This window comes from Syngnathus floridae, unplaced genomic scaffold (genome assembly GCF_059516105.1).
Source record: "Syngnathus floridae isolate MCC-2025c unplaced genomic scaffold, RoL_Sflo_1.0 HiC_scaffold_67, whole genome shotgun sequence".
NCBI lineage: Eukaryota > Metazoa > Chordata > Actinopteri > Syngnathiformes > Syngnathidae > Syngnathus > Syngnathus floridae.
This window is the reverse complement of record NW_028284096.1, coordinates 24304-85251: the sequence shown is the minus strand read 5'-3', so window position 1 is coordinate 85251 and position 60948 is coordinate 24304. Positions and strand designations below refer to the sequence as shown.

At 45.6% G+C, this 60948-nt stretch overlaps 3 protein-coding genes and 4 long non-coding RNA genes across 7 annotated transcripts; all 7 read right to left on the bottom strand.

The window, feature by feature from the left end:
- Positions 1 to 1512: 1512 nt before the first annotated feature.
- On the bottom strand, positions 1513 to 3182 carry LOC148378042 (janus kinase and microtubule-interacting protein 3-like). The gene is made up of 9 exons (XM_088368038.1): positions 3069 to 3182; positions 2781 to 2843; positions 2596 to 2694; positions 2277 to 2510; positions 2091 to 2156; positions 1961 to 2029; positions 1807 to 1884; positions 1587 to 1750; positions 1513 to 1516 (listed from the first exon to the last, which is right to left on the bottom strand). Exons 1-9 carry the CDS (start codon positions 3135 to 3137, stop codon positions 1513 to 1515), a joined length of 846 nt encoding a protein of 281 aa, XP_088224164.1. The 5' UTR covers positions 3138 to 3182.
- A 1775-nt stretch (positions 3183 to 4957) lies between these two features.
- On the bottom strand, positions 4958 to 5635 carry LOC148378041 (uncharacterized). Its single transcript, XR_015856226.1, has 3 exons — positions 5506 to 5635; positions 5268 to 5381; positions 4958 to 5036 (listed from the first exon to the last, which is right to left on the bottom strand). It is a non-coding gene; the product is annotated as an uncharacterized LOC148378041 (long non-coding RNA).
- A 2682-nt stretch (positions 5636 to 8317) lies between these two features.
- Positions 8318 to 13921, bottom strand: LOC148378040 (uncharacterized). Its single transcript, XR_015856230.1, has 5 exons — positions 13726 to 13921; positions 10089 to 10118; positions 9730 to 9897; positions 9546 to 9617; positions 8318 to 9082 (listed from the first exon to the last, which is right to left on the bottom strand). It is a non-coding gene; the product is annotated as an uncharacterized LOC148378040 (long non-coding RNA).
- Positions 13922 to 26258: 12337 nt separating this feature from the next.
- LOC148378039 (janus kinase and microtubule-interacting protein 3-like) lies at positions 26259 to 27928 on the bottom strand. Its single transcript, XM_088368037.1, has 9 exons — positions 27815 to 27928; positions 27527 to 27589; positions 27342 to 27440; positions 27023 to 27256; positions 26837 to 26902; positions 26707 to 26775; positions 26553 to 26630; positions 26333 to 26496; positions 26259 to 26262 (listed from the first exon to the last, which is right to left on the bottom strand). Exons 1-9 carry the CDS (start codon positions 27881 to 27883, stop codon positions 26259 to 26261), a joined length of 846 nt encoding a protein of 281 aa, XP_088224163.1. The 5' UTR covers positions 27884 to 27928.
- Positions 27929 to 29703: 1775 nt separating this feature from the next.
- On the bottom strand, positions 29704 to 30381 carry LOC148378038 (uncharacterized). Its single transcript, XR_015856227.1, has 3 exons — positions 30252 to 30381; positions 30014 to 30127; positions 29704 to 29782 (listed from the first exon to the last, which is right to left on the bottom strand). It is a non-coding gene; the product is annotated as an uncharacterized LOC148378038 (long non-coding RNA).
- A 20628-nt stretch (positions 30382 to 51009) lies between these two features.
- Positions 51010 to 52679, bottom strand: LOC148378037 (janus kinase and microtubule-interacting protein 3-like). The gene is made up of 9 exons (XM_088368036.1): positions 52566 to 52679; positions 52278 to 52340; positions 52093 to 52191; positions 51774 to 52007; positions 51588 to 51653; positions 51458 to 51526; positions 51304 to 51381; positions 51084 to 51247; positions 51010 to 51013 (listed from the first exon to the last, which is right to left on the bottom strand). The coding sequence occupies exons 1-9, from the start codon at positions 52632 to 52634 to the stop codon at positions 51010 to 51012; spliced, it is 846 nt and encodes a 281-aa protein (XP_088224162.1). The 5' UTR covers positions 52635 to 52679.
- A 1775-nt stretch (positions 52680 to 54454) lies between these two features.
- On the bottom strand, positions 54455 to 55132 carry LOC148378036 (uncharacterized). Its single transcript, XR_015856228.1, has 3 exons — positions 55003 to 55132; positions 54765 to 54878; positions 54455 to 54533 (listed from the first exon to the last, which is right to left on the bottom strand). It is a non-coding gene; the product is annotated as an uncharacterized LOC148378036 (long non-coding RNA).
- Positions 55133 to 60948: the final 5816 nt, after the last annotated feature.

The window sequence follows — 60948 nt, the reverse complement described above, 5'->3', positions numbered from 1 at the left end:
ATGCATTGGCATAATGGTGTGCACTCAAAATAGATTTAAATAAATTAAATATTTCTTCTGCCTACTCCCTTTTAAACAAGTTAACTCTGCCCACGTCCATTGACGTCTTGTCTGCGTCACGTGACCACGACGTAGCGACGTCATATAGTAACCGCTGTTTTGACCAGTAGACTTAGTTATTATGCGTTGACATAATGGCGCACTGGTTAGCATGGCCACCTCTTAAGCATGATGATGCGGGTTCGACGCCTGATCAATGTTAGCATGGAGTGAGCTGAAGTGCATGGCGCTGAAGATTTGAATCTTTGAAATGCGCTGAGGTCTGACATATCAGGCAGAATGGTTTGCCATCACGTTCAACAAAAAATAGAAACTTTCCCACTCTGATTAAAACGTCCTGTGTTCATCTACGTATTTTCGTTTTGCTGTGCATCTTTTCCCTGCCATTTCGAGAGCCCAATTGACACTCATAGTTTAAAGAAATGTGTTTGCCCATCCTACTTTGTGGAATTTCACCACATGCGCTTTTGACCAAAATACCAAATTGAACTCAAGTGAAGCCAACACGCACAACCCCCCCCCCCACACACACACACACACACACAAATGTTGATATGAACATAAAAGAGCCGCATGCGGTTCGGGAGTTGCGGCTTGGCCAAACCTGTACTATACAACTTTATTTGTATAAAATTTTCACAACAGCTGTCACACAAACAAAGCGGGAAAAACCGAAGACGTGCGTGTTCCGCCCACGCTGGATTTATTTGCACCTTTGAAAAGACACCGTATTGCCGCAGATGTGGCAAAGAGTACTTTTGGGCATCTGAGACGGAAGGATGTCCAAAGCATCACGTCACCTGCTCTGGTAGGCATGGTGGTGGGACGTTGAGGTCAACCGCTTTGGGGTTGGCTGAATCTTTGATCGCAGGATGCCACACACTTGAAGACAGAAGCAGAAAATCAGAGCTAAATGCAAAATGTACTCACCGGTGACTCCAAATTTTTTCCCCCCTGAAGAAACAGCTGGACGGGTGGCCCCGGCTGGCCAGTGGGACTCTTGTTATTCTGACCCTTTTTAGTGCGCGTTTGGGGCAACAACCGTTTTTTGTGGCGCTCTCTTCTGGTTCAAAAGTGCCCTGCATGTGAATTTGCTTTTCCTGCCTTCTGATTGGATGAGCGCCGGTGTGACGCGGTGCCTCTGTCACCGTGGCGGGGGGTATACGTTGGCATCGGAGCGTCTGCCAACGTCTGAGACCGGCTGGCAGTGTATCGGAGGTGTCGAGTGCGGTGCCGCTGGAGCTCACTCACCAGCTGGTGTTAGGGCCACAGAATGAAGGCCAAGGAGAAGAATAGAAAGAGAAACAGAAACTTCTCCTCCAATTGTTTGATTTGTCTCTTCTGAGCTTCGATGAATTCTTTCAGCTCTTTGTTCCTCTAGGACGGACAAATGGAAAGTGGCATTCAAAAGCCAGTAAGCGTGCAAGTAAGTGCCGGGCTGGCTTTGGGCCCTTACCTGTTGCGCGCTGTGCAGCAGATCCATTCTCTCTTGGAGGATGCAAGCGTCGCGCTCCCTCAACTCGCACATCAGGGCTCGCTTCCATTGGTCCACGGCGCTCCTAAGCTCTTCTCTCTGATCCGCCGTCAGCACGTCATTCACGCCAGCGTGGCTGGCTTTTTCGCCGTCCGTGGCGGGGCAGTCCCGCTGCGGTAGCGCCTCGTACAACATGGCCTCCAGCTCCAGGATCCTCTGGGCCGCAATCCTCGTCCATCAGTGGTCCGGCGGGAGATTTGAGGGCGGCTTACCTTATGAGCCTGGTCCATGGAACACTTCCTGAAGTCCAACTCTTCATCCAGGTAGCCCTTCTGCTTGCAGAACATATCCTAGCACAGCTCAAGGTCAGAATTGTTGGGGCACATTGCCGGAGTTCCCCTTGGCTGATGTCGCGTGTCTGTCTACCTTCTCACTTTCAATGTCCAACATCTTCTGTTGAAGTGCTGACTTGGTCACTTTGATGTATTCTAACCACTGAGGAAAGGCTGCTGTCACATAAGCAGAATGCGAGAGCGTGCGTGGACGTGCGCGTTACCTTCTCGGCTAGGGTGAGAAGGGTCCTGGCGTGAATCACGACCACCTGCTCCTCGTTGGTGAGATTCTGCAAGAGCCCAAAGGCACAGCGTCAACAAGCTTCTTTCAGCGCAAAGCCTTCCAAAAGTCACATTTGAGCCGCCGAGTCTCGTGGAGTGCGAACATAAGGAGTTCGACATACACTTACGGCGTTATAGCCCAGGATGTCCAGCTTCTTCATCAGATCACTGATGACGATGTCCGGGGGAAAGGCGCAAGGAGCAATGTAAGGTGTTCTGGGACCTCGGGTTAAGGTTAGGGTTGCGAGGGACGGCTTACGTACGCTCACGCCCTCGGCCTCGCAGTAGATCTGCAAAGGGCTGAGGCCGTCTGGGAAACGGACTTGCAGACACTTCAAGACGGGGGAGCGCCACTCCCTCTCCTGAAAGGCAGAGGCATGCATCCGTCCGTCCGTCCGTCCGTCCGTCACATCTCTGGCCTCAACACGCTTGTGCGAGTCTTCCCACCTCCAGCTCCAGGATGCGGAACTCAAGCAGTTCGTTTTGGTCTCGGATATCCTGGATGTGCTCTTTCAGACGCGCTTCTTCCGCCTCCATCCGCCTGACCTGAAAAGACAGTCAGACCTCATCTGCGGGGCTTCCCGACAGGTGTGACGCCAAGCGACTCCGCCCAGCGCCTTTCTTTCCGTCACCTTTTCCGCCAACTGCTGATTGCTCTGACGCAGCAGCTGCTTCTCCTCCACCCACTTGACATTCTAGAAGAGACAAACGCGTGGACAGCTTTGGAATGTTGTGTCATTTTCATCCACAAATTCTTTGGTTGACTGGAAAATGACATTTGCTTTTCTCCGCATTTTCCCAGCCACGTTCGGGGGGGGGTGGGGGGGGGGGGGGGTTGGTCCAGTAATGCCAGACGGATGAGTGACTGAAGAATGTAGCTATTTTGTCTGAGAAAAAGGTGTGCTCATTGATGAGCTTACCTGTCCTTGTTGCTTCAGCGCTGACTCCAGATCTGCTACTCTGCTTTGATAGTGACCCATTTCTACCATCAGCTTTTCTCTGGTCTGAAAGGAGGAGGAGGGAGGCTCCTCCTCCTCCTTTCAGACCAGAGAACACCCGAGGCTGGGTGAGAACGGGGAGGCTGCGACCCGGCCGGGGGTTGCGGGAAGGGGCGCCACCTTGATCTCCTTCTCGGCGTCGTAGTCCCCTTCGCTGGTCTGGGCTAGCAGAGCGTAGGCTCGTTGCAGCGCTTGATATTCTTGCGTCAGCTGGCGGTAGCGAAGCTCCGCCTCTTCATGCACACACCAATGCAACACAGCACTAGTACCAGAATCAGTCAGACCGGCGACAAAGCACCCGCGACGCAAAGACGAGTCCGATTCCAGGCTGAAGAGGAATGTTTGGTGCCAATACGCTGGCAGAAATGGCGGGCTACCTCTTCGGGTTCCGTGTCGGGGGTTCTGTCGGTGTGAAAAGACAAGGACGATCCGTCCGAGTCCACCAACACGTCTTCGTCGTAGCCGTAAAATGTTTCGATGACCTGCGGGCGCGGAAGCAAACATCTCTCTGAACAAACTGAAGCGACACCTCACGATGAATCGACGAGAGGAACGATAGCGAGAAAAAGGCCATTTCATCTTGCGCAACACCAAGCAGCCGCAAACAAACAGACTCACCTTGCAGGACCTCACGCTTTGTTCCTCCTCAGAGATTCTCGACGTCGGTATCGTAGCAGCAAATCTCTCTCCTGTCGACACAAATAATCCGCCTTTGAGATTCTTTGGATGCAAAGGGAACGAACGGCTCCGGCGCAGAAACAAACGCGACTCACAATGACATTTCTGACATGAGCTCCTGTCTCCAGAGCCTGAAAAACACGTCACCGGCGATGATTGGAGGGACGCTCGTCTTTTCCAAAAGTGACAACTACAGGGTGTGTCAGGGTTTTCCAGATTATCTTTATCGTATCATTGTGTTGCTTTGACTTTGACTGCGACCTGTAATAAATAATATTATTTATCCCCTATTTATCCCTATCGCTTATCCCTTCCTACACAAAGTTGTAAAACACCCCTTGCTATGTTTTGACTAGAGGTCAAGGGCTTCCTCTATTCAATCCACTCTTACACCCACCCTGTTTCTCTTAATTAAAATGCTCGTGCAGGAGCCGAGAGTCAGACTTCATTCGTACAACGGATGGACTCTCCACCTGCAGGTGTCCAAAAGAACTTACTTGTCTCCCGTGTGGTTCTTGCAAAATAAGTTGGAGCGAGCGCAACTCTAACAGGGTGCATTTTGCCACTAGCTGCCTACGGACAATGACGTCGCGCTCGCGGCTCATGGTTGACGGGCTGAGCAGCCGGGCAAGTCCGTCGTTTTCAGCGCACAGCGAGTGGCAAAGGCGCTGACAAAACGGGAGCTTTGAGCTGCTGAAAACGGCAAAACAAGTCTAAAGCGTGTTCAAACGCGTGCGCACAATGCTCCTGCTTGAAAGGTCGGAATTTAAGGGGCCAATTTTTTGGATGGCGGCCGCCGGCCAAGCTTTGGACGGAAAAGGTTTCCTGGCGACAGCGAGCGAGCGCGGCGCTGCCGTACGTGCACCGAGTCGCCTGCCTGAAGACCTTGGACAAGTCGTCGATGATGTGCCGCTGCTCCACAACTTGAAGGAACTCCATTTCACCGTCCTGCTGGCCGCAACCGCGGTCCAGGTCATTGAGCGAACTAGGCCTTCTCTGTGGAACACAAATGCAGTGGACTCTGTTGGCACGCCGCCGTTGTCCGCGTCGACTTACCAAGCTTGCCATCTCCTCGTTCTCCTGGGTGACAAAGCGCACTTTGTTTTCAAGGCGACACAGCACCAGCGAGAGTTCTTCATTCTTCCTGCTCAGGCGTTTGTTTTTGTACAGGAGTGGCAGAAACTGGCTTTCTGTTTCTCTCAGTCGCTTTAGCTGCAAGCATGAAGTGCGGGATGTGAAAGACGCACAACACGCGGGCCAGAACGTATCCATTCCTTTTGCATCGGTTTGAACGGAATCGTGGCTTTGGCTCCCAATAAAAGACATCTACCAGGCAACCGACTCGCCGCGCCGCTCAACTAATAAGCAAGCGCAATGGGTGCCTCGCTGGATGGCGCGCATCAAACGTAGCGCAAACCTTCAAGCGTGCCGTCAATAAATTACCAGTTCATTGCGCTCTTCAGAAAGCAGGGCGTTTCGATCCTCCAGTTTCCTGATGACTGCGCTGAGCTCAGCGATTTTCAGATGAAACCGTCGCGTGTCCCGATCCTCCTGAGACTGAAAACGCCCCGCAACACACACACACAAGCACTCGTTCAAAGTTCAAAACTGTTTTTGTGCTACCTTCCTCCAGCAACGAACTAAGTCATGCGTACTGCAAGTGTGTGATGAGGTGGCTTACGCAATAAAGAGGATTGCTAGTAGCGGCGTTGACCCCACTTCCAGGGTAGTTTAGGCCCGCCCTTTGGGAATCCCTCAGGGCAGCGATCTGCTGCTCGGCAGCCTGAGTCTGCAGCTGAAGGCGGTGGACGTGGCCGGCCCCAGGGCTTCATCCAAAACACTAACCGCTCTGTCTTTCAGCTTGATCTCATCCGTCTGGATGTACAAACGGGGAGCGCTCAGGCAGGCGGGCAAACTCATTTGCCAGAATTGTGACAAAAACAAAGAGAGCAACCGGCCAATTTTTTTCTTGAATCGACTAGAACACCTTTGCTGTGACAAAAGCGAAGCGAGCAACCGGACATTTTCTTCTTGTGAAATAGAATAGAATAGAATGCCTTAGGTGTCATTGCACTGCAGGTATACAACGAAATTGGGAACATAGCCACGCACCGCGCATCTGATCAGTCCTACCAGTCGGCGGATCTCCCTCTCGCAGTCTCTCTTGGTTCGGCTCAGCTCCTCCCGATGCTGGTGATGAGCCGATCGGAGCTCGGCCGCTCGGGACTGCCAGGCCTGCTGGGCCGCTGCCAGGGCTTCTTCCGCGCTCCTGGTGGAGGCGACACCGCTCGGTCTCCCGACACCGCCGCGTCTCCTCCACCTCCGCCAGCAAAGCGCCCCCCCTCCTCACCTGAGCAGACATTGCGCCACACCGGGCCGTTGAGACCGCAACGGAGCGCCGCGACGCTTACTGGGGACAAGCTACACAATACGGTAGCGGCCGCATCGAAGCCCGACGTGGCGTGCGGATAGTCAGACACGGATAGAGCGGATCACCTTGTCCATGGAGCCGTCCCTCAGGCTGAGGACCAAGGCATTCAGTCGCTGGATCTCTCCATCTTTGATTTTGATCACTCTCATCAGCTCCATTTCATGCTGCCGCAGTAATGTCTCCCTGGTAATGGCTAACTCTTTCTGCTTCTCCTCATGGAGTTTGCTTTTGAGTTCCGTCATGGCGGCGGTGGCACGGTGGTGCTCCGCCCGCAGGTCCTGACTTCTCTCTCTCTCCAGACAGCTGACCTGACATGACTTAGACTTAGACTTAGACAAACTTTATTGTCATCTTGTCTGCACATGGTGCATACAAAACGAAATTCCGTTGCATACGTCTTACAACAAAGTAGTGATATTGCAGTTGAATAGAAGTAACATATCCTATGAATATATATATATATACATATATACTATATATATATATATATATATATATTAAAAATAAGTGCAGCAGTGATAATTATGCAATAGTGCAAGTAGGCAAAACAGTATTCAAGAGTGTGCAGAGGAATGCTAAACCATGTATTAAACTTCTATTTAAAGGGTTTATACAAGTTCAGTAAAGTTGGTAGTGCGAGATAGTGCAAGATAGAGGTCCGTAGTGTCATAAAGTACAGTTCTGTGAATGTGTGATGCAGAGTTCAGTTTAGAGCTCAACAGTTCTAGTGTTCAACAGTCTGATGACAGCAGGGAAAAAGCTGTTGCAGAACCTGGTGGACCTGCAGCGGATGCTGCAAACCTCTTCCCAGAGGGCAGCAGGGAGAACAGTCCATGGTGGGGGTGTGATGGGTCATTGATGATGTTACGGGCACGGGACATGCAGCGCTGAGATGAAATGTCCTGAATGGAGGGAAGAGGAGCCCCTATGATCCTCTCTGCTGTCCTCACCACTCTCCTCACGTTCTTCCAATCGGAGGCGGTGCAGCCTCCACACCACACAGAGAGACAGCTTGTCAGAATGCTCTCTATGGTGCTCCTGTAGAACGTCCTCATGATGGGTGGGGGCAGGTGGGCTCTCCTCATCCTCCGCAGGAAGTACAAGCGCTTCTGTGCCCTCTTGACCAGTGCCGTAGTGTTCATAGTCCAGGTGAGGTCTTCTGTGATGTGGACCCCCAGGAATTTGGTGGTGCTGACCACCTCCACAGCTGAGCTGTTGATGATCAGTGGAGCGTGGTGAGGCTGTTTCTTCCTGAAGTCGACGATGATCTCCTTCATCTTCTCCTCATTCAGGATCAGGCTGTTTTCTCTGCACCAGCCCACCAGCTGCTCCACCTCCTCTCTGTAGTCCAGGTCGTTGTTGTCTCTGATGAGCCCCACCACCGTTGTGTCGTCTGCTGACTTCACGATGTGATTGGTGGTGAACCTGAGGACGCAGTCGTGTGTCATCAGGGTGCACAGCAGGGGGCTCAGGACGCAGCCCTGAAGGGAGCCTGTGCTGAGGGTGATGACATCAGAGGTGTTCTGTCCGACCCGGACTGACTGAGGTCTGTTGGTGAGGAAGTCTAGCAGCCAGTTGCGAAGGGGGGTGTTGAAGCCCAGGTGTTCCAATTTTCCTACCAGATGCTGTGGGATGATGGTGTTAAACGCTGAGCTGAAGTCCAGGAACAGCCTCCGCACATGGGTGTTCTTCTCCTCCAGGTGAGCCAGGCTCAGGTGAAGAACGGAGGAGATGGCGTCCTGAGTGGAGCGGTTTTGCCGGTCGGCAAACTGGAACGGGTCAAATAATAGGGGGAGTCTGGAAACGATGTGACCTTTAAGCAGCCTTTCGAAGCACTTCATCATAACCGGAGTCAGTGCAACAGGCCGGTAATCATTAAATGAGGTGATTTGAGGTTTCTTCGGCACCGGAATGATGGAGGCAGTCTTAAAGCACGCCGGCACTGTGGCTTGGCCCAGCGAGGTGTTAAAAATGTCTGTGATGACCCCAGCCAGATGACTTGCACATTCCCTGAACACACGCCCAGGAATGTTGTCGGGGCCAGGGGCCTTACAGGGGTTGACTCTCCTCAGGGTCTTCAACACATCGGCGGAGTCAAGGCAGAGTACCTCCTCTTCCTGATGGGGGACAGTTTTAACTGCTGGAGTGCCGTTTAGTGCCTCGAACCTCCCAAAGAAGTTATTTAGACCATTTAGAAAGTCAACATCAACTACACCCACCGGGGGGGGGGGGAGGGTGAGTTGTAGTCTGTAATCGCCCGTATGCCTTGCCACATACTCCTGATGTTTTTGACGTCGTGGAAACGATCCTGAAATTTTCGACTGCGGTCTCGCTTCGCTATCCTGATGGCACGGTTCAAGTTGGCTCTCGCTGTCCTCAGTGTCTCCTTGTCGCCAGACTTGAAGGCAGAGTTCCGCGCTCGTAGCGTTTGACGTACCTCCTCAGTCATCCAGGGTCGTTGGTTGCCCCGGGTGATGATATTCTTAGTGGTGCTGACGTCCTCGGTGCATTTGTTGATGTAGGCTGACACAGTCATGGCACACGCATGTCTAATCTACATCGGGAAAACTGGGAGGGAGGGAGGCAGGCAGGGAGGCAGGCAGGGAGGCAGGCAGGGAGGCAGGCAGTGTCTGTCTGTTGAGGTTTTCACCTTGTTCTTCTCCTGCTGAAGTTCTAACTGGACGTCCATCAGTTTGGTTCTCAGCTCGTCATTGGCGGCCTGAAGGGCGTCCGTTCGCTCCGCCTTGGCCCGCCCTGCCGGAGCTCGTTTGGACATCTCTTACTCGAGTCTCGCCCGGTCGTCAGTCAGAGATCACAACATTTGTACCTGGAGAGCACAAACGCAGCGCTGTTTTCCACTGGCTTCGAACTCAACTTCAATCGGTACCGTAACTTACAACATCATAAACATAGAACTAGCTTGACTTATTCATTGAATAAATGCATTTGGTTCTTCAAAACTGCATCACGCAACATAGCGTGACCGAGACGGCCGTTATCCACCTGCGTGAAGTTATTTGGTGAAATGAGATGTTTAAGACACCATCGTTCTGTCTCTATGTAGATGAAGGGAAATAATCGATTGCTGAAGGTCCAAAGGTGTTGTGATAAACAAATAAACATATTAGTGATTAGTGACATATTTGTGATAAACATATTAGGCAGGATAATCACATATGTTAACGTGACTGTCCACACTGTATTTATTTATGGTTATTTGTTAAATCGAGTACTGTTAGACATGAAATAGGAAGTGTTTAACATAAATGGAAGACGAAAGGGGTACTCACCATTGTAGCTCCTGCTGGTCAATGAGCCTCTTCTTGCAGTGGAAAACATACAGCCAACAAACACCGTGGAACCTAAAGGAATGAAATTAAACATTAACATTTAGCCTCAACCAACATTCACAGATACAACGCAACGCAAACTACACAAACGTAAATCTTTTTAAACACAATGAGTTGTACTTACCGTGTACGCTCTAGACGGTCCACTTGCAAGCAGAAAATAAAGATATTTCTGTTGATAATCGTCGTGTTTGTATCCGGTGTCTCGCTCAAGGCCATTGCGCCCACAGATTTGAATTTTGGCGAGAGTTCAGCCTATTGACGTCATTTCCGCGGTGTAATACCCGCATATCTGAAACGGCAAAGTTAAGAGTAGAGTTAAATAAAGTTTTTAGTCAACGCAATAATTTACAACCGTTGACCAGTCGAAATAATCGTCGAAATTTGGCGTCTGTGGCTGGAAGCAGACGCCGAGTTCGACATTCCTCCCAAACGCCACACTCCCTCGCTTTTCAGGGCTAAAAAAAAAACAGTTGTAATTACCTTGTACGCTCTAGACGGTCAAGTTGCAAGCTGAAAACAAAAATATTTGCCTTGTTAGTCATCGTGTTACTAACCGCTGTGTCTTGTTTGCCATAATTGCCGCTTTCCTACTTGCTGTTGCAAGCCACGCCCACGGATTATAATTTTGCCGTGAGTTCCGCCTATTGACGTCATGTCCGCGTCACATGACTGCGACGTAATATTATCTAAAACTGTTTGTGCGGTATTGTGTTGTTCTGTGCGGTATTGTGTTATTCTGTGCGGCGTCGTGTTGTTCTGTGCGGCGTCGTGTTGTTCAGTGCGACGTCGTGTTGTTCAGTGCGGCATGGTGTTGTTCAGTGCGGCATGGTGTTGTTCAGTGCGGCATGGTGTTGTTCAGTGCGGCATGGTGTTGTTCAGTGCGGCATAATGTTGTTCAGTGCGCCATAATGTTGTTCAGTGCGGCATGGTGTTGTTCAGTGCGGGATGGTGTTGTTCAGTGCAGGATGGTGTTGTTCAGTGCGGCATGGTGTTGTTCAATGCGGCATGGTGTTGTTCAGTGCGGGATGGTGTTGTTCAGTGCAGGATGGTGTTGTTCAGTGCGGCATGGTGTTGTTCAATGCGGCATGGTGTTGTTCAGTGCGGGATGGTGTTGTTCAGTGCGGCATGGTGTTGTTCAGTGCGGCATAATGTTGTTCAGTGCGGCATGGTGTTGTTCAGTGCGGCATGGTGTTGTTCAGTGCGGCATGGTGTTGTTCAGTGCGGCATGGTGTTGTCCAGTGCGGAATGGTGTTGTTCAGTGCGGCATGGTGTTGTTCAGTCCGGGATGGTGTTGTTCAATGCGGGATCGTGTTGTTCAGTGCGGGGTGGTGTTGTTCAGTGCGGGATGGTGTTGTTCAGTGCGGCATGGTGTTGTTCAATGCGGCATGGTGTTGTTCAGTGCGGGATGGTGTTGTTCATTGCGGCATGGTGTTGTTCAGTGCGACATAATGTTGTTCAGTGCGGCATGGTGTTGTTCAGTGCGGCATAATGTTGTTCAGTGCGGCATGGTGTTGTTCAGTGCGGCATGGTGTTGTTCAGTGCGGCATGGTGTTGTTCAGTGCGGCATGGTGTTGTTCAGTGCAGGATGGTGTTGTTCAGTGCGGCATGGTGTTGTTCAATGCGGCATGGTGTTGTTCAGTGCGGGATGGTGTTGTTCAGTGCGGCATGGTGTTGTTCAGTGCGGCATAATGTTGTTCAGTGCGGCATGGTGTTGTTCAGTGCGGCATGGTGTTGTTCAGTGCGGCATGGTGTTGTTCAGTGCGGCATGGTGTTGTTCAGTGCGGAATGGTGTTGTTCAGTGCGGCATGGTGTTGTTCAGTGCGGGATGGTGTTGTTCAATGCGGGATCGTGTTGTTCAGTGCGGGGTGGTGTTGTTCAGTGCGGGATGGTGTTGTTCAGTGCAGGATGGTGTTGTTCAGTGCGGCATGGTGTTGTTCAATGCAGGATCGTGTTGTTCAGTGCAGCATAATGTTGTTCAGTGCAGCATGGTGTTGTTCAGTGCGGCATGGTGTTGTTCAATGCGGCATGGTGTTGTTCAGTGCGGGATGGTGTTGTTCAGTGCGGCATGGTGTTTTTCAGTGCGGCATAATGTTGTTCAGTGCGGCATGGTGTTGTTCAGTGCGGCATGGTGTTGTTCAGTGCGACATAATGTTGTTCAGTGCGGCATAATGTTGTTCAGTGCGGCATGGTGTTGTTCAGTGCGGCATGGTGTTGTTCAGTGCGGCATGGTGTTGTTCAGTGCGGCATGGTGTTGTTCAGTGCAGGATGGTGTTGTTCAGTGCAGGATGGTGTTGTTCAATGCGGCATGGTGTTGTTCAGTGCGGGATGGTGTTGTTCAGTGCAGGATGGTGTTGTTCAGTGCGGCATGGTGTTGTTCAGTGCAGGATGGTGTTGTTCAATGCGGGATGGTGTTGTTCAGTGCGGGATGGTGTTGTTCAGTGCAGGATGGTGTTGTTCAGTGCGGCATGGTGTTGTTCAATGCAGGATCGTGTTGTTCAGTGCAGCATAATGTTGTTCAGTGCAGCATGGTGTTGTTCAGTGCAGGATGGTGTTCAATGCGGGATGGTGTTGTTCAGTGCGGGATGGTGTTGTTCAGTGCGGCATGGTGTTTTTCAGTGCGGCATAATGTTGTTCAGTGCGGCATGGTGTTGTTCAGTGCGGCATGGTGTTGTTCAGTGCGACATAATGTTGTTCAGTGCGGCATAATGTTGTTCAGTGCGGCATGGTGTTGTTCAGTGCGGCATGGTGTTGTTCAGTGCGGCATGGTGTTGTTCAGTGCGGCATGGTGTTGTTCAGTGCAGGATGGTGTTGTTCAGTGCAGGATGGTGTTGTTCAATGCGGCATGGTGTTGTTCAGTGCGGGATGGTGTTGTTCAGTGCAGGATGGTGTTGTTCAGTGCAGCATAATGTTGTTCAGTGCGGCATGGTGTTGGTCAGTGCGGAATGGTGTTGTTCAGTGCGGCATGGTGTTGTTCAGTGCGGCATGGTGTTGTTCAGTGCGGCATGGTGTTGTTCAGTGCGGCATGGTGTTGTTCAGTGCGGCATGGTGTTGTTCAATGCGGCATGGTGTTGTTCAGTGCGGCATGGTGTTGTTCAGTGCGGCATGGTGTTGTTCAGTGCGGCATGGTGTTGTTCATTTCGGCATAATGTTGTTCAGTGCGGCATAATGTTGTTTAGTGCGGCATGGTGTTGTTCAGTGCGGGATGGTGTTGTTCAGTGCGTTATAATGTTGTTCAGTGCGGCATGGTGTTGTTCAGTGCGGCATGGTGTTGTTCAGTGCGGCATGGTGTTGTTCAGTGCGGCATAATGTTGTTCAGTGCGGCATAATGTTGTTCAGTGCGGCATGGTGTTGTTCAGTGCGGGATGGTGTTGTTCAGTGCGGGATGGTGTTGTTCAGTGCGGCATGGTGTTCAATGCGGAATGGTGTTGTTCAGTGCAGGATGGTGTTGTTCAGTGCGGCATGGTGTTGTTCAGTGCGGCATAATGTTGTTCAGTGCGGCATGGTGTTGTTCAGTGCGGCATGGTGTTGTTCAGTGCGGCATGGTGTTGTTCAGTGCGGCATGGTGTTGTTCAGTGCGGCATAATGTTGTTCAGTGCGGCATGGTGTTGTTCAGTGCGGCATGGTGTTGTTCAGTGCGGCATAATGTTCAGTGCGGCATAATGTTGTTCAGTGCGGCATGGTGTTGTTCAGTGCGGGATGGTGTTGTTCAGTGCAGGATGGTGTTGTTCAGTGCGGCATGGTGTTCAGTGCGGGATGGTGTCTTTCAGTGCGGCATGGTGTCGTTCAGTGCGGCATGGTGTCTTTCAGTGCGGCATGGTGTCGTTCAGTGAGGCATGGTGTTGTTCAGTGCGGCATGGTGTTGTTTAGTGCGGCATGGTGTTGTTCAGTGCGGGATGGTGTTGTTCAGTGTGGCATGGTGTTCAGTGCGGCATGGTGTTGTTCAGTGCGGTATCGTGTTGTTCAGTGCGGTATCGTGTTTCTCAGTGCGGTATCGTGTTGTTCAGTGCAGTATCGTTGTGTTGTTCGTATTGTGTTTAACACTTAGCCTCTAACACTTAGCCTCTAACACTTAGCCTCTAGCATCTAGAAGGTAAATAAATAGGAAGGAAGGACTCACCGGTGACGCCTTCGCCCACGTCCAAGCGTTGTACTTTGTATTTTCATCCTTCTGACAGTGGAAAACATAGCCAACAAACACCGTGGAACCTAAACGAATAAAAGAAAACTATCATTTGGCCACAACCAACATTCACAGATACAACACAATGTGACGTGCGGGGTTGAGGTTAAAGGTTGAGTGAAGGGCCCTCGTTTTAAACTACTTTTTTGAAAAGGATTGGGAACAAGTAAGACGTATTTAATTTATTTAATGGGAAGTAGTAAGAGCTATATAATTTAATCTATGTATTATATTCTATTGTATTGTATTCTGTTGTATTCTTTTGGATTGTATTCACACTAACCCCACTAAAACTTCAGCCCACAAAAACTCGCCTCTGGCGCCTAGCCTCTGGCACTTAGCCTCTAACACTTAGCCTTTAACACTTAGCCTTTAACACTTAGCCTTTAACACTTAGCCTTTAACACTTAGCCTTTAACACTTAGCCTAGAAGGTGAATAAATAGGGTTAAAGGTTGAGTGAAGGGACCTCGTTTTAAACTACTTTTTTGAAAAGGAGTGGGAACAAGTAAGACGTATTTAATTTATTTAATGGGAAGTAGTAAGACTTATTAAATTTATTTAATCTACTTTTCTTCCCAGGCAAAATTTGATGTGCTGCAATTCCAAATTTCCAAAGTGAATGAAGGAATGAAGTCCTTTAAATTATGATTTTGTATAAATACTAGGCATTAACACAAAATCGACGGCACAAAATGGGCAGACTTTACTTGTTTGAAAAGGACTGGTTACAAGACAGACTTTTTTAATTTATTTAATGGGAAGAAGACTTATTTAGTTTAATTGATCTATTTTTGTTCCCTGGCAAAATTCGATTTGCTGCAATTCCAAATTTCCAAAGTGAATGAAGGAAAGAAGTCGTTTAAATTATGATTTTGTTTAAATACTAGGCATAGACACAAAATCTACGGCACAAAATGGGCAGACTTTACTTGTTTGAAGAGGACTGGTTACAAGACAGACTTTTCTGATTTATTTAATGGGAAGAAGACTTATTTAGTTTATTTAATCTATTTTTGTTCCCTGGCAAAATTGGATTTGCTGAAATTGTATTTTGCCAAATCTTGCCTTGAGACCTGATAGGAAGTATTAAACGCTTAGTTAAATCAATACAAGTTGGTAATAAGAGCGAGTAATGTTGGTTGAACCGATGAATGAAGGTTGAAAGCAATTTAAATTATGACTTTGTATAAATACTAGATATTAACAGAACATCTACTGCGCGAAATGGGCAGAGTTTACTTGTTTGAGAAGGAGTGGTTTATTCAAAACTAAGATTTATTTAATCTGTTTGTTCCCAGGCAAAATTGGATGTGATGCAATTCCAAACTTCACCACATGATGGTGCCCAATTTTGACTTCATAGGACATATTAAACACTTAGCTTGTTATTATGTTCAAGGTAATCAGATTTGTTTATTATTCTAATGGCCTCTTCAAAACTATTCTGGATTACTACTTTGGATCTATTCTACATTACTTGGCAACAACATACTCTGTAACAGATTAGGCAGTATAATCATATCTGTTAACTTGAGAGTGCCCACACTCAATCTACTTATCGTGATGTGTTAAATCAATTACTGTTAGACATTATTTGTCTGATAATCTACCAAATCTTTGAATTGAAGAATTTGTGATTTAATTAATAGCTTGTTGTTATGTTAAGGGTAATCAGACTTGTATATAATTCTAATGGCCTTCTTTTGAAAACTATTCTGAATTACAACTTTGGATCTTATATTACTTTGCAACAATCTACTCCGTGACAGATTAGGCAGTATAATCACATATGTTAACTTGAGAGTGCCCACACTCAATCTACTTATCGTGATGTGTTAAATCAATTACTGTTAGACATTATTTGTCTGATAATCTACCAAATCTTTGAATTGAAGAATTTGTGATTCTAATGGCCTTCTTTTGAAAGCTATTCTGAATTACAACTTTGGATCTTATATTACTTTGCAACAATCTACTCCGTGACAGATTAGGCAGTATAATCACATATGTTAACTTCAGTGCCCACACTGTATTTATTTATGGTTATTTGTTAAATCAAGTACTGTTAGACATGAAATAGGAAGTGTTTAACATAAATGTTATGGCTACTCACCATTGTAGCTCGCTCCTGGTCAATGATACGAGCCTCTTCTTGCAGTGGAAAACTTGCAGCCAACAAACACCGTGGAACCTAAAGGAATGAAATTAAACATTAACATTTCGCCTCGACCAATTTTCACACGTACAACGCAACGCGGCTACACTTCTGCTATTACAAACGTAAATCTCCTTAAACACAATGAGTGTTACTTACCGTGTACGCTCTAGACGGTCCAGTTGCAAGCAGAAAATAAAGATATTTCTGTTGATAATCGTCGCTGCTCAGTGGCTCACGGCCATCGCGCCAACAGATTTGAATCGGAGGTTCGGGCAATTACGTCATATCCGCGGCACATGACTGCGACGTAATACCCGCTTATCTGAAACGGCAGTTAAAAGTAGAGTTACATCAAGTTTTCTTGGAACCTAAACGAATGAAAGAAAACTATCATTTGGCCACAACCAACATTCACAGATACAACACAACGTGCGGGGTTGAGGTTAAAGATTGAGTGAAGGGCCCTCGTTTTAAACTACTGTTTTGAAAAGTAGTGGGAACAAGTAAGACGTATTTAATTTATTTAATGGGAAGTAGTAAGACTTATTAAATTTATTTAATCTACTTTTCTTCCCAGGCAAAATTTGATGTGCTGCAATTCCAAATTTCCAAAGTGAATGAAGGAATGAAGTCCTTTAAATTATGATTTTGTATAAATACTAGGCATTAACACAAAATCGACGGCACAAAATGGGCAGACTTTACTTGTTTGAAAAGGACTGGTTACAAGACAGACTTTTTTAATTTATTTAATGGGAAGAAGACTTATTTAGTTTAATTGATCTATTTTTGTTCCCTGCCAAAATTCGATTTGCTGCAATTCCAAATTTCCAAAGTGAATGAAGGAAAGAAGTCGTTTAAATTATGATTTTGTTTAAATACTAGGCATAGACACAAAATCTACGGCACAAAATGGGCAGACTTTACTTGTTTGAAGAGGACTGGTTACAAGACAGACTTTTCTGATTTATTTAATGGGAAGAAGACTTATTTAGTTTATTTAATCTATTTTTGTTCCCTGGCAAAATTGGATTTGCTGAAATTGTATTTTGCCAAATCTTGCCTTGAGACCTGATAGGAAGTATTAAACGCTTAGTTAAATCAATACAAGTTGGTAATAAGAGCGAGTAATGTTAGTTGAACCGATGAATAAAGGTTGAAAGCAATTTAAATTATGACTTTGTATAAATACTAGATATTAACAGAACATCTACTGCGCGAAATGGGCAGAGTTTACTTGTTTGAGAAGGAGTGGCTTATTCAAAACTAAGATTTATTTAATCTGTTTGTTCCCAGGCAAAATTGGATGTGATGCAATTCCAAATTTCACCACATGATGGTGCCCAATTTTGACTTCATAGGACATATTAAACACTTAGCTTGTTATTATGTTCAAGGTAATCAGATTTGTTTATCATTCTAATGGCCTCTTCAAAACTATTCTGGATTACTACTTTGGATCTATTCTACATTACTTGGCAACAACATACTCTGTAACAGATTAGGCAGTATAATCACATATGTTAACTTGAGAGTGCCCACACTCAATCTACTTATCGTGATGTGTTAAATCAATTACTGTTAGACATTATTTGTCTGATAATCTACCAAATCTTTGAATTGAAGAATTTGTGATTCTAATGGCCTTCTTTTGAAAGCTATTCTGAATTACAACTTTGGATCTTATATTACTTTGCAACAATCTACTCCGTGACAGATTAGGCAGTATAATCACATATGTTAACTTCAGTGCCCACACTGTATTTATTTATGGTTATTTGTTAAATCAAGTACTGTTAGACATGAAATAGGAAGTGTTTAACATAAATGTTATGGCTACTCACCATTGTAGCTCGCTCCTGGTCAATGATACGAGCCTCTTCTTGCAGTGGAAAACTTGCAGCCAACAAACACCGTGGAACCTAAAGGAATGAAATTAAACATTAACATTTCGCCTCGACCAATTTTCACACGTACAACGCAACGCGGCTACACTTCTGCTATTACAAACGTAAATCTCCTTAAACACAATGAGTGTTACTTACCGTGTACGCTCTAGACGGTCCAGTTGCAAGCAGAAAATAAAGATATTTCTGTTGATAATCGTCGCTGCTCAGTGGCTCACGGCCATCGCGCCAACAGATTTGAATCGGAGGTTCGGGCAATTACGTCATATCCGCGGCACATGACTGCGACGTAATACCCGCTTATCTGAAACGGCAGTTAAAAGTAGAGTTACATCAAGTTTTCTTGGAACCTAAACGAATGAAAGAAAACTATCATTTGGCCACAACCAACATTCACAGATACAACACAACGTGCGGGGTTGAGGTTAAAGATTGAGTGAAGGGCCCTCGTTTTAAACTACTGTTTTGAAAAGGAGTGGGAACAAGTAAGACGTATTTAATTTATTTAATGGGAAGTAGTAAGACTTATTAAATTTATTTAATCTACTTTTCTTCCCAGGCAAAATTTGATGTGCTGCAATTCCAAATTTCCAAAGTGAATGAAGGAATGAAGTCCTTTAAATTATGATTTTGTATAAATACTAGGCATTAACACAAAATCGACGGCACATAATGGGCAGACTTTACTTGTTTGAAAAGGACTGGTTACAAGACAGACTTTTTTAATTTATTTAATGGGAAGAAGACTTATTTAGTTTAATTGATCTATTTTTGTTCCCTGCCAAAATTCGATTTGCTGCAATTCCAAATTTCCAAAGTGAATGAAGGAAAGAAGTCGTTTAAATTATGATTTTGTTTAAATACTAGGCATAGACACAAAATCTACGGCACAAAATGGGCAGACTTTACTTGTTTGAAGAGGACTGGTTACAAGACAGACTTTTCTGATTTATTTAATGGGAAGAAGACTTATTTAGTTTATTTAATCTATTTTTGTTCCCTGGCAAAATTGGATTTGCTGAAATTGTATTTTGCCAAATCTTGCCTTGAGACCTGATAGGAAGTATTAAACGCTTAGTTAAATCAATACAAGTTGGTAATAAGAGCGAGTAATGTTGGTTGAACCGATGAATGAAGGTTGAAAGCAATTTAAATTATGACTTTGTATAAATACTAGATATTAACAGAACATCTACTGCGCGAAATGGGCAGAGTTTACTTGTTTGAGAAGGAGTGGCTTATTCAAAACTAAGATTTATTTAATCTGTTTGTTCCCAGGCAAAATTGGATGTGATGCAATTCCAAACTTCACCACATGATGGTGCCCAATTTTGACTTCATAGGACATATTAAACACTTAGCTTGTTATTATGTTCAAGGTAATCAGATTTGTTTATTATTCTAATGGCCTCTTCAAAACTATTCTGGATTACTACTTTGGATCTATTCTACATTACTTGGCAACAACATACTCTGTAACAGATTAGGCAGTATAATCATATCTGTTAACTTGAGAGTGCCCACACTCAATCTACTTATCGTGATGTGTTAAATCAATTACTGTTAGACATTATTTGTCTGATAATCTACCAAATCTTTGAATTGAAGAATTTGTGATTTAATTAATAGCTTGTTGTTATGTTAAGGGTAATCAGACTTGTATATAATTCTAATGGCCTTCTTTTGAAAACTATTCTGAATTACAACTTTGGATCTTATATTACTTTGCAACAATCTACTCCGTGACAGATTAGGCAGTATAATCACATATGTTAACTTGAGAGTGCCCACACTCAATCTACTTATCGTGATGTGTTAAATCAATTACTGTTAGACATTATTTGTCTGATAATCTACCAAATCTTTGAATTGAAGAATTTGTGATTCTAATGGCCTTCTTTTGAAAGCTATTCTGAATTACAACTTTGGATCTTATATTACTTTGCAACAATCTACTCCGTGACAGATTAGGCAGTATAATCACATATGTTAACTTCAGTGCCCACACTGTATTTATTTATGGTTATTTGTTAAATCAAGTACTGTTAGACATGAAATAGGAAGTGTTTAACATAAATGTTATGGCTACTCACCATTGTAGCTCGCTCCTGGTCAATGATACGAGCCTCTTCTTGCAGTGGAAAACTTGCAGCCAACAAACACCGTGGAACCTAAAGGAATGAAATTAAACATTAACATTTCGCCTCGACCAATTTTCACACGTACAACGCAACGCGGCTACACTTCTGCTATTACAAACGTAAATCTCCTTAAACACAATGAGTGTTACTTACCGTGTACGCTCTAGACGGTCCAGTTGCAAGCAGAAAATAAAGATATTTCTGTTGATAATCGTCGCTGCTCAGTGGCTCACGGCCATCGCGCCAACAGATTTGAATCGGAGGTTCGGGCAATTACGTCATATCCGCGGCACATGACTGCGACGTAATACCCGCTTATCTGAAACGGCAGTTAAAAGTAGAGTTACATCAAGTTTTCTTGGAACCTAAACGAATGAAAGAAAACTATCATTTGGCCACAACCAACATTCACAGATACAACACAACGTGCGGGGTTGAGGTTAAAGATTGAGTGAAGGGCCCTCGTTTTAAACTACTGTTTTGAAAAGTAGTGGGAACAAGTAAGACGTATTTAATTTATTTAATGGGAAGTAGTAAGACTTATTAAATTTATTTAATCTACTTTTCTTCCCAGGCAAAATTTGATGTGCTGCAATTCCAAATTTCCAAAGTGAATGAAGGAATGAAGTCCTTTAAATTATGATTTTGTATAAATACTAGGCATTAACACAAAATCGACGGCACAAAATGGGCAGACTTTACTTGTTTGAAAAGGACTGGTTACAAGACAGACTTTTTTAATTTATTTAATGGGAAGAAGACTTATTTAGTTTAATTGATCTATTTTTGTTCCCTGCCAAAATTCGATTTGCTGCAATTCCAAATTTCCAAAGTGAATGAAGGAAAGAAGTCGTTTAAATTATGATTTTGTTTAAATACTAGGCATAGACACAAAATCTACGGCACAAAATGGGCAGACTTTACTTGTTTGAAGAGGACTGGTTACAAGACAGACTTTTCTGATTTATTTAATGGGAAGAAGACTTATTTAGTTTATTTAATCTATTTTTGTTCCCTGGCAAAATTGGATTTGCTGAAATTGTATTTTGCCAAATCTTGCCTTGAGACCTGATAGGAAGTATTAAACGCTTAGTTAAATCAATACAAGTTGGTAATAAGAGCGAGTAATGTTAGTTGAACCGATGAATAAAGGTTGAAAGCAATTTAAATTATGACTTTGTATAAATACTAGATATTAACAGAACATCTACTGCGCGAAATGGGCAGAGTTTACTTGTTTGAGAAGGAGTGGCTTATTCAAAACTAAGATTTATTTAATCTGTTTGTTCCCAGGCAAAATTGGATGTGATGCAATTCCAAATTTCACCACATGATGGTGCCCAATTTTGACTTCATAGGACATATTAAACACTTAGCTTGTTATTATGTTCAAGGTAATCAGATTTGTTTATCATTCTAATGGCCTCTTCAAAACTATTCTGGATTACTACTTTGGATCTATTCTACATTACTTGGCAACAACATACTCTGTAACAGATTAGGCAGTATAATCACATATGTTAACTTGAGAGTGCCCACACTCAATCTACTTATCGTGATGTGTTAAATCAATTACTGTTAGACATTATTTGTCTGATAATCTACCAAATCTTTGAATTGAAGAATTTGTGATTCTAATGGCCTTCTTTTGAAAGCTATTCTGAATTACAACTTTGGATCTTATATTACTTTGCAACAATCTACTCCGTGACAGATTAGGCAGTATAATCACATATGTTAACTTCAGTGCCCACACTGTATTTATTTATGGTTATTTGTTAAATCAAGTACTGTTAGACATGAAATAGGAAGTGTTTAACATAAATGTTATGGCTACTCACCATTGTAGCTCGCTCCTGGTCAATGATACGAGCCTCTTCTTGCAGTGGAAAACTTGCAGCCAACAAACACCGTGGAACCTAAAGGAATGAAATTAAACATTAACATTTCGCCTCGACCAATTTTCACACGTACAACGCAACGCGGCTACACTTCTGCTATTACAAACGTAAATCTCCTTAAACACAATGAGTGTTACTTACCGTGTACGCTCTAGACGGTCCAGTTGCAAGCAGAAAATAAAGATATTTCTGTTGATAATCGTCGCTGCTCAGTGGCTCACGGCCATCGCGCCAACAGATTTGAATCGGAGGTTCGGGCAATTACGTCATATCCGCGGCACATGACTGCGACGTAATACCCGCTTATCTGAAACGGCAGTTAAAAGTAGAGTTACATCAAGTTTTCTTGGAACCTAAACGAATGAAAGAAAACTATCATTTGGCCACAACCAACATTCACAGATACAACACAACGTGCGGGGTTGAGGTTAAAGATTGAGTGAAGGGCCCTCGTTTTAAACTACTGTTTTGAAAAGGAGTGGGAACAAGTAAGACGTATTTAATTTATTTAATGGGAAGTAGTAAGACTTATTAAATTTATTTAATCTACTTTTCTTCCCAGGCAAAATTTGATGTGCTGCAATTCCAAATTTCCAAAGTGAATGAAGGAATGAAGTCCTTTAAATTATGATTTTGTATAAATACTAGGCATTAACACAAAATCGACGGCACAAAACGGGCAGACTTTACTTGTTTGAAAAGGACTGGTTACAAGACAGACTTTTTTAATTTATTTAATGGGAAGAAGACTTATTTAGTTTAATTGATCTATTTTTGTTCCCTGCCAAAATTCGATTTGCTGCAATTCCAAATTTCCAAAGTGAATGAAGGAAAGAAGTCGTTTAAATTATGATTTTGTTTAAATACTAGGCATAGACACAAAATCTACGGCACAAAATGGGCAGACTTTACTTGTTTGAAGAGGACTGGTTACAAGACAGACTTTTCTGATTTATTTAATGGGAAGAAGACTTATTTAGTTTATTTAATCTATTTTTGTTCCCTGGCAAAATTGGATTTGCTGAAATTGTATTTTGCCAAATCTTGCCTTGAGACCTGATAGGAAGTATTAAACGCTTAGTTAAATCAATACAAGTTGGTAATAAGAGCGAGTAATGTTGGTTGAACCGATGAATGAAGGTTGAAAGCAATTTAAATTATGACTTTGTATAAATACTAGATATTAACAGAACATCTACTGCGCGAAATGGGCAGAGTTTACTTGTTTGAGAAGGAGTGGCTTATTCAAAACTAAGATTTATTTAATCTGTTTGTTCCCAGGCAAAATTGGATGTGATGCAATTCCAAATTTCACCACATGATGGTGCCCAATTTTGACTTCATAGGACATATTAAACACTTAGCTTGTTATCATGTTCAAGGTAATCAGATTTGTTTATCATTCTAATGGCCTCTTCAAAACTATTCTGGATTACTACTTTGGATCTATTCTACATTACTTGGCAACAACATACTCTGTAACAGATTAGGCAGTATAATCACATATGTTAACTTGAGAGTGCCCACACTCAATCTACTTATCGTGATGTGTTAAATCAATTACTGTTAGACATTATTTGTCTGATAATCTACCAAATCTTTGAATTGAAGAATTTGTGATTTAATTAATAGCTTGTTCAGGGTAATCAGACTTGTATATAATTCTAATGGCCTTCTTTTGAAAACTATTCTGAATTACAACTTTGGATCTTATATTACTTTGCAACAATCTACTCGGTGACAGATTAGGCAGTATAATCACATATGTTAACTTCAGTGCCCACACTGTATTTATTTATGGTTATTTGTTAAATCAAGTACTGTTAGACATGAAATAGGAAGTGTTTAACATAAATGTTATGGCTACTCACCATTGTAGCTCGCTCCTGGTCAATGATATGAGCCTCTTCTTGCAGTGGAAAACTTGCAGCCAACAAACACCGTGGAACCTAAAGGAATGAAATTAAACATTAACATTTCGCCCGGACCAACATTCACACGTACAACGCAACGCGGCTACACTTCTGCTATTACAAACGTAAATCTCCTTAAACACAACGAGTGTTACTTACCGTGTACGCTCTAGGCAAAATTGGATGTGATGCAATTCCAAATCTATCTGAAACGGCAGTTAAAAGTAGAGTTACATCAAGTTTTCTTTTTTAATCAACACAATCATTTACAACCGTTGACCAGAAAGAATCGTCGAAATTCGACGTCCCCCACAAACGCCACGCTCACTCGCTTTTCAGGGCAACAAAAGTACTTCTTTTTAAAAACGATGAGTTGTACTTACCGTGTACGCTCTGGACGGTCCAGTTGCAAGCAGAAAATAAAAATATTTCTCTTGTTAGTCGTATGTTACCATCCGCCGTGTCTTTGTCAACATCGCCGCCATTTTCCTACTTCCTGCTGCGAGCCACGCCCACGGATTTAAATTTGGGCGGAAGCTCTTTCCATTGGCGTCGTTTTCGCGTATAGCAAATCCGATTGGTTGGGAAGGGTGCACGGTTATGCAGCCGAGGGGTCCTGTGATCGGTGGGATGTAAAGTAGGCGTCGACGTCACGTCCGCGTCACGTGACCACGACGTGGCAGACGTCATATAGCAACCGCTGTTTTGTTTAGTAGACTTACAGTTGTTATGCATTGACATAATGGCGCACACACCAAATAGATTTAAATAAATTAAATAATTCTTCTGCCCACTCTCTTTTAAACAAGTTAACTCTCCCCGCGGATTTGAATTCCGGCGAAAGTTACGCCCATCGACGTCACGTATGTCACGTGACCACGACGTGACAGATGTCATATAGCAACCGCTGTTTTGTTTAGTAGATTTACAGTTGTTATGCATTGGCATAATGGTGTGCACTCAAAATAGATTTAAATAAATTAAATATTTCTTCTGCCTACTCCCTTTTAAACAAGTTAACTCTGCCCACGTCCATTGACGTCTTGTCTGCGTCACGTGACCACGACGTAGCGACGTCATATAGTAACCGCTGTTTTGACCAGTAGACTTAGTTATTATGCGTTGACATAATGGCGCACTGGTTAGCATGGCCACCTCTTAAGCATGATGATGCGGGTTCGACGCCTGATCAATGTTAGCATGGAGTGAGCTGAAGTGCATGGCGCTGAAGATTTGAATCTTTGAAATGCGCTGAGGTCTGACATATCAGGCAGAATGGTTTGCCATCACGTTCAACAAAAAATAGAAACTTTCCCACTCTGATTAAAACGTCCTGTGTTCATCTACGTATTTTCGTTTTGCTGTGCATCTTTTCCCTGCCATTTCGAGAGCCCAATTGACACTCATAGTTTAAAGAAATGTGTTTGCCCATCCTACTTTGTGGAATTTCACCACATGCGCTTTTGACCAAAATACCAAATTGAACTCAAGTGAAGCCAACACGCACAACCCCCCCCCCCACACACACACACACACACACAAATGTTGATATGAACATAAAAGAGCCGCATGCGGTTCGGGAGTTGCGGCTTGGCCAAACCTGTACTATACAACTTTATTTGTATAAAATTTTCACAACAGCTGTCACACAAACAAAGCGGGAAAAACCGAAGACGTGCGTGTTCCGCCCACGCTGGATTTATTTGCACCTTTGAAAAGACACCGTATTGCCGCAGATGTGGCAAAGAGTACTTTTGGGCATCTGAGACGGAAGGATGTCCAAAGCATCACGTCACCTGCTCTGGTAGGCATGGTGGTGGGACGTTGAGGTCAACCGCTTTGGGGTTGGCTGAATCTTTGATCGCAGGATGCCACACACTTGAAGACAGAAGCAGAAAATCAGAGCTAAATGCAAAATGTACTCACCGGTGACTCCAAATTTTTTCCCCCCTGAAGAAACAGCTGGACGGGTGGCCCCGGCTGGCCAGTGGGACTCTTGTTATTCTGACCCTTTTTAGTGCGCGTTTGGGGCAACAACCGTTTTTTGTGGCGCTCTCTTCTGGTTCAAAAGTGCCCTGCATGTGAATTTGCTTTTCCTGCCTTCTGATTGGATGAGCGCCGGTGTGACGCGGTGCCTCTGTCACCGTGGCGGGGGGTATACGTTGGCATCGGAGCGTCTGCCAACGTCTGAGACCGGCTGGCAGTGTATCGGAGGTGTCGAGTGCGGTGCCGCTGGAGCTCACTCACCAGCTGGTGTTAGGGCCACAGAATGAAGGCCAAGGAGAAGAATAGAAAGAGAAACAGAAACTTCTCCTCCAATTGTTTGATTTGTCTCTTCTGAGCTTCGATGAATTCTTTCAGCTCTTTGTTCCTCTAGGACGGACAAATGGAAAGTGGCATTCAAAAGCCAGTAAGCGTGCAAGTAAGTGCCGGGCTGGCTTTGGGCCCTTACCTGTTGCGCGCTGTGCAGCAGATCCATTCTCTCTTGGAGGATGCAAGCGTCGCGCTCCCTCAACTCGCACATCAGGGCTCGCTTCCATTGGTCCACGGCGCTCCTAAGCTCTTCTCTCTGATCCGCCGTCAGCACGTCATTCACGCCAGCGTGGCTGGCTTTTTCGCCGTCCGTGGCGGGGCAGTCCCGCTGCGGTAGCGCCTCGTACAACATGGCCTCCAGCTCCAGGATCCTCTGGGCCGCAATCCTCGTCCATCAGTGGTCCGGCGGGAGATTTGAGGGCGGCTTACCTTATGAGCCTGGTCCATGGAACACTTCCTGAAGTCCAACTCTTCATCCAGGTAGCCCTTCTGCTTGCAGAACATATCCTAGCACAGCTCAAGGTCAGAATTGTTGGGGCACATTGCCGGAGTTCCCCTTGGCTGATGTCGCGTGTCTGTCTACCTTCTCACTTTCAATGTCCAACATCTTCTGTTGAAGTGCTGACTTGGTCACTTTGATGTATTCTAACCACTGAGGAAAGGCTGCTGTCACATAAGCAGAATGCGAGAGCGTGCGTGGACGTGCGCGTTACCTTCTCGGCTAGGGTGAGAAGGGTCCTGGCGTGAATCACGACCACCTGCTCCTCGTTGGTGAGATTCTGCAAGAGCCCAAAGGCACAGCGTCAACAAGCTTCTTTCAGCGCAAAGCCTTCCAAAAGTCACATTTGAGCCGCCGAGTCTCGTGGAGTGCGAACATAAGGAGTTCGACATACACTTACGGCGTTATAGCCCAGGATGTCCAGCTTCTTCATCAGATCACTGATGACGATGTCCGGGGGAAAGGCGCAAGGAGCAATGTAAGGTGTTCTGGGACCTCGGGTTAAGGTTAGGGTTGCGAGGGACGGCTTACGTACGCTCACGCCCTCGGCCTCGCAGTAGATCTGCAAAGGGCTGAGGCCGTCTGGGAAACGGACTTGCAGACACTTCAAGACGGGGGAGCGCCACTCCCTCTCCTGAAAGGCAGAGGCATGCATCCGTCCGTCCGTCCGTCCGTCCGTCACATCTCTGGCCTCAACACGCTTGTGCGAGTCTTCCCACCTCCAGCTCCAGGATGCGGAACTCAAGCAGTTCGTTTTGGTCTCGGATATCCTGGATGTGCTCTTTCAGACGCGCTTCTTCCGCCTCCATCCGCCTGACCTGAAAAGACAGTCAGACCTCATCTGCGGGGCTTCCCGACAGGTGTGACGCCAAGCGACTCCGCCCAGCGCCTTTCTTTCCGTCACCTTTTCCGCCAACTGCTGATTGCTCTGACGCAGCAGCTGCTTCTCCTCCACCCACTTGACATTCTAGAAGAGACAAACGCGTGGACAGCTTTGGAATGTTGTGTCATTTTCATCCACAAATTCTTTGGTTGACTGGAAAATGACATTTGCTTTTCTCCGCATTTTCCCAGCCACGTTCGGGGGGGGGTGGGGGGGGGGGGGGGTTGGTCCAGTAATGCCAGACGGATGAGTGACTGAAGAATGTAGCTATTTTGTCTGAGAAAAAGGTGTGCTCATTGATGAGCTTACCTGTCCTTGTTGCTTCAGCGCTGACTCCAGATCTGCTACTCTGCTTTGATAGTGACCCATTTCTACCATCAGCTTTTCTCTGGTCTGAAAGGAGGAGGAGGGAGGCTCCTCCTCCTCCTTTCAGACCAGAGAACACCCGAGGCTGGGTGAGAACGGGGAGGCTGCGACCCGGCCGGGGGTTGCGGGAAGGGGCGCCACCTTGATCTCCTTCTCGGCGTCGTAGTCCCCTTCGCTGGTCTGGGCTAGCAGAGCGTAGGCTCGTTGCAGCGCTTGATATTCTTGCGTCAGCTGGCGGTAGCGAAGCTCCGCCTCTTCATGCACACACCAATGCAACACAGCACTAGTACCAGAATCAGTCAGACCGGCGACAAAGCACCCGCGACGCAAAGACGAGTCCGATTCCAGGCTGAAGAGGAATGTTTGGTGCCAATACGCTGGCAGAAATGGCGGGCTACCTCTTCGGGTTCCGTGTCGGGGGTTCTGTCGGTGTGAAAAGACAAGGACGATCCGTCCGAGTCCACCAACACGTCTTCGTCGTAGCCGTAAAATGTTTCGATGACCTGCGGGCGCGGAAGCAAACATCTCTCTGAACAAACTGAAGCGACACCTCACGATGAATCGACGAGAGGAACGATAGCGAGAAAAAGGCCATTTCATCTTGCGCAACACCAAGCAGCCGCAAACAAACAGACTCACCTTGCAGGACCTCACGCTTTGTTCCTCCTCAGAGATTCTCGACGTCGGTATCGTAGCAGCAAATCTCTCTCCTGTCGACACAAATAATCCGCCTTTGAGATTCTTTGGATGCAAAGGGAACGAACGGCTCCGGCGCAGAAACAAACGCGACTCACAATGACATTTCTGACATGAGCTCCTGTCTCCAGAGCCTGAAAAACACGTCACCGGCGATGATTGGAGGGACGCTCGTCTTTTCCAAAAGTGACAACTACAGGGTGTGTCAGGGTTTTCCAGATTATCTTTATCGTATCATTGTGTTGCTTTGACTTTGACTGCGACCTGTAATAAATAATATTATTTATCCCCTATTTATCCCTATCGCTTATCCCTTCCTACACAAAGTTGTAAAACACCCCTTGCTATGTTTTGACTAGAGGTCAAGGGCTTCCTCTATTCAATCCACTCTTACACCCACCCTGTTTCTCTTAATTAAAATGCTCGTGCAGGAGCCGAGAGTCAGACTTCATTCGTACAACGGATGGACTCTCCACCTGCAGGTGTCCAAAAGAACTTACTTGTCTCCCGTGTGGTTCTTGCAAAATAAGTTGGAGCGAGCGCAACTCTAACAGGGTGCATTTTGCCACTAGCTGCCTACGGACAATGACGTCGCGCTCGCGGCTCATGGTTGACGGGCTGAGCAGCCGGGCAAGTCCGTCGTTTTCAGCGCACAGCGAGTGGCAAAGGCGCTGACAAAACGGGAGCTTTGAGCTGCTGAAAACGGCAAAACAAGTCTAAAGCGTGTTCAAACGCGTGCGCACAATGCTCCTGCTTGAAAGGTCGGAATTTAAGGGGCCAATTTTTTGGATGGCGGCCGCCGGCCAAGCTTTGGACGGAAAAGGTTTCCTGGCGACAGCGAGCGAGCGCGGCGCTGCCGTACGTGCACCGAGTCGCCTGCCTGAAGACCTTGGACAAGTCGTCGATGATGTGCCGCTGCTCCACAACTTGAAGGAACTCCATTTCACCGTCCTGCTGGCCGCAACCGCGGTCCAGGTCATTGAGCGAACTAGGCCTTCTCTGTGGAACACAAATGCAGTGGACTCTGTTGGCACGCCGCCGTTGTCCGCGTCGACTTACCAAGCTTGCCATCTCCTCGTTCTCCTGGGTGACAAAGCGCACTTTGTTTTCAAGGCGACACAGCACCAGCGAGAGTTCTTCATTCTTCCTGCTCAGGCGTTTGTTTTTGTACAGGAGTGGCAGAAACTGGCTTTCTGTTTCTCTCAGTCGCTTTAGCTGCAAGCATGAAGTGCGGGATGTGAAAGACGCACAACACGCGGGCCAGAACGTATCCATTCCTTTTGCATCGGTTTGAACGGAATCGTGGCTTTGGCTCCCAATAAAAGACATCTACCAGGCAACCGACTCGCCGCGCCGCTCAACTAATAAGCAAGCGCAATGGGTGCCTCGCTGGATGGCGCGCATCAAACGTAGCGCAAACCTTCAAGCGTGCCGTCAATAAATTACCAGTTCATTGCGCTCTTCAGAAAGCAGGGCGTTTCGATCCTCCAGTTTCCTGATGACTGCGCTGAGCTCAGCGATTTTCAGATGAAACCGTCGCGTGTCCCGATCCTCCTGAGACTGAAAACGCCCCGCAACACACACACACAAGCACTCGTTCAAAGTTCAAAACTGTTTTTGTGCTACCTTCCTCCAGCAACGAACTAAGTCATGCGTACTGCAAGTGTGTGATGAGGTGGCTTACGCAATAAAGAGGATTGCTAGTAGCGGCGTTGACCCCACTTCCAGGGTAGTTTAGGCCCGCCCTTTGGGAATCCCTCAGGGCAGCGATCTGCTGCTCGGCAGCCTGAGTCTGCAGCTGAAGGCGGTGGACGTGGCCGGCCCCAGGGCTTCATCCAAAACACTAACCGCTCTGTCTTTCAGCTTGATCTCATCCGTCTGGATGTACAAACGGGGAGCGCTCAGGCAGGCGGGCAAACTCATTTGCCAGAATTGTGACAAAAACAAAGAGAGCAACCGGCCAATTTTTTTCTTGAATCGACTAGAACACCTTTGCTGTGACAAAAGCGAAGCGAGCAACCGGACATTTTCTTCTTGTGAAATAGAATAGAATAGAATGCCTTAGGTGTCATTGCACTGCAGGTATACAACGAAATTGGGAACATAGCCACGCACCGCGCATCTGATCAGTCCTACCAGTCGGCGGATCTCCCTCTCGCAGTCTCTCTTGGTTCGGCTCAGCTCCTCCCGATGCTGGTGATGAGCCGATCGGAGCTCGGCCGCTCGGGACTGCCAGGCCTGCTGGGCCGCTGCCAGGGCTTCTTCCGCGCTCCTGGTGGAGGCGACACCGCTCGGTCTCCCGACACCGCCGCGTCTCCTCCACCTCCGCCAGCAAAGCGCCCCCCCTCCTCACCTGAGCAGACATTGCGCCACACCGGGCCGTTGAGACCGCAACGGAGCGCCGCGACGCTTACTGGGGACAAGCTACACAATACGGTAGCGGCCGCATCGAAGCCCGACGTGGCGTGCGGATAGTCAGACACGGATAGAGCGGATCACCTTGTCCATGGAGCCGTCCCTCAGGCTGAGGACCAAGGCATTCAGTCGCTGGATCTCTCCATCTTTGATTTTGATCACTCTCATCAGCTCCATTTCATGCTGCCGCAGTAATGTCTCCCTGGTAATGGCTAACTCTTTCTGCTTCTCCTCATGGAGTTTGCTTTTGAGTTCCGTCATGGCGGCGGTGGCACGGTGGTGCTCCGCCCGCAGGTCCTGACTTCTCTCTCTCTCCAGACAGCTGACCTGACATGACTTAGACTTAGACTTAGACAAACTTTATTGTCATCTTGTCTGCACATGGTGCATACAAAACGAAATTCCGTTGCATACGTCTTACAACAAAGTAGTGATATTGCAGTTGAATAGAAGTAACATATCCTATGAATATATATATATATACATATATACTATATATATATATATATATATATATTAAAAATAAGTGCAGCAGTGATAATTATGCAATAGTGCAAGTAGGCAAAACAGTATTCAAGAGTGTGCAGAGGAATGCTAAACCATGTATTAAACTTCTATTTAAAGGGTTTATACAAGTTCAGTAAAGTTGGTAGTGCGAGATAGTGCAAGATAGAGGTCCGTAGTGTCATAAAGTACAGTTCTGTGAATGTGTGATGCAGAGTTCAGTTTAGAGCTCAACAGTTCTAGTGTTCAACAGTCTGATGACAGCAGGGAAAAAGCTGTTGCAGAACCTGGTGGACCTGCAGCGGATGCTGCAAACCTCTTCCCAGAGGGCAGCAGGGAGAACAGTCCATGGTGGGGGTGTGATGGGTCATTGATGATGTTACGGGCACGGGACATGCAGCGCTGAGATGAAATGTCCTGAATGGAGGGAAGAGGAGCCCCTATGATCCTCTCTGCTGTCCTCACCACTCTCCTCACGTTCTTCCAATCGGAGGCGGTGCAGCCTCCACACCACACAGAGAGACAGCTTGTCAGAATGCTCTCTATGGTGCTCCTGTAGAACGTCCTCATGATGGGTGGGGGCAGGTGGGCTCTCCTCATCCTCCGCAGGAAGTACAAGCGCTTCTGTGCCCTCTTGACCAGTGCCGTAGTGTTCATAGTCCAGGTGAGGTCTTCTGTGATGTGGACCCCCAGGAATTTGGTGGTGCTGACCACCTCCACAGCTGAGCTGTTGATGATCAGTGGAGCGTGGTGAGGCTGTTTCTTCCTGAAGTCGACGATGATCTCCTTCATCTTCTCCTCATTCAGGATCAGGCTGTTTTCTCTGCACCAGCCCACCAGCTGCTCCACCTCCTCTCTGTAGTCCAGGTCGTTGTTGTCTCTGATGAGCCCCACCACCGTTGTGTCGTCTGCTGACTTCACGATGTGATTGGTGGTGAACCTGAGGACGCAGTCGTGTGTCATCAGGGTGCACAGCAGGGGGCTCAGGACGCAGCCCTGAAGGGAGCCTGTGCTGAGGGTGATGACATCAGAGGTGTTCTGTCCGACCCGGACTGACTGAGGTCTGTTGGTGAGGAAGTCTAGCAGCCAGTTGCGAAGGGGGGTGTTGAAGCCCAGGTGTTCCAATTTTCCTACCAGATGCTGTGGGATGATGGTGTTAAACGCTGAGCTGAAGTCCAGGAACAGCCTCCGCACATGGGTGTTCTTCTCCTCCAGGTGAGCCAGGCTCAGGTGAAGAACGGAGGAGATGGCGTCCTGAGTGGAGCGGTTTTGCCGGTCGGCAAACTGGAACGGGTCAAATAATAGGGGGAGTCTGGAAACGATGTGACCTTTAAGCAGCCTTTCGAAGCACTTCATCATAACCGGAGTCAGTGCAACAGGCCGGTAATCATTAAATGAGGTGATTTGAGGTTTCTTCGGCACCGGAATGATGGAGGCAGTCTTAAAGCACGCCGGCACTGTGGCTTGGCCCAGCGAGGTGTTAAAAATGTCTGTGATGACCCCAGCCAGATGACTTGCACATTCCCTGAACACACGCCCAGGAATGTTGTCGGGGCCAGGGGCCTTACAGGGGTTGACTCTCCTCAGGGTCTTCAACACATCGGCGGAGTCAAGGCAGAGTACCTCCTCTTCCTGATGGGGGACAGTTTTAACTGCTGGAGTGCCGTTTAGTGCCTCGAACCTCCCAAAGAAGTTATTTAGACCATTTAGAAAGTCAACATCAACTACACCCACCGGGGGGGGGGGGAGGGTGAGTTGTAGTCTGTAATCGCCCGTATGCCTTGCCACATACTCCTGATGTTTTTGACGTCGTGGAAACGATCCTGAAATTTTCGACTGCGGTCTCGCTTCGCTATCCTGATGGCACGGTTCAAGTTGGCTCTCGCTGTCCTCAGTGTCTCCTTGTCGCCAGACTTGAAGGCAGAGTTCCGCGCTCGTAGCGTTTGACGTACCTCCTCAGTCATCCAGGGTCGTTGGTTGCCCCGGGTGATGATATTCTTAGTGGTGCTGACGTCCTCGGTGCATTTGTTGATGTAGGCTGACACAGTCATGGCACACGCATGTCTAATCTACATCGGGAAAACTGGGAGGGAGGGAGGCAGGCAGGGAGGCAGGCAGGGAGGCAGGCAGGGAGGCAGGCAGTGTCTGTCTGTTGAGGTTTTCACCTTGTTCTTCTCCTGCTGAAGTTCTAACTGGACGTCCATCAGTTTGGTTCTCAGCTCGTCATTGGCGGCCTGAAGGGCGTCCGTTCGCTCCGCCTTGGCCCGCCCTGCCGGAGCTCGTTTGGACATCTCTTACTCGAGTCTCGCCCGGTCGTCAGTCAGAGATCACAACATTTGTACCTGGAGAGCACAAACGCAGCGCTGTTTTCCACTGGCTTCGAACTCAACTTCAATCGGTACCGTAACTTACAACATCATAAACATAGAACTAGCTTGACTTATTCATTGAATAAATGCATTTGGTTCTTCAAAACTGCATCACGCAACATAGCGTGACCGAGACGGCCGTTATCCACCTGCGTGAAGTTATTTGGTGAAATGAGATGTTTAAGACACCATCGTTCTGTCTCTATGTAGATGAAGGGAAATAATCGATTGCTGAAGGTCCAAAGGTGTTGTGATAAACAAATAAACATATTAGTGATTAGTGACATATTTGTGATAAACATATTAGGCAGGATAATCACATATGTTAACGTGACTGTCCACACTGTATTTATTTATGGTTATTTGTTAAATCGAGTACTGTTAGACATGAAATAGGAAGTGTTTAACATAAATGGAAGACGAAAGGGGTACTCACCATTGTAGCTCCTGCTGGTCAATGATACGAGCCTCTTCTTGCAGTGGAAAACATACAGCCAACAAACACCGTGGAACCTAAAGGAATGAAATTAAACATTAACATTTAGCCTCAACCAACATTCACAGATACAACGCAACGCAAACTACACAAACGTAAATCTTTTTAAACACAATGAGTTGTACTTACCGTGTACGCTCTAGACGGTCCACTTGCAAGCAGAAAATAAAGATATTTCTGTTGATAATCGTCGTGTTTGTATCCGGTGTCTCGCTCAAGGCCATTGCGCCCACAGATTTGAATTTTGGCGAGAGTTCAGCCTATTGACGTCATTTCCGCGGTGTAATACCCGCATATCTGAAACGGCAAAGTTAAGAGTAGAGTTAAATAAAGTTTTTAGTCAACGCAATAATTTACAACCGTTGACCAGTCGAAATAATCGTCGAAATTTGGCGTCTGTGGCTGGAAGCAGACGCCGAGTTCGACATTCCTCCCAAACGCCACACTCCCTCGCTTTTCAGGGCTAAAAAAAAAACAGTTGTAATTACCTTGTACGCTCTAGACGGTCAAGTTGCAAGCTGAAAACAAAAATATTTGCCTTGTTAGTCATCGTGTTACTAACCGCTGTGTCTTGTTTGCCATAATTGCCGCTTTCCTACTTCCTGTTGCAAGCCACGCCCACGGATTATAATTTTGCCGTGAGTTCCGCCTATTGACGTCATGTCCGCGTCACATGACTGCGACGTAATATTATCTAAAACTGTTTGTGCGGTATTGTGTTGTTCTGTGCGGTATTGTGTTATTCTGTGCGGCGTCGTGTTGTTCTGTGCGGCGTCGTGTTGTTCAGTGCGACGTCGTGTTGTTCAGTGCGGCATGGTGTTGTTCAGTGCGGCATGGTGTTGTTCAGTGCGGCATGGTGTTGTTCAGTGCGGCATGGTGTTGTTCAGTGCGGCATAATGTTGTTCAGTGCGCCATAATGTTGTTCAGTGCGGCATGGTGTTGTTCAGTGCGGGATGGTGTTGTTCAGTGCAGGATGGTGTTGTTCAGTGCGGCATGGTGTTGTTCAATGCGGCATGGTGTTGTTCAGTGCGGGATGGTGTTGTTCAGTGCAGGATGGTGTTGTTCAGTGCGGCATGGTGTTGTTCAATGCGGCATGGTGTTGTTCAGTGCGGGATGGTGTTGTTCAGTGCGGCATGGTGTTGTTCAGTGCGGCATAATGTTGTTCAGTGCGGCATGGTGTTGTTCAGTGCGGCATGGTGTTGTTCAGTGCGGCATGGTGTTGTTCAGTGCGGCATGGTGTTGTCCAGTGCGGAATGGTGTTGTTCAGTGCGGCATGGTGTTGTTCAGTCCGGGATGGTGTTGTTCAATGCGGGATCGTGTTGTTCAGTGCGGGGTGGTGTTGTTCAGTGCGGGATGGTGTTGTTCAGTGCGGCATGGTGTTGTTCAATGCGGCATGGTGTTGTTCAGTGCGGGATGGTGTTGTTCATTGCGGCATGGTGTTGTTCAGTGCGACATAATGTTGTTCAGTGCGGCATGGTGTTGTTCAGTGCGGCATAATGTTGTTCAGTGCGGCATGGTGTTGTTCAGTGCGGCATGGTGTTGTTCAGTGCGGCATGGTGTTGTTCAGTGCGGCATGGTGTTGTTCAGTGCAGGATGGTGTTGTTCAGTGCGGCATGGTGTTGTTCAATGCGGCATGGTGTTGTTCAGTGCGGGATGGTGTTGTTCAGTGCGGCATGGTGTTGTTCAGTGCGGCATAATGTTGTTCAGTGCGGCATGGTGTTGTTCAGTGCGGCATGGTGTTGTTCAGTGCGGCATGGTGTTGTTCAGTGCGGCATGGTGTTGTTCAGTGCGGAATGGTGTTGTTCAGTGCGGCATGGTGTTGTTCAGTGCGGGATGGTGTTGTTCAATGCGGGATCGTGTTGTTCAGTGCGGGGTGGTGTTGTTCAGTGCGGGATGGTGTTGTTCAGTGCAGGATGGTGTTGTTCAGTGCGGCATGGTGTTGTTCAATGCAGGATCGTGTTGTTCAGTGCAGCATAATGTTGTTCAGTGCAGCATGGTGTTGTTCAGTGCGGCATGGTGTTGTTCAATGCGGCATGGTGTTGTTCAGTGCGGGATGGTGTTGTTCAGTGCGGCATGGTGTTTTTCAGTGCGGCATAATGTTGTTCAGTGCGGCATGGTGTTGTTCAGTGCGGCATGGTGTTGTTCAGTGCGACATAATGTTGTTCAGTGCGGCATAATGTTGTTCAGTGCGGCATGGTGTTGTTCAGTGCGGCATGGTGTTGTTCAGTGCGGCATGGTGTTGTTCAGTGCGGCATGGTGTTGTTCAGTGCAGGATGGTGTTGTTCAGTGCAGGATGGTGTTGTTCAATGCGGCATGGTGTTGTTCAGTGCGGGATGGTGTTGTTCAGTGCAGGATGGTGTTGTTCAGTGCGGCATGGTGTTGTTCAGTGCAGGATGGTGTTGTTCAATGCGGGATGGTGTTGTTCAGTGCGGGATGGTGTTGTTCAGTGCAGGATGGTGTTGTTCAGTGCGGCATGGTGTTGTTCAATGCAGGATCGTGTTGTTCAGTGCAGCATAATGTTGTTCAGTGCAGCATGGTGTTGTTCAGTGCAGGATGGTGTTCAATGCGGGATGGTGTTGTTCAGTGCGGGATGGTGTTGTTCAGTGCGGCATGGTGTTTTTCAGTGCGGCATAATGTTGTTCAGTGCGGCATGGTGTTGTTCAGTGCGGCATGGTGTTGTTCAGTGCGACATAATGTTGTTCAGTGCGGCATAATGTTGTTCAGTGCGGCATGGTGTTGTTCAGTGCGGCATGGTGTTGTTCAGTGCGGCATGGTGTTGTTCAGTGCGGCATGGTGTTGTTCAGTGCAGGATGGTGTTGTTCAGTGCAGGATGGTGTTGTTCAATGCGGCATGGTGTTGTTCAGTGCGGGATGGTGTTGTTCAGTGCAGGATGGTGTTGTTCAGTGCAGCATAATGTTGTTCAGTGCGGCATGGTGTTGGTCAGTGCGGAATGGTGTTGTTCAGTGCGGCATGGTGTTGTTCAGTGCGGCATGGTGTTGTTCAGTGCGGCATGGTGTTGTTCAGTGCGGCATGGTGTTGTTCAGTGCGGCATGGTGTTGTTCAATGCGGCATGGTGTTGTTCAGTGCGGCATGGTGTTGTTCAGTGCGGCATGGTGTTGTTCAGTGCGGCATGGTGTTGTTCATTTCGGCATAATGTTGTTCAGTGCGGCATAATGTTGTTTAGTGCGGCATGGTGTTGTTCAGTGCGGGATGGTGTTGTTCAGTGCGTTATAATGTTGTTCAGTGCGGCATGGTGTTGTTCAGTGCGGCATGGTGTTGTTCAGTGCGGCATGGTGTTGTTCAGTGCGGCATAATGTTGTTCAGTGCGGCATAATGTTGTTCAGTGCGGCATGGTGTTGTTCAGTGCGGGATGGTGTTGTTCAGTGCGGGATGGTGTTGTTCAGTGCGGCATGGTGTTCAATGCGGAATGGTGTTGTTCAGTGCAGGATGGTGTTGTTCAGTGCGGCATGGTGTTGTTCAGTGCGGCATAATGTTGTTCAGTGCGGCATGGTGTTGTTCAGTGCGGCATGGTGTTGTTCAGTGCGGCATGGTGTTGTTCAGTGCGGCATGGTGTTGTTCAGTGCGGCATAATGTTGTTCAGTGCGGCATGGTGTTGTTCAGTGCGGCATGGTGTTGTTCAGTGCGGCATAATGTTCAGTGCGGCATAATGTTGTTCAGTGCGGCATGGTGTTGTTCAGTGCGGGATGGTGTTGTTCAGTGCAGGATGGTGTTGTTCAGTGCGGCATGGTGTTCAGTGCGGGATGGTGTCTTTCAGTGCGGCATGGTGTCGTTCAGTGCGGCATGGTGTCTTTCAGTGCGGCATGGTGTCGTTCAGTGAGGCATGGTGTTGTTCAGTGCGGCATGGTGTTGTTTAGTGCGGCATGGTGTTGTTCAGTGCGGGATGGTGTTGTTCAGTGTGGCATGGTGTTCAGTGCGGCATGGTGTTGTTCAGTGCGGTATCGTGTTGTTCAGTGCGGTATCGTGTTTCTCAGTGCGGTATCGTGTTGTTCAGTGCAGTATCGTTGTGTTGTTCGTATTGTGTTTAACACTTAGCCTCTAACACTTAGCCTCTAACACTTAGCCTCTAGCATCTAGAAGGTAAATAAATAGGAAGGAAGGACTCACCGGTGACGCCTTCGCCCACGTCCAAGCGTTGTACTTTGTATTTTCATCCTTCTGACAGTGGAAAACATAGCCAACAAACACCGTGGAACCTAAACGAATAAAAGAAAACTATCATTTGGCCACAACCAACATTCACAGATACAACACAATGTGACGTGCGGGGTTGAGGTTAAAGGTTGAGTGAAGGGCCCTCGTTTTAAACTACTTTTTTGAAAAGGATTGGGAACAAGTAAGACGTATTTAATTTATTTAATGGGAAGTAGTAAGAGCTATATAATTTAATCTATGTATTATATTCTATTGTATTGTATTCTGTTGTATTCTTTTGGATTGTATTCACACTAACCCCACTAAAACTTCAGCCCACAAAAACTCGCCTCTGGCGCCTAGCCTCTGGCACTTAGCCTCTAACACTTAGCCTTTAACACTTAGCCTTTAACACTTAGCCTTTAACACTTAGCCTTTAACACTTAGCCTTTAACACTTAGCCTAGAAGGTGAATAAATAGGGTTAAAGGTTGAGTGAAGGGACCTCGTTTTAAACTACTTTTTTGAAAAGGAGTGGGAACAAGTAAGACGTATTTAATTTATTTAATGGGAAGTAGTAAGACTTATTAAATTTATTTAATCTACTTTTCTTCCCAGGCAAAATTTGATGTGCTGCAATTCCAAATTTCCAAAGTGAATGAAGGAATGAAGTCCTTTAAATTATGATTTTGTATAAATACTAGGCATTAACACAAAATCGACGGCACAAAATGGGCAGACTTTACTTGTTTGAAAAGGACTGGTTACAAGACAGACTTTTTTAATTTATTTAATGGGAAGAAGACTTATTTAGTTTAATTGATCTATTTTTGTTCCCTGGCAAAATTCGATTTGCTGCAATTCCAAATTTCCAAAGTGAATGAAGGAAAGAAGTCGTTTAAATTATGATTTTGTTTAAATACTAGGCATAGACACAAAATCTACGGCACAAAATGGGCAGACTTTACTTGTTTGAAGAGGACTGGTTACAAGACAGACTTTTCTGATTTATTTAATGGGAAGAAGACTTATTTAGTTTATTTAATCTATTTTTGTTCCCTGGCAAAATTGGATTTGCTGAAATTGTATTTTGCCAAATCTTGCCTTGAGACCTGATAGGAAGTATTAAACGCTTAGTTAAATCAATACAAGTTGGTAATAAGAGCGAGTAATGTTGGTTGAACCGATGAATGAAGGTTGAAAGCAATTTAAATTATGACTTTGTATAAATACTAGATATTAACAGAACATCTACTGCGCGAAATGGGCAGAGTTTACTTGTTTGAGAAGGAGTGGTTTATTCAAAACTAAGATTTATTTAATCTGTTTGTTCCCAGGCAAAATTGGATGTGATGCAATTCCAAACTTCACCACATGATGGTGCCCAATTTTGACTTCATAGGACATATTAAACACTTAGCTTGTTATTATGTTCAAGGTAATCAGATTTGTTTATTATTCTAATGGCCTCTTCAAAACTATTCTGGATTACTACTTTGGATCTATTCTACATTACTTGGCAACAACATACTCTGTAACAGATTAGGCAGTATAATCATATCTGTTAACTTGAGAGTGCCCACACTCAATCTACTTATCGTGATGTGTTAAATCAATTACTGTTAGACATTATTTGTCTGATAATCTACCAAATCTTTGAATTGAAGAATTTGTGATTTAATTAATAGCTTGTTGTTATGTTAAGGGTAATCAGACTTGTATATAATTCTAATGGCCTTCTTTTGAAAACTATTCTGAATTACAACTTTGGATCTTATATTACTTTGCAACAATCTACTCCGTGACAGATTAGGCAGTATAATCACATATGTTAACTTGAGAGTGCCCACACTCAATCTACTTATCGTGATGTGTTAAATCAATTACTGTTAGACATTATTTGTCTGATAATCTACCAAATCTTTGAATTGAAGAATTTGTGATTCTAATGGCCTTCTTTTGAAAGCTATTCTGAATTACAACTTTGGATCTTATATTACTTTGCAACAATCTACTCCGTGACAGATTAGGCAGTATAATCACATATGTTAACTTCAGTGCCCACACTGTATTTATTTATGGTTATTTGTTAAATCAAGTACTGTTAGACATGAAATAGGAAGTGTTTAACATAAATGTTATGGCTACTCACCATTGTAGCTCGCTCCTGGTCAATGATACGAGCCTCTTCTTGCAGTGGAAAACTTGCAGCCAACAAACACCGTGGAACCTAAAGGAATGAAATTAAACATTAACATTTCGCCTCGACCAATTTTCACACGTACAACGCAACGCGGCTACACTTCTGCTATTACAAACGTAAATCTCCTTAAACACAATGAGTGTTACTTACCGTGTACGCTCTAGACGGTCCAGTTGCAAGCAGAAAATAAAGATATTTCTGTTGATAATCGTCGCTGCTCAGTGGCTCACGGCCATCGCGCCAACAGATTTGAATCGGAGGTTCGGGCAATTACGTCATATCCGCGGCACATGACTGCGACGTAATACCCGCTTATCTGAAACGGCAGTTAAAAGTAGAGTTACATCAAGTTTTCTTGGAACCTAAACGAATGAAAGAAAACTATCATTTGGCCACAACCAACATTCACAGATACAACACAACGTGCGGGGTTGAGGTTAAAGATTGAGTGAAGGGCCCTCGTTTTAAACTACTGTTTTGAAAAGTAGTGGGAACAAGTAAGACGTATTTAATTTATTTAATGGGAAGTAGTAAGACTTATTAAATTTATTTAATCTACTTTTCTTCCCAGGCAAAATTTGATGTGCTGCAATTCCAAATTTCCAAAGTGAATGAAGGAATGAAGTCCTTTAAATTATGATTTTGTATAAATACTAGGCATTAACACAAAATCGACGGCACAAAATGGGCAGACTTTACTTGTTTGAAAAGGACTGGTTACAAGACAGACTTTTTTAATTTATTTAATGGGAAGAAGACTTATTTAGTTTAATTGATCTATTTTTGTTCCCTGCCAAAATTCGATTTGCTGCAATTCCAAATTTCCAAAGTGAATGAAGGAAAGAAGTCGTTTAAATTATGATTTTGTTTAAATACTAGGCATAGACACAAAATCTACGGCACAAAATGGGCAGACTTTACTTGTTTGAAGAGGACTGGTTACAAGACAGACTTTTCTGATTTATTTAATGGGAAGAAGACTTATTTAGTTTATTTAATCTATTTTTGTTCCCTGGCAAAATTGGATTTGCTGAAATTGTATTTTGCCAAATCTTGCCTTGAGACCTGATAGGAAGTATTAAACGCTTAGTTAAATCAATACAAGTTGGTAATAAGAGCGAGTAATGTTAGTTGAACCGATGAATAAAGGTTGAAAGCAATTTAAATTATGACTTTGTATAAATACTAGATATTAACAGAACATCTACTGCGCGAAATGGGCAGAGTTTACTTGTTTGAGAAGGAGTGGCTTATTCAAAACTAAGATTTATTTAATCTGTTTGTTCCCAGGCAAAATTGGATGTGATGCAATTCCAAATTTCACCACATGATGGTGCCCAATTTTGACTTCATAGGACATATTAAACACTTAGCTTGTTATTATGTTCAAGGTAATCAGATTTGTTTATCATTCTAATGGCCTCTTCAAAACTATTCTGGATTACTACTTTGGATCTATTCTACATTACTTGGCAACAACATACTCTGTAACAGATTAGGCAGTATAATCACATATGTTAACTTGAGAGTGCCCACACTCAATCTACTTATCGTGATGTGTTAAATCAATTACTGTTAGACATTATTTGTCTGATAATCTACCAAATCTTTGAATTGAAGAATTTGTGATTCTAATGGCCTTCTTTTGAAAGCTATTCTGAATTACAACTTTGGATCTTATATTACTTTGCAACAATCTACTCCGTGACAGATTAGGCAGTATAATCACATATGTTAACTTCAGTGCCCACACTGTATTTATTTATGGTTATTTGTTAAATCAAGTACTGTTAGACATGAAATAGGAAGTGTTTAACATAAATGTTATGGCTACTCACCATTGTAGCTCGCTCCTGGTCAATGATACGAGCCTCTTCTTGCAGTGGAAAACTTGCAGCCAACAAACACCGTGGAACCTAAAGGAATGAAATTAAACATTAACATTTCGCCTCGACCAATTTTCACACGTACAACGCAACGCGGCTACACTTCTGCTATTACAAACGTAAATCTCCTTAAACACAATGAGTGTTACTTACCGTGTACGCTCTAGACGGTCCAGTTGCAAGCAGAAAATAAAGATATTTCTGTTGATAATCGTCGCTGCTCAGTGGCTCACGGCCATCGCGCCAACAGATTTGAATCGGAGGTTCGGGCAATTACGTCATATCCGCGGCACATGACTGCGACGTAATACCCGCTTATCTGAAACGGCAGTTAAAAGTAGAGTTACATCAAGTTTTCTTGGAACCTAAACGAATGAAAGAAAACTATCATTTGGCCACAACCAACATTCACAGATACAACACAACGTGCGGGGTTGAGGTTAAAGATTGAGTGAAGGGCCCTCGTTTTAAACTACTGTTTTGAAAAGGAGTGGGAACAAGTAAGACGTATTTAATTTATTTAATGGGAAGTAGTAAGACTTATTAAATTTATTTAATCTACTTTTCTTCCCAGGCAAAATTTGATGTGCTGCAATTCCAAATTTCCAAAGTGAATGAAGGAATGAAGTCCTTTAAATTATGATTTTGTATAAATACTAGGCATTAACACAAAATCGACGGCACATAATGGGCAGACTTTACTTGTTTGAAAAGGACTGGTTACAAGACAGACTTTTTTAATTTATTTAATGGGAAGAAGACTTATTTAGTTTAATTGATCTATTTTTGTTCCCTGCCAAAATTCGATTTGCTGCAATTCCAAATTTCCAAAGTGAATGAAGGAAAGAAGTCGTTTAAATTATGATTTTGTTTAAATACTAGGCATAGACACAAAATCTACGGCACAAAATGGGCAGACTTTACTTGTTTGAAGAGGACTGGTTACAAGACAGACTTTTCTGATTTATTTAATGGGAAGAAGACTTATTTAGTTTATTTAATCTATTTTTGTTCCCTGGCAAAATTGGATTTGCTGAAATTGTATTTTGCCAAATCTTGCCTTGAGACCTGATAGGAAGTATTAAACGCTTAGTTAAATCAATACAAGTTGGTAATAAGAGCGAGTAATGTTGGTTGAACCGATGAATGAAGGTTGAAAGCAATTTAAATTATGACTTTGTATAAATACTAGATATTAACAGAACATCTACTGCGCGAAATGGGCAGAGTTTACTTGTTTGAGAAGGAGTGGCTTATTCAAAACTAAGATTTATTTAATCTGTTTGTTCCCAGGCAAAATTGGATGTGATGCAATTCCAAACTTCACCACATGATGGTGCCCAATTTTGACTTCATAGGACATATTAAACACTTAGCTTGTTATTATGTTCAAGGTAATCAGATTTGTTTATTATTCTAATGGCCTCTTCAAAACTATTCTGGATTACTACTTTGGATCTATTCTACATTACTTGGCAACAACATACTCTGTAACAGATTAGGCAGTATAATCATATCTGTTAACTTGAGAGTGCCCACACTCAATCTACTTATCGTGATGTGTTAAATCAATTACTGTTAGACATTATTTGTCTGATAATCTACCAAATCTTTGAATTGAAGAATTTGTGATTTAATTAATAGCTTGTTGTTATGTTAAGGGTAATCAGACTTGTATATAATTCTAATGGCCTTCTTTTGAAAACTATTCTGAATTACAACTTTGGATCTTATATTACTTTGCAACAATCTACTCCGTGACAGATTAGGCAGTATAATCACATATGTTAACTTGAGAGTGCCCACACTCAATCTACTTATCGTGATGTGTTAAATCAATTACTGTTAGACATTATTTGTCTGATAATCTACCAAATCTTTGAATTGAAGAATTTGTGATTCTAATGGCCTTCTTTTGAAAGCTATTCTGAATTACAACTTTGGATCTTATATTACTTTGCAACAATCTACTCCGTGACAGATTAGGCAGTATAATCACATATGTTAACTTCAGTGCCCACACTGTATTTATTTATGGTTATTTGTTAAATCAAGTACTGTTAGACATGAAATAGGAAGTGTTTAACATAAATGTTATGGCTACTCACCATTGTAGCTCGCTCCTGGTCAATGATACGAGCCTCTTCTTGCAGTGGAAAACTTGCAGCCAACAAACACCGTGGAACCTAAAGGAATGAAATTAAACATTAACATTTCGCCTCGACCAATTTTCACACGTACAACGCAACGCGGCTACACTTCTGCTATTACAAACGTAAATCTCCTTAAACACAATGAGTGTTACTTACCGTGTACGCTCTAGACGGTCCAGTTGCAAGCAGAAAATAAAGATATTTCTGTTGATAATCGTCGCTGCTCAGTGGCTCACGGCCATCGCGCCAACAGATTTGAATCGGAGGTTCGGGCAATTACGTCATATCCGCGGCACATGACTGCGACGTAATACCCGCTTATCTGAAACGGCAGTTAAAAGTAGAGTTACATCAAGTTTTCTTGGAACCTAAACGAATGAAAGAAAACTATCATTTGGCCACAACCAACATTCACAGATACAACACAACGTGCGGGGTTGAGGTTAAAGATTGAGTGAAGGGCCCTCGTTTTAAACTACTGTTTTGAAAAGTAGTGGGAACAAGTAAGACGTATTTAATTTATTTAATGGGAAGTAGTAAGACTTATTAAATTTATTTAATCTACTTTTCTTCCCAGGCAAAATTTGATGTGCTGCAATTCCAAATTTCCAAAGTGAATGAAGGAATGAAGTCCTTTAAATTATGATTTTGTATAAATACTAGGCATTAACACAAAATCGACGGCACAAAATGGGCAGACTTTACTTGTTTGAAAAGGACTGGTTACAAGACAGACTTTTTTAATTTATTTAATGGGAAGAAGACTTATTTAGTTTAATTGATCTATTTTTGTTCCCTGCCAAAATTCGATTTGCTGCAATTCCAAATTTCCAAAGTGAATGAAGGAAAGAAGTCGTTTAAATTATGATTTTGTTTAAATACTAGGCATAGACACAAAATCTACGGCACAAAATGGGCAGACTTTACTTGTTTGAAGAGGACTGGTTACAAGACAGACTTTTCTGATTTATTTAATGGGAAGAAGACTTATTTAGTTTATTTAATCTATTTTTGTTCCCTGGCAAAATTGGATTTGCTGAAATTGTATTTTGCCAAATCTTGCCTTGAGACCTGATAGGAAGTATTAAACGCTTAGTTAAATCAATACAAGTTGGTAATAAGAGCGAGTAATGTTAGTTGAACCGATGAATAAAGGTTGAAAGCAATTTAAATTATGACTTTGTATAAATACTAGATATTAACAGAACATCTACTGCGCGAAATGGGCAGAGTTTACTTGTTTGAGAAGGAGTGGCTTATTCAAAACTAAGATTTATTTAATCTGTTTGTTCCCAGGCAAAATTGGATGTGATGCAATTCCAAATTTCACCACATGATGGTGCCCAATTTTGACTTCATAGGACATATTAAACACTTAGCTTGTTATTATGTTCAAGGTAATCAGATTTGTTTATCATTCTAATGGCCTCTTCAAAACTATTCTGGATTACTACTTTGGATCTATTCTACATTACTTGGCAACAACATACTCTGTAACAGATTAGGCAGTATAATCACATATGTTAACTTGAGAGTGCCCACACTCAATCTACTTATCGTGATGTGTTAAATCAATTACTGTTAGACATTATTTGTCTGATAATCTACCAAATCTTTGAATTGAAGAATTTGTGATTCTAATGGCCTTCTTTTGAAAGCTATTCTGAATTACAACTTTGGATCTTATATTACTTTGCAACAATCTACTCCGTGACAGATTAGGCAGTATAATCACATATGTTAACTTCAGTGCCCACACTGTATTTATTTATGGTTATTTGTTAAATCAAGTACTGTTAGACATGAAATAGGAAGTGTTTAACATAAATGTTATGGCTACTCACCATTGTAGCTCGCTCCTGGTCAATGATACGAGCCTCTTCTTGCAGTGGAAAACTTGCAGCCAACAAACACCGTGGAACCTAAAGGAATGAAATTAAACATTAACATTTCGCCTCGACCAATTTTCACACGTACAACGCAACGCGGCTACACTTCTGCTATTACAAACGTAAATCTCCTTAAACACAATGAGTGTTACTTACCGTGTACGCTCTAGACGGTCCAGTTGCAAGCAGAAAATAAAGATATTTCTGTTGATAATCGTCGCTGCTCAGTGGCTCACGGCCATCGCGCCAACAGATTTGAATCGGAGGTTCGGGCAATTACGTCATATCCGCGGCACATGACTGCGACGTAATACCCGCTTATCTGAAACGGCAGTTAAAAGTAGAGTTACATCAAGTTTTCTTGGAACCTAAACGAATGAAAGAAAACTATCATTTGGCCACAACCAACATTCACAGATACAACACAACGTGCGGGGTTGAGGTTAAAGATTGAGTGAAGGGCCCTCGTTTTAAACTACTGTTTTGAAAAGGAGTGGGAACAAGTAAGACGTATTTAATTTATTTAATGGGAAGTAGTAAGACTTATTAAATTTATTTAATCTACTTTTCTTCCCAGGCAAAATTTGATGTGCTGCAATTCCAAATTTCCAAAGTGAATGAAGGAATGAAGTCCTTTAAATTATGATTTTGTATAAATACTAGGCATTAACACAAAATCGACGGCACAAAACGGGCAGACTTTACTTGTTTGAAAAGGACTGGTTACAAGACAGACTTTTTTAATTTATTTAATGGGAAGAAGACTTATTTAGTTTAATTGATCTATTTTTGTTCCCTGCCAAAATTCGATTTGCTGCAATTCCAAATTTCCAAAGTGAATGAAGGAAAGAAGTCGTTTAAATTATGATTTTGTTTAAATACTAGGCATAGACACAAAATCTACGGCACAAAATGGGCAGACTTTACTTGTTTGAAGAGGACTGGTTACAAGACAGACTTTTCTGATTTATTTAATGGGAAGAAGACTTATTTAGTTTATTTAATCTATTTTTGTTCCCTGGCAAAATTGGATTTGCTGAAATTGTATTTTGCCAAATCTTGCCTTGAGACCTGATAGGAAGTATTAAACGCTTAGTTAAATCAATACAAGTTGGTAATAAGAGCGAGTAATGTTGGTTGAACCGATGAATGAAGGTTGAAAGCAATTTAAATTATGACTTTGTATAAATACTAGATATTAACAGAACATCTACTGCGCGAAATGGGCAGAGTTTACTTGTTTGAGAAGGAGTGGCTTATTCAAAACTAAGATTTATTTAATCTGTTTGTTCCCAGGCAAAATTGGATGTGATGCAATTCCAAATTTCACCACATGATGGTGCCCAATTTTGACTTCATAGGACATATTAAACACTTAGCTTGTTATCATGTTCAAGGTAATCAGATTTGTTTATCATTCTAATGGCCTCTTCAAAACTATTCTGGATTACTACTTTGGATCTATTCTACATTACTTGGCAACAACATACTCTGTAACAGATTAGGCAGTATAATCACATATGTTAACTTGAGAGTGCCCACACTCAATCTACTTATCGTGATGTGTTAAATCAATTACTGTTAGACATTATTTGTCTGATAATCTACCAAATCTTTGAATTGAAGAATTTGTGATTTAATTAATAGCTTGTTCAGGGTAATCAGACTTGTATATAATTCTAATGGCCTTCTTTTGAAAACTATTCTGAATTACAACTTTGGATCTTATATTACTTTGCAACAATCTACTCGGTGACAGATTAGGCAGTATAATCACATATGTTAACTTCAGTGCCCACACTGTATTTATTTATGGTTATTTGTTAAATCAAGTACTGTTAGACATGAAATAGGAAGTGTTTAACATAAATGTTATGGCTACTCACCATTGTAGCTCGCTCCTGGTCAATGATATGAGCCTCTTCTTGCAGTGGAAAACTTGCAGCCAACAAACACCGTGGAACCTAAAGGAATGAAATTAAACATTAACATTTCGCCCGGACCAACATTCACACGTACAACGCAACGCGGCTACACTTCTGCTATTACAAACGTAAATCTCCTTAAACACAACGAGTGTTACTTACCGTGTACGCTCTAGGCAAAATTGGATGTGATGCAATTCCAAATCTATCTGAAACGGCAGTTAAAAGTAGAGTTACATCAAGTTTTCTTTTTTAATCAACACAATCATTTACAACCGTTGACCAGAAAGAATCGTCGAAATTCGACGTCCCCCACAAACGCCACGCTCACTCGCTTTTCAGGGCAACAAAAGTACTTCTTTTTAAAAACGATGAGTTGTACTTACCGTGTACGCTCTGGACGGTCCAGTTGCAAGCAGAAAATAAAAATATTTCTCTTGTTAGTCGTATGTTACCATCCGCCGTGTCTTTGTCAACATCGCCGCCATTTTCCTACTTCCTGCTGCGAGCCACGCCCACGGATTTAAATTTGGGCGGAAGCTCTTTCCATTGGCGTCGTTTTCGCGTATAGCAAATCCGATTGGTTGGGAAGGGTGCACGGTTATGCAGCCGAGGGGTCCTGTGATCGGTGGGATGTAAAGTAGGCGTCGACGTCACGTCCGCGTCACGTGACCACGACGTGGCAGACGTCATATAGCAACCGCTGTTTTGTTTAGTAGACTTACAGTTGTTATGCATTGACATAATGGCGCACACACCAAATAGATTTAAATAAATTAAATAATTCTTCTGCCCACTCTCTTTTAAACAAGTTAACTCTCCCCGCGGATTTGAATTCCGGCGAAAGTTACGCCCATCGACGTCACGTATGTCACGTGACCACGACGTGACAGATGTCATATAGCAACCGCTGTTTTGTTTAGTAGATTTACAGTTGTTATGCATTGGCATAATGGTGTGCACTCAAAATAGATTTAAATAAATTAAATATTTCTTCTGCCTACTCCCTTTTAAACAAGTTAACTCTGCCCACGTCCATTGACGTCTTGTCTGCGTCACGTGACCACGACGTAGCGACGTCATATAGTAACCGCTGTTTTGACCAGTAGACTTAGTTATTATGCGTTGACATAATGGCGCACTGGTTAGCATGGCCACCTCTTAAGCATGATGATGCGGGTTCGACGCCTGATCAATGTTAGCATGGAGTGAGCTGAAGTGCATGGCGCTGAAGATTTGAATCTTTGAAATGCGCTGAGGTCTGACATATCAGGCAGAATGGTTTGCCATCACGTTCAACAAAAAATAGAAACTTTCCCACTCTGATTAAAACGTCCTGTGTTCATCTACGTATTTTCGTTTTGCTGTGCATCTTTTCCCTGCCATTTCGAGAGCCCAATTGACACTCATAGTTTAAAGAAATGTGTTTGCCCATCCTACTTTGTGGAATTTCACCACATGCGCTTTTGACCAAAATACCAAATTGAACTCAAGTGAAGCCAACACGCACAACCCCCCCCCCCACACACACACACACACACACAAATGTTGATATGAACATAAAAGAGCCGCATGCGGTTCGGGAGTTGCGGCTTGGCCAAACCTGTACTATACAACTTTATTTGTATAAAATTTTCACAACAGCTGTCACACAAACAAAGCGGGAAAAACCGAAGACGTGCGTGTTCCGCCCACGCTGGATTTATTTGCACCTTTGAAAAGACACCGTATTGCCGCAGATGTGGCAAAGAGTACTTTTGGGCATCTGAGACGGAAGGATGTCCAAAGCATCACGTCACCTGCTCTGGTAGGCATGGTGGTGGGACGTTGAGGTCAACCGCTTTGGGGTTGGCTGAATCTTTGATCGCAGGATGCCACACACTTGAAGACAGAAGCAGAAAATCAGAGCTAAATGCAAAATGTACTCACCGGTGACTCCAAATTTTTTCCCCCCTGAAGAAACAGCTGGACGGGTGGCCCCGGCTGGCCAGTGGGACTCTTGTTATTCTGACCCTTTTTAGTGCGCGTTTGGGGCAACAACCGTTTTTTGTGGCGCTCTCTTCTGGTTCAAAAGTGCCCTGCATGTGAATTTGCTTTTCCTGCCTTCTGATTGGATGAGCGCCGGTGTGACGCGGTGCCTCTGTCACCGTGGCGGGGGGTATACGTTGGCATCGGAGCGTCTGCCAACGTCTGAGACCGGCTGGCAGTGTATCGGAGGTGTCGAGTGCGGTGCCGCTGGAGCTCACTCACCAGCTGGTGTTAGGGCCACAGAATGAAGGCCAAGGAGAAGAATAGAAAGAGAAACAGAAACTTCTCCTCCAATTGTTTGATTTGTCTCTTCTGAGCTTCGATGAATTCTTTCAGCTCTTTGTTCCTCTAGGACGGACAAATGGAAAGTGGCATTCAAAAGCCAGTAAGCGTGCAAGTAAGTGCCGGGCTGGCTTTGGGCCCTTACCTGTTGCGCGCTGTGCAGCAGATCCATTCTCTCTTGGAGGATGCAAGCGTCGCGCTCCCTCAACTCGCACATCAGGGCTCGCTTCCATTGGTCCACGGCGCTCCTAAGCTCTTCTCTCTGATCCGCCGTCAGCACGTCATTCACGCCAGCGTGGCTGGCTTTTTCGCCGTCCGTGGCGGGGCAGTCCCGCTGCGGTAGCGCCTCGTACAACATGGCCTCCAGCTCCAGGATCCTCTGGGCCGCAATCCTCGTCCATCAGTGGTCCGGCGGGAGATTTGAGGGCGGCTTACCTTATGAGCCTGGTCCATGGAACACTTCCTGAAGTCCAACTCTTCATCCAGGTAGCCCTTCTGCTTGCAGAACATATCCTAGCACAGCTCAAGGTCAGAATTGTTGGGGCACATTGCCGGAGTTCCCCTTGGCTGATGTCGCGTGTCTGTCTACCTTCTCACTTTCAATGTCCAACATCTTCTGTTGAAGTGCTGACTTGGTCACTTTGATGTATTCTAACCACTGAGGAAAGGCTGCTGTCACATAAGCAGAATGCGAGAGCGTGCGTGGACGTGCGCGTTACCTTCTCGGCTAGGGTGAGAAGGGTCCTGGCGTGAATCACGACCACCTGCTCCTCGTTGGTGAGATTCTGCAAGAGCCCAAAGGCACAGCGTCAACAAGCTTCTTTCAGCGCAAAGCCTTCCAAAAGTCACATTTGAGCCGCCGAGTCTCGTGGAGTGCGAACATAAGGAGTTCGACATACACTTACGGCGTTATAGCCCAGGATGTCCAGCTTCTTCATCAGATCACTGATGACGATGTCCGGGGGAAAGGCGCAAGGAGCAATGTAAGGTGTTCTGGGACCTCGGGTTAAGGTTAGGGTTGCGAGGGACGGCTTACGTACGCTCACGCCCTCGGCCTCGCAGTAGATCTGCAAAGGGCTGAGGCCGTCTGGGAAACGGACTTGCAGACACTTCAAGACGGGGGAGCGCCACTCCCTCTCCTGAAAGGCAGAGGCATGCATCCGTCCGTCCGTCCGTCCGTCCGTCACATCTCTGGCCTCAACACGCTTGTGCGAGTCTTCCCACCTCCAGCTCCAGGATGCGGAACTCAAGCAGTTCGTTTTGGTCTCGGATATCCTGGATGTGCTCTTTCAGACGCGCTTCTTCCGCCTCCATCCGCCTGACCTGAAAAGACAGTCAGACCTCATCTGCGGGGCTTCCCGACAGGTGTGACGCCAAGCGACTCCGCCCAGCGCCTTTCTTTCCGTCACCTTTTCCGCCAACTGCTGATTGCTCTGACGCAGCAGCTGCTTCTCCTCCACCCACTTGACATTCTAGAAGAGACAAACGCGTGGACAGCTTTGGAATGTTGTGTCATTTTCATCCACAAATTCTTTGGTTGACTGGAAAATGACATTTGCTTTTCTCCGCATTTTCCCAGCCACGTTCGGGGGGGGGTGGGGGGGGGGGGGGGTTGGTCCAGTAATGCCAGACGGATGAGTGACTGAAGAATGTAGCTATTTTGTCTGAGAAAAAGGTGTGCTCATTGATGAGCTTACCTGTCCTTGTTGCTTCAGCGCTGACTCCAGATCTGCTACTCTGCTTTGATAGTGACCCATTTCTACCATCAGCTTTTCTCTGGTCTGAAAGGAGGAGGAGGGAGGCTCCTCCTCCTCCTTTCAGACCAGAGAACACCCGAGGCTGGGTGAGAACGGGGAGGCTGCGACCCGGCCGGGGGTTGCGGGAAGGGGCGCCACCTTGATCTCCTTCTCGGCGTCGTAGTCCCCTTCGCTGGTCTGGGCTAGCAGAGCGTAGGCTCGTTGCAGCGCTTGATATTCTTGCGTCAGCTGGCGGTAGCGAAGCTCCGCCTCTTCATGCACACACCAATGCAACACAGCACTAGTACCAGAATCAGTCAGACCGGCGACAAAGCACCCGCGACGCAAAGACGAGTCCGATTCCAGGCTGAAGAGGAATGTTTGGTGCCAATACGCTGGCAGAAATGGCGGGCTACCTCTTCGGGTTCCGTGTCGGGGGTTCTGTCGGTGTGAAAAGACAAGGACGATCCGTCCGAGTCCACCAACACGTCTTCGTCGTAGCCGTAAAATGTTTCGATGACCTGCGGGCGCGGAAGCAAACATCTCTCTGAACAAACTGAAGCGACACCTCACGATGAATCGACGAGAGGAACGATAGCGAGAAAAAGGCCATTTCATCTTGCGCAACACCAAGCAGCCGCAAACAAACAGACTCACCTTGCAGGACCTCACGCTTTGTTCCTCCTCAGAGATTCTCGACGTCGGTATCGTAGCAGCAAATCTCTCTCCTGTCGACACAAATAATCCGCCTTTGAGATTCTTTGGATGCAAAGGGAACGAACGGCTCCGGCGCAGAAACAAACGCGACTCACAATGACATTTCTGACATGAGCTCCTGTCTCCAGAGCCTGAAAAACACGTCACCGGCGATGATTGGAGGGACGCTCGTCTTTTCCAAAAGTGACAACTACAGGGTGTGTCAGGGTTTTCCAGATTATCTTTATCGTATCATTGTGTTGCTTTGACTTTGACTGCGACCTGTAATAAATAATATTATTTATCCCCTATTTATCCCTATCGCTTATCCCTTCCTACACAAAGTTGTAAAACACCCCTTGCTATGTTTTGACTAGAGGTCAAGGGCTTCCTCTATTCAATCCACTCTTACACCCACCCTGTTTCTCTTAATTAAAATGCTCGTGCAGGAGCCGAGAGTCAGACTTCATTCGTACAACGGATGGACTCTCCACCTGCAGGTGTCCAAAAGAACTTACTTGTCTCCCGTGTGGTTCTTGCAAAATAAGTTGGAGCGAGCGCAACTCTAACAGGGTGCATTTTGCCACTAGCTGCCTACGGACAATGACGTCGCGCTCGCGGCTCATGGTTGACGGGCTGAGCAGCCGGGCAAGTCCGTCGTTTTCAGCGCACAGCGAGTGGCAAAGGCGCTGACAAAACGGGAGCTTTGAGCTGCTGAAAACGGCAAAACAAGTCTAAAGCGTGTTCAAACGCGTGCGCACAATGCTCCTGCTTGAAAGGTCGGAATTTAAGGGGCCAATTTTTTGGATGGCGGCCGCCGGCCAAGCTTTGGACGGAAAAGGTTTCCTGGCGACAGCGAGCGAGCGCGGCGCTGCCGTACGTGCACCGAGTCGCCTGCCTGAAGACCTTGGACAAGTCGTCGATGATGTGCCGCTGCTCCACAACTTGAAGGAACTCCATTTCACCGTCCTGCTGGCCGCAACCGCGGTCCAGGTCATTGAGCGAACTAGGCCTTCTCTGTGGAACACAAATGCAGTGGACTCTGTTGGCACGCCGCCGTTGTCCGCGTCGACTTACCAAGCTTGCCATCTCCTCGTTCTCCTGGGTGACAAAGCGCACTTTGTTTTCAAGGCGACACAGCACCAGCGAGAGTTCTTCATTCTTCCTGCTCAGGCGTTTGTTTTTGTACAGGAGTGGCAGAAACTGGCTTTCTGTTTCTCTCAGTCGCTTTAGCTGCAAGCATGAAGTGCGGGATGTGAAAGACGCACAACACGCGGGCCAGAACGTATCCATTCCTTTTGCATCGGTTTGAACGGAATCGTGGCTTTGGCTCCCAATAAAAGACATCTACCAGGCAACCGACTCGCCGCGCCGCTCAACTAATAAGCAAGCGCAATGGGTGCCTCGCTGGATGGCGCGCATCAAACGTAGCGCAAACCTTCAAGCGTGCCGTCAATAAATTACCAGTTCATTGCGCTCTTCAGAAAGCAGGGCGTTTCGATCCTCCAGTTTCCTGATGACTGCGCTGAGCTCAGCGATTTTCAGATGAAACCGTCGCGTGTCCCGATCCTCCTGAGACTGAAAACGCCCCGCAACACACACACACAAGCACTCGTTCAAAGTTCAAAACTGTTTTTGTGCTACCTTCCTCCAGCAACGAACTAAGTCATGCGTACTGCAAGTGTGTGATGAGGTGGCTTACGCAATAAAGAGGATTGCTAGTAGCGGCGTTGACCCCACTTCCAGGGTAGTTTAGGCCCGCCCTTTGGGAATCCCTCAGGGCAGCGATCTGCTGCTCGGCAGCCTGAGTCTGCAGCTGAAGGCGGTGGACGTGGCCGGCCCCAGGGCTTCATCCAAAACACTAACCGCTCTGTCTTTCAGCTTGATCTCATCCGTCTGGATGTACAAACGGGGAGCGCTCAGGCAGGCGGGCAAACTCATTTGCCAGAATTGTGACAAAAACAAAGAGAGCAACCGGCCAATTTTTTTCTTGAATCGACTAGAACACCTTTGCTGTGACAAAAGCGAAGCGAGCAACCGGACATTTTCTTCTTGTGAAATAGAATAGAATAGAATGCCTTAGGTGTCATTGCACTGCAGGTATACAACGAAATTGGGAACATAGCCACGCACCGCGCATCTGATCAGTCCTACCAGTCGGCGGATCTCCCTCTCGCAGTCTCTCTTGGTTCGGCTCAGCTCCTCCCGATGCTGGTGATGAGCCGATCGGAGCTCGGCCGCTCGGGACTGCCAGGCCTGCTGGGCCGCTGCCAGGGCTTCTTCCGCGCTCCTGGTGGAGGCGACACCGCTCGGTCTCCCGACACCGCCGCGTCTCCTCCACCTCCGCCAGCAAAGCGCCCCCCCTCCTCACCTGAGCAGACATTGCGCCACACCGGGCCGTTGAGACCGCAACGGAGCGCCGCGACGCTTACTGGGGACAAGCTACACAATACGGTAGCGGCCGCATCGAAGCCCGACGTGGCGTGCGGATAGTCAGACACGGATAGAGCGGATCACCTTGTCCATGGAGCCGTCCCTCAGGCTGAGGACCAAGGCATTCAGTCGCTGGATCTCTCCATCTTTGATTTTGATCACTCTCATCAGCTCCATTTCATGCTGCCGCAGTAATGTCTCCCTGGTAATGGCTAACTCTTTCTGCTTCTCCTCATGGAGTTTGCTTTTGAGTTCCGTCATGGCGGCGGTGGCACGGTGGTGCTCCGCCCGCAGGTCCTGACTTCTCTCTCTCTCCAGACAGCTGACCTGACATGACTTAGACTTAGACTTAGACAAACTTTATTGTCATCTTGTCTGCACATGGTGCATACAAAACGAAATTCCGTTGCATACGTCTTACAACAAAGTAGTGATATTGCAGTTGAATAGAAGTAACATATCCTATGAATATATATATACATATATACTATATATATATATATATATATATATTAAAAATAAGTGCAGCAGTGATAATTATGCAATAGTGCAAGTAGGCAAAACAGTATTCAAGAGTGTGCAGAGGAATGCTAAACCATGTATTAAACTTCTATTTAAAGGGTTTATACAAGTTCAGTAAAGTTGGTAGTGCGAGATAGTGCAAGATAGAGGTCCGTAGTGTCATAAAGTACAGTTCTGTGAATGTGTGATGCAGAGTTCAGTTTAGAGCTCAACAGTTCTAGTGTTCAACAGTCTGATGACAGCAGGGAAAAAGCTGTTGCAGAACCTGGTGGACCTGCAGCGGATGCTGCAAACCTCTTCCCAGAGGGCAGCAGGGAGAACAGTCCATGGTGGGGGTGTGATGGGTCATTGATGATGTTACGGGCACGGGACATGCAGCGCTGAGATGAAATGTCCTGAATGGAGGGAAGAGGAGCCCCTATGATCCTCTCTGCTGTCCTCACCACTCTCCTCACGTTCTTCCAATCGGAGGCGGTGCAGCCTCCACACCACACAGAGAGACAGCTTGTCAGAATGCTCTCTATGGTGCTCCTGTAGAACGTCCTCATGATGGGTGGGGGCAGGTGGGCTCTCCTCATCCTCCGCAGGAAGTACAAGCGCTTCTGTGCCCTCTTGACCAGTGCCGTAGTGTTCATAGTCCAGGTGAGGTCTTCTGTGATGTGGACCCCCAGGAATTTGGTGGTGCTGACCACCTCCACAGCTGAGCTGTTGATGATCAGTGGAGCGTGGTGAGGCTGTTTCTTCCTGAAGTCGACGATGATCTCCTTCATCTTCTCCTCATTCAGGATCAGGCTGTTTTCTCTGCACCAGCCCACCAGCTGCTCCACCTCCTCTCTGTAGTCCAGGTCGTTGTTGTCTCTGATGAGCCCCACCACCGTTGTGTCGTCTGCTGACTTCACGATGTGATTGGTGGTGAACCTGAGGACGCAGTCGTGTGTCATCAGGGTGCACAGCAGGGGGCTCAGGACGCAGCCCTGAAGGGAGCCTGTGCTGAGGGTGATGACATCAGAGGTGTTCTGTCCGACCCGGACTGACTGAGGTCTGTTGGTGAGGAAGTCTAGCAGCCAGTTGCGAAGGGGGGTGTTGAAGCCCAGGTGTTCCAATTTTCCTACCAGATGCTGTGGGATGATGGTGTTAAACGCTGAGCTGAAGTCCAGGAACAGCCTCCGCACATGGGTGTTCTTCTCCTCCAGGTGAGCCAGGCTCAGGTGAAGAACGGAGGAGATGGCGTCCTGAGTGGAGCGGTTTTGCCGGTCGGCAAACTGGAACGGGTCAAATAATAGGGGGAGTCTGGAAACGATGTGACCTTTAAGCAGCCTTTCGAAGCACTTCATCATAACCGGAGTCAGTGCAACAGGCCGGTAATCATTAAATGAGGTGATTTGAGGTTTCTTCGGCACCGGAATGATGGAGGCAGTCTTAAAGCACGCCGGCACTGTGGCTTGGCCCAGCGAGGTGTTAAAAATGTCTGTGATGACCCCAGCCAGATGACTTGCACATTCCCTGAACACACGCCCAGGAATGTTGTCGGGGCCAGGGGCCTTACAGGGGTTGACTCTCCTCAGGGTCTTCAACACATCGGCGGAGTCAAGGCAGAGTACCTCCTCTTCCTGATGGGGGACAGTTTTAACTGCTGGAGTGCCGTTTAGTGCCTCGAACCTCCCAAAGAAGTTATTTAGACCATTTAGAAAGTCAACATCAACTACACCCACCGGGGGGGGGGGGAGGGTGAGTTGTAGTCTGTAATCGCCCGTATGCCTTGCCACATACTCCTGATGTTTTTGACGTCGTGGAAACGATCCTGAAATTTTCGACTGCGGTCTCGCTTCGCTATCCTGATGGCACGGTTCAAGTTGGCTCTCGCTGTCCTCAGTGTCTCCTTGTCGCCAGACTTGAAGGCAGAGTTCCGCGCTCGTAGCGTTTGACGTACCTCCTCAGTCATCCAGGGTCGTTGGTTGCCCCGGGTGATGATATTCTTAGTGGTGCTGACGTCCTCGGTGCATTTGTTGATGTAGGCTGACACAGTCATGGCACACGCATGTCTAATCTACATCGGGAAAACTGGGAGGGAGGGAGGCAGGCAGGGAGGCAGGCAGGGAGGCAGGCAGGGAGGCAGGCAGTGTCTGTCTGTTGAGGTTTTCACCTTGTTCTTCTCCTGCTGAAGTTCTAACTGGACGTCCATCAGTTTGGTTCTCAGCTCGTCATTGGCGGCCTGAAGGGCGTCCGTTCGCTCCGCCTTGGCCCGCCCTGCCGGAGCTCGTTTGGACATCTCTTACTCGAGTCTCGCCCGGTCGTCAGTCAGAGATCACAACATTTGTACCTGGAGAGCACAAACGCAGCGCTGTTTTCCACTGGCTTCGAACTCAACTTCAATCGGTACCGTAACTTACAACATCATAAACATAGAACTAGCTTGACTTATTCATTGAATAAATGCATTTGGTTCTTCAAAACTGCATCACGCAACATAGCGTGACCGAGACGGCCGTTATCCACCTGCGTGAAGTTATTTGGTGAAATGAGATGTTTAAGACACCATCGTTCTGTCTCTATGTAGATGAAGGGAAATAATCGATTGCTGAAGGTCCAAAGGTGTTGTGATAAACAAATAAACATATTAGTGATTAGTGACATATTTGTGATAAACATATTAGGCAGGATAATCACATATGTTAACGTGACTGTCCACACTGTATTTATTTATGGTTATTTGTTAAATCGAGTACTGTTAGACATGAAATAGGAAGTGTTTAACATAAATGGAAGACGAAAGGGGTACTCACCATTGTAGCTCCTGCTGGTCAATGATACGAGCCTCTTCTTGCAGTGGAAAACATACAGCCAACAAACACCGTGGAACCTAAAGGAATGAAATTAAACATTAACATTTAGCCTCAACCAACATTCACAGATACAACGCAACGCAAACTACACAAACGTAAATCTTTTTAAACACAATGAGTTGTACTTACCGTGTACGCTCTAGACGGTCCACTTGCAAGCAGAAAATAAAGATATTTCTGTTGATAATCGTCGTGTTTGTATCCGGTGTCTCGCTCAAGGCCATTGCGCCCACAGATTTGAATTTTGGCGAGAGTTCAGCCTATTGACGTCATTTCCGCGGTGTAATACCCGCATATCTGAAACGGCAAAGTTAAGAGTAGCGTTAAATAAAGTTTTTAGTCAACGCAATAATTTACAACCGTTGACCAGTCGAAATAATCGTCGAAATTTGGCGTCTGTGGCTGGAAGCAGACGCCGAGTTCGACATTCCTCCCAAACGCCACACTCCCTCGCTTTTCAGGGCTAAAAAAAAAACAGTTGTAATTACCTTGTACGCTCTAGACGGTCAAGTTGCAAGCTGAAAACAAAAATATTTGCCTTGTTAGTCATCGTGTTACTAACCGCTGTGTCTTGTTTGCCATAATTGCCGCTTTCCTACTTCCTGTTGCAAGCCACGCCCACGGATTATAATTTTGCCGTGAGTTCCGCCTATTGACGTCATGTCCGCGTCACATGACTGCGACGTAATATTATCTAAAACTGTTTGTGCGGTATTGTGTTGTTCTGTGCGGTATTGTGTTATTCTGTGCGGCGTCGTGTTGTTCTGTGCGGCGTCGTGTTGTTCAGTGCGACGTCGTGTTGTTCAGTGCGGCATGGTGTTGTTCAGTGCGGCATGGTGTTGTTCAGTGCGGCATGGTGTTGTTCAGTGCGGCATGGTGTTGTTCAGTGCGGCATAATGTTGTTCAGTGCGCCATAATGTTGTTCAGTGCGGCATGGTGTTGTTCAGTGCGGGATGGTGTTGTTCAGTGCAGGATGGTGTTGTTCAGTGCGGCATGGTGTTGTTCAATGCGGCATGGTGTTGTTCAGTGCGGGATGGTGTTGTTCAGTGCAGGATGGTGTTGTTCAGTGCGGCATGGTGTTGTTCAATGCGGCATGGTGTTGTTCAGTGCGGGATGGTGTTGTTCAGTGCGGCATGGTGTTGTTCAGTGCGGCATAATGTTGTTCAGTGCGGCATGGTGTTGTTCAGTGCGGCATGGTGTTGTTCAGTGCGGCATGGTGTTGTTCAGTGCGGCATGGTGTTGTCCAGTGCGGAATGGTGTTGTTCAGTGCGGCATGGTGTTGTTCAGTCCGGGATGGTGTTGTTCAATGCGGGATCGTGTTGTTCAGTGCGGGGTGGTGTTGTTCAGTGCGGGATGGTGTTGTTCAGTGCGGCATGGTGTTGTTCAATGCGGCATGGTGTTGTTCAGTGCGGGATGGTGTTGTTCATTGCGGCATGGTGTTGTTCAGTGCGACATAATGTTGTTCAGTGCGGCATGGTGTTGTTCAGTGCGGCATAATGTTGTTCAGTGCGGCATGGTGTTGTTCAGTGCGGCATGGTGTTGTTCAGTGCGGCATGGTGTTGTTCAGTGCGGCATGGTGTTGTTCAGTGCAGGATGGTGTTGTTCAGTGCGGCATGGTGTTGTTCAATGCGGCATGGTGTTGTTCAGTGCGGGATGGTGTTGTTCAGTGCGGCATGGTGTTGTTCAGTGCGGCATAATGTTGTTCAGTGCGGCATGGTGTTGTTCAGTGCGGCATGGTGTTGTTCAGTGCGGCATGGTGTTGTTCAGTGCGGCATGGTGTTGTTCAGTGCGGAATGGTGTTGTTCAGTGCGGCATGGTGTTGTTCAGTGCGGGATGGTGTTGTTCAATGC

Coding starts and splice junctions, on each gene's coding strand:
- LOC148378042 (XM_088368038.1), bottom strand. CDS start 3,137: ATGGTAGAAATGGGTCACTATCAAAGCAGAGTAGCAGATCTGGAGTCA. Junction 2,030..2,090: donor TTCTCACCCTAGCCGAGAAG/GTAACGCGCACG, acceptor GCCTTTCCTCAG/TGGTTAGAATACATCAAAGT. Junction 1,751..1,806: donor CCATGGACCAGGCTCATAAG/GTAAGCCGCCCT, acceptor ATTGCGGCCCAG/AGGATCCTGGAGCTGGAGGC.
- LOC148378037 (XM_088368036.1), bottom strand. CDS start 52,634: ATGGTAGAAATGGGTCACTATCAAAGCAGAGTAGCAGATCTGGAGTCA. Junction 52,192..52,277: donor ATCAGCAGTTGGCGGAAAAG/GTGACGGAAAGA, acceptor CTGTCTTTTCAG/GTCAGGCGGATGGAGGCGGA. Junction 51,654..51,773: donor ACATCCTGGGCTATAACGCC/GTAAGTGTATGT, acceptor GGGCTCTTGCAG/AATCTCACCAACGAGGAGCA.
- LOC148378039 (XM_088368037.1), bottom strand. CDS start 27,883: ATGGTAGAAATGGGTCACTATCAAAGCAGAGTAGCAGATCTGGAGTCA. Junction 27,441..27,526: donor ATCAGCAGTTGGCGGAAAAG/GTGACGGAAAGA, acceptor CTGTCTTTTCAG/GTCAGGCGGATGGAGGCGGA. Junction 26,631..26,706: donor TGGACATTGAAAGTGAGAAG/GTAGACAGACAC, acceptor GAGCTGTGCTAG/GATATGTTCTGCAAGCAGAA.